This window comes from Humulus lupulus, chromosome 1, assembly GCF_963169125.1.
Source record: "Humulus lupulus chromosome 1, drHumLupu1.1, whole genome shotgun sequence".
In the NCBI taxonomy this organism is placed as follows: domain Eukaryota; kingdom Viridiplantae; phylum Streptophyta; class Magnoliopsida; order Rosales; family Cannabaceae; genus Humulus; species Humulus lupulus.
The window spans coordinates 306759802-306831890 of record NC_084793.1 but is presented as its reverse complement, the minus strand read 5'-3'; the positions used below and the strand labels follow the sequence as shown (position 1 = coordinate 306831890).

Here is a 72089-nt window from a genome sequence, read left to right as displayed (position 1 = left end):
TGGATTATTAAATAACCATTTCTTAATTTTATTATTGCGAGCTCGTATTCTCATAATTGTAAAAGCAACCAGGAAATTTTATACATTCTTGTTGCTTGGGGGGCACATAACCGAGGTCGGTGAGTTTTTCGAAAAAATTAAGCATACTCGGATAAGATTAAAAACTTAAAAGCTTGGAAAAATTGATTATTCAACGACTTTTTTAAGGCTCGAGTTTTCAATAAACCTAGAGCGAACTAAGTTTAAATCGTCTAAAACCCTCGATATAACCAGGTCCGAAGCTTAGAAGCTCGAAGAAATTGATTACTCAACGACTCTATAAATCTCGAGTTTTAGATATACCTAGGACAAACTAAATGTAATTTTTTTAAAAAAGAAAAAAACCCTGGATATAACCAGGTCTGAGGCCTGATTCTCAACAGGTATAATGCTATTAAGCTTATTAAAAACCCTGGATATAATTGGTCTAAGGCCCGATTCTTAACAGGTATGATGCCAATAGGCGAGCAAAATCTTGGATACAACAAAGATTGATATAATCTATCTTGATCTAAAGTTGATCCTTAAGATTTTGAATGTACAAGAGCCTAAGATTCATAAATGTAACGCCCTACTTCCTTAGAGCCGTTACTAAGTGAGTTTTTAAGACAAAACAGTGTGCAATGGACTCGCTAACCGAGGTTTTGAAACAAAAGTGTGACTAATTAAAAGTTAAGGCTGTAATCTTTGAAAATGCGTCATTTCATTAAAACTCCTATTATTAAACATTTGGGATCCCAAGATAAGGTTTGAAAACTATTTACATCTTGAAATAAGTTCACAGTTGATAAATCATAAAATCGTAGATTATTACAGCCATTTTCAAATAAACCCCCAACCAAAGCAGTCGGGCAGGCCAAACATGTACGCGCCGCTTCACGCTCTCCGTACTCATGGTTGGTTGATTCAGTCATTGCCCTTACCTGCAACACAGAGCACCCGTGAGCCGAAGCCCAGCAAGAAAACTCATGCAGAACATAACATATGCAATGTATACAGTTTATCATAACAGATAATCCACAAATAAACAAGTCAATCATTAGACTAAGCAAACACGGCCATGCCGCCCCAGGACCCTTACCAAAGCCCTGGGGTATCGGTTCTCACCGCGAGGATAACTCATGTATCCCTTGGGTCCCACCCTGAATATATATCATAACACATGTATCCACCGGGCCCCGCCCTGATTATAGCATCCCATGTGCTAGGTGTTACTTTCGGCCCACGGCCGCCCCGGCTTACGCCGTACTCGGCCCACGGCCGCCCCGGCTTACGCCGTACTCGGCCCTTGCCGCTCATTTCATCATAATCACACGTATAGTACATTTGAAATAATCATTCACACACATCATGATTCATTTAAGGTTAAACATTTGCACATAATACAATCTGGGGCCATGCCCTAACCTCGGGTGTTATAGTTTTCTTACCTGCAGTCCGAGCCTCCTGATGCACTAGAGCCACGAGCACGGTCCTCAAGCACGAGCCTCACCAACAACCTAGTCACAACACACAAGAAACATCCCTCAATACTAATCAACCCAAAACCACTTCCCGGGACCAATCCCGCACTCTCGGGACCTCTAAAACCTTAAAACAACATCCCGGAGACATCCCCCGAAGCCCCGGAGCAAAGGCCTAAAATTGCCTAAAAATGCCATCCTGAAATTTGCCTTGTGCCGCGGCACAACTTTCTTGTGCCGCGGCACCCAGAAACCAGAGGCTCCCCGCCGCGGCAAGCAAAACCCGTGCCGCGGCACGCCCTCGCAGACCCAGAATTCTGGGTTTTTCCTTCGCGTTTTCCCGAGCTTCAACCTCTCCAAATCCTCCTAAACCAATACCTAAACCCCAAAACTCAAATCCAAACTTCATATGAACATTCTATCAACCTACAAACACTAGAATCAAGATCCAAAACACACTCATACCCAAAATTCAACCCTTGATTTCTAACTTCAGAAAAACTCAAACCAAGGCATGAAACTAACTCAAGCTTTAGATCCACAACTCAAAACAGAAATCAAACTTAAATATGCACAAGATCCTTACCTCAAATGGAGAATCCACTCAAAAGCTCCCTAGATCCTCCTCCCAAGTTCCCACTTCAGCCCTTCACCCTTCTTCTTCTTTTCTCTTCACTTGCCCTAGCTCTTCTTTCTCCCCCTCTTTCTTCTCTTCAATTTCTATCAATGCCACAAGTGACCCCAAATGCCCAAACCGTACCCCCTTAGATCACAGCTGAAATTTTCATAATCCCCTTGCCAAAAGACCAAATTACCCCTTCCTATTAATCTTTCCAATCTAAACCTTCAAGGGCACTTAAGTCATTACTCTTCTATTTCATTTCTACCATTTTCTTTCTAAAACTTGTTACTCACAGCAGTAACTAATGGTTACCCAGGTTACTAAATCTCCAATAACCATTACCCGCTAAACCTCAACTTAACCATAAAATCCCCGAGGTACCCCTAGGCTCCTCCCGAGCCGGGTACAAAATCCCGTTGTGACATCTAAGTTAACTAGCTCTCTAGGACCGTCTCGGCACGTGCATCACAATAAAACAACCACACCCACGTGGTACAATTCACATAATACAATTATCACATATCAATACAGTTATGCCCAACATGGCCAAAATTACAATTATGCCCTTCTAACACGATCCGGGCCTACATGCATACTAGTAAACGTAGCCATGCATCTCAATTAAACAAATAGCCAAATAACATGCTTTAAATCATAATCATGCATTTAATTCATAAAATCACACATAAATCCCAGCCTGCCCTCCTGGCACACTAATCAAGGCCCTTAAGCCTTATTAGCGAATTTGGGTCGTTACAACTATCCCCTCCTCATAAAAAATTTCGTCCTCGAAATTTATCCAAACTCACCAGTCAATAAACCCGCAGTTTTGACCATAACTTCCAAGGTCCACCGCCTTTACTTTTCTTTTCAACAACACTCTTACAAGAGTAACAATCTTGCCCATCAATATTTTGTCTAATAGCCATGCTCCCGATAGCTTCTTGCTTACCCCGCAACCCTTCTGAAACTTCAGGGTCTGCCTAGATTACAATTACTAATTCATTGTCTTCTCGATAGCCAATTCATTGACCAATTCATCACCTCTACTAGGTGGGATCAGCTTATAGGCCCCGCTGGCCTAACCCTTAGTACAACTTCTGAATTTCATGTTGAAATAAGAGTCAGAACTCTCCCTTCTTTCTCTGAACACCTTACAGATCCTCGTCTGCTATTACGTAGAGCTACAAATCTTTCCTTCCGGAACTTTATTTCCTCAACATTTAACAATTTACCTGCTCTTTATTCTTTCGAATATGCAGACACTCCTGCCTTAAGGATTCCAACAACCTCTCTGGCATTCTCTCTAAACCAAAGCCAACCCATAGTATTCATTATGCGTTACATTAACAAGACACCAACAACTGCCACCGCGACTAACTCGTCAGGGATTACACTTCCCTTAATACCTCAAGTATTCGCCTACTCAGCGCTTAATTCTTTAAGATCTTTAATAACTTTCAGACTGCCAATTCACTTGCAATCAACTGACAATTCCAGGCTCCCACTCTGTTCTTTTCGTTCTCTAAGTCCATTCCAAAATTTAAACTACTAAAGGGTCTCAATTCGATATCATCGACGCTCCGTCCTGAAGCCAGTTCACTCGACCCAACCAACATTAACTCATACAACCGAGTCAAACTTTTCATGTCCAAATACCTTACTTAAGGTCTAATGTGGTCTATTCCCATGATACACTACCACATCACCTAACCCCTCAGGGTCCAAAGGAAAACGCTATATTCCGGCACCCGCTCGACCCTCCCGGTACGACGTACCCTAGGAGGTGGAATGATGTCCATTCAGAATTCTCATTCACAACCCGAATCTAATTGGATCCTTCGTCCATTTCTGGTATTCCAACTTGTACCACCTTAGCAGGGTCCTTCTCTGCTTCAACCAAAGCCGACACTTCGGGTTCCATAGCTCAGTGACACTCACCAGCTAATCATACCTGCTAACGTTACGCCAATCTCAGTCGTTGCCTTATATCCTCCATCGCAATCTATGGCATTATTCCCTGACTGATACTCGCCTCACAGTTAGGGGCTCCGCCTCCAATTAAATTTCTCCTCGTCCAATCGAGAATTCAAACACTGATCATCAGTCTGTTACTTTTCACCACAACTGGGTCTCAACATTAACCTTCTTACTAATACCCACAACTCAAGTACCTCATCATAGACCAAGTCCTTTATGCCACCACTCTTAACTTAGCCATAACACACACACATTCCAGCATTCCCAGATATTAATCAATTCTTACCTTGTCTTCTGAATTTCTTTCTGATTCGACACATTCAGTCCGTCTAACCTCAAGTTTTACTGTTCTCCTCATCTCTGATGTAGTTGTCTCTGGAGGTGCTTGTGCAATAGATGACGCGCTTACCAGTCTTGCTATGCCTTCAATTCTTCGGACGTTCTTCATTAGCTTCTTTGCGGCTTCAGACCAAATCTCCTCATGCCTGACCTTTCACCTTGTAGCTCTAATCTGAGTATTCCTGACGACGCTCAAACTAACAATCCGTAGAACCTTACCTGAGACTCTGCCTTCTGGGTACAAACGTCTTTCGCATAGTCACTTGCTCACCATTTCCGTCTGGGAGTAATCCACATGTACTGCTCGTGAACTTGAAGGGAACTTGCCTGAACCATTCTTGTATCCTCTACTTAAAGAACTTACCTGTGCTGCCGTAGCTTGAACCAAATCTAGAATCTTTGATACCAACTCCTCGCACTTTACTCAGTTCAAAACAAAATTCCTGAAATGTCTCTTTCCTCGGTTTCCAACTGAAATTAACAGGTCATAGATCAACTCTTGGAGACATCGTCCTACCTTGTATCCAACATCGTACTTTTCGTCCTACCCCGATGATGCTAACAATCCCCGTAGTATAACACAGTGGCTACACCAGGCTCAAATTCCTTCGATTGTTTCAATAGGCTTTCTGTCGTCCAAAACCGTCTTTTACAACATTCCCTATACCAATCCTATCCGTAGTCTGACCTTGAAGTATTCCCTAAATCGTCCTTTGCATACCCACATAATTTTCCCACTGATCAGCTCCGTCTCCTTTACGTACTCCAGATGACATCCTCAACAATCCATCTGCCAGAGTTTCTAATTCCTTCTCAATAAGTATCACTATCCTCAGCCTCTCGAATGGCACCATAGAGGCACCCTCTCCATGTCCATCACCCTCTCGGAGCATTCGCAACACCGAATCCTTCCAGTTCGCTACATGACCAAAGCATAAGCTCGTCAGATACATACTCACCCTTGAGGACTCAGCCTCGAACTTTGAATGTATCGCTGCACTCTGGTTCTCCGTTCCCTCACCATGGGAAATCCATCCCAACATCTCCAGTCCTTCTACGTAGAAGTCATGCCCTCACCTGACCTCCTCTCAGGTGGCATCCTCTTCCTCATATGCATACCAATTAACCTCCTGGTTCCTGTCGCCATCTCGATATCTACCTTTTCAATCAGGCTTCTTTCAAATCTCAAATTATGTGCCCAAGCACTGTCTGGGGTCCTTCTACCTCAACAATCGTGAATCCAACCTTGCTGCATTCTATCAAATAACAGTACCATCCTTTCACCCAGACCTCTCCCCTTTCTTGGCAATTCCAGAAGCCACAACCCTATCCGGGGTTCTTTCAACTTGATTATCACGAATCTATCTTTGCTAATTCCATCAAAGGAAGCACCGCCCTTGCGGCTCTAGCACTCATGCTCTAAACATCAACCATCAGTTCCTCAAACAATATGGCCCTCTCCGCCATCCACATGCAGACCAAAAACTCTTTCCTCAAAGCAGCCCAAATGCCTTAGGTTATTCCAGATCTCATGCCCTTAAATGGGTCGTCATCCAATTCCGGATACATCCATCAGTATAACTTCCTGAAATGGACTACCCGCTTTACCAAACCCATTGATCTACGCTGTTGTTACCCCTAACAGTCCAAACCAGACTCACACATTTGCCCGCCTCCACGATTCTAATCATGCCTTTAGAATCTCTTCTAACCATTCATCAACTAGGTTCTTTCCAACCCATTAAGCTAGTACCTCCGCCCGAGTACCAAATCCAGGCATCTCCCTTCCTCAATATTTAACACAACCCTCTAATCAGGATCTCTCATCCTCTTAACCAAGGGTGGAATTAACTCTGCTCATCTATTGATAAATTCCTTGCCAACTCGAACTCTCCTCAAAAACCGAGGTTAACACCCTTTAAGCCTTTCATGTAATACCCTTATCTGTCCATACCTCATAGTAGACCAACACTGGCCACCTTACTGTTAAAACATCGAAATCAGCTATTTCCCCAGAGAAATCCGCTGCTCTTCTATCCCGTCTCAACTAACAACTCCACAGCTACCCACACACTAGTGACCCTCTGCTGCTACACTCAGGGGTAACTGGAGATTTCAACTCCAACTTATATCTAAAAACCCCCTTTTCAACACAATATCAGGTCCCCAAACCCTTCTAGGAACCAACAACACAATTCCACCTGTCAAAACTGACCCAACACTTGAACTCTGGGGTTCCTACTCTGAACCAAACCACCACTAGGTCCAAATATCCACAGGTATAATGCACACCCAAGCATATACTAGCTCAAATCCACAATGATATACATTTAGCTACCAGATTCAATCATCACCAAGTATATCCAGGTCTCAACATGCTTCATACAAGCAAATAAACGGATAAACTTATGAATTTAATTCAGAAAATTAACCACATACACTCAATATTCAAACCATTATGCCAATATTCATCCACATGCATAATAGTATTATTCAGCATGCATCAATCTCAACATGCAATACTAAAGGGCTCAGCCCAACAGCATCTTCTGCATATGTCAACTCATTTCTCATGCTCCATATAGATAAGCAGGCAAACAGGGCATTCAAACATATATTCAGACATGTCAATTAATCATACCAACCAACCCTGAGTCGAGCTTGTCACTGACAGCGAGCGTACATGTTCGGTCGATCTCCAGAACCAATAAACCTTGGCTCGCTCTGATACCAAGTTGTAACGCCCTACTTCCTTAGAGCCGTTACTAAGTGAGTTTTTAAGACAAAACAGTGTGCAATGGACTCGCTAACCGAGGTTTTGAAACAAAAGTGTGACTAATTAAAAGTTAAGGCTGTAATCTTTGAAAATGCGTCATTTCATTAAAACTCCTATTATTAAACATTTGGGATCCCAAGATAAGGTTTGAAAACTATTTACATCTTGAAATAAGTTCACAGTTGATAAATCATAAAATCGTAGATTATTACAGCCATTTTCAAATAAACCCCCAACCAAAGCAGTCGGGCAGGCCAAACATGTACGCGCCGCTTCACGCTCTCCGTACTCATGGTTGGTTGATTCAGTCATTGCCCTTACCTGCAACACAGAGCACCCGTGAGCCGAAGCCCAGCAAGAAAACTCATGCAGAACATAACATATGCAATGTATACAGTTTATCATAACAGATAATCCACAAATAAACAAGTCAATCATTAGACTAAGCAAACACGGCCATGCCGCCCCAGGACCCTTACCAAAGCCCTGGGGTATCGGTTCTCACCGCGAGGATAACTCATGTATCCCTTGGGTCCCACCCTGAATATATATCATAACACATGTATCCACCGGGCCCCGCCCTGATTATAGCATCCCATGTGCTAGGTGTTACTTTCGGCCCACGGCCGCCCCGGCTTACGCCGTACTCGGCCCACGGCCGCCCCGGCTTACGCCGTACTCGGCCCTTGCCGCTCATTTCATCATAATCACACGTATAGTACATTTGAAATAATCATTCACACACATCATGATTCATTTAAGGTTAAACATTTGCACATAATACAATCTGGGGCCATGCCCTAACCTCGGGTGTTATAGTTTTCTTACCTGCAGTCCGAGCCTCCTGATGCACTAGAGCCACGAGCACGGTCCTCAAGCACGAGCCTCACCAACAACCTAGTCACAACACACAAGAAACATCCCTCAATACTAATCAACCCAAAACCACTTCCCGGGACCAATCCCGCACTCTCGGGACCTCTAAAACCTTAAAACAACATCCCGGAGACATCCCCCGAAGCCCCGGAGCAAAGGCCTAAAATTGCCTAAAAATGCCATCCTGAAATTTGCCTTGTGCCGCGGCACAACTTTCTTGTGCCGCGGCACCCAGAAACCAGAGGCTCCCCGCCGCGGCAAGCAAAACCCGTGCCGCGGCACGCCCTCGCAGACCCAGAATTCTGGGTTTTTCCTTCGCGTTTTCCCGAGCTTCAACCTCTCCAAATCCTCCTAAACCAATACCTAAACCCCAAAACTCAAATCCAAACTTCATATGAACATTCTATCAACCTACAAACACTAGAATCAAGATCCAAAACACACTCATACCCAAAATTCAACCCTTGATTTCTAACTTCAGAAAAACTCAAACCAAGGCATGAAACTAACTCAAGCTTTAGATCCACAACTCAAAACAGAAATCAAACTTAAATATGCACAAGATCCTTACCTCAAATGGAGAATCCACTCAAAAGCTCCCTAGATCCTCCTCCCAAGTTCCCACTTCAGCCCTTCACCCTTCTTCTTCTTTTCTCTTCACTTGCCCTAGCTCTTCTTTCTCCCCCTCTTTCTTCTCTTCAATTTCTATCAATGCCACAAGTGACCCCAAATGCCCAAACCGTACCCCCTTAGATCACAGCTGAAATTTTCATAATCCCCTTGCCAAAAGACCAAATTACCCCTTCCTATTAATCTTTCCAATCTAAACCTTCAAGGGCACTTAAGTCATTACTCTTCTATTTCATTTCTACCATTTTCTTTCTAAAACTTGTTACTCACAGCAGTAACTAATGGTTACCCAGGTTACTAAATCTCCAATAACCATTACCCGCTAAACCTCAACTTAACCATAAAATCCCCGAGGTACCCCTAGGCTCCTCCCGAGCCGGGTACAAAATCCCGTTGTGACATCTAAGTTAACTAGCTCTCTAGGACCGTCTCGGCACGTGCATCACAATAAAACAACCACACCCACGTGGTACAATTCACAGAATACAATTATCACATATCAATACAGTTATGCCCAACATGGCCAAAATTACAATTATGCCCTTCTAACACGATCCGGGCCTACATGCATACTAGTAAACGTAGCCATGCATCTCAATTAAACAAATAGCCAAATAACATGCTTTAAATCATAATCATGCATTTAATTCATAAAATCACACATAAATCCCAGCCTGCCCTCCTGGCACACTAATCAAGGCCCTTAAGCCTTATTAGCGAATTTGGGTCGTTACAATAAACATGAGAATAATAAAGGAAATACAAATAGATCATAAGTTAGATGTATATTCAAATAAAAAAAATATCGTCACATCGAAGAGAAAAACCTCGAGCTAAGCCCGAAGGCAATTGTTTTAATCCCAAGGGATTGTTACAATGTATGATAGTGATTACAAAGAAATTTTTTTAAGTGAGGGGGCTCCGTTAGCTCGCCCCGCTAAAGTAACCTCCTCACCATCTCCCTTAGCTGCTCTGGAAGCATCGCCAGTTTCCAAGGATTCTTGCGAAAACTGAATCTTGTCCCAGCAATGGTAAAGCATCTCCTCCATTGTTGACGATGACAATGCCGCTTCCTCCTTGGCTTTAACTTCAGCCTCGATTAGCTTCGCTTTGAGTTCGTCATTTTTGGCCTAAAGCTGTTCAGCATGACGGCTCACCTCTGTGACCTGAGCCTTAGAGGGAGACAATGCAATCTTTGCAGATTGCTCGCCCGCTTGAGAAGAGATCAGAGCAGCCTTAGCAACATGCTCACTTTCCTGAGCAATGTTCAGGGGGGCTTTGACGACATGCTCACACTCCTGAGCAGCATTCAGGGCGACTTTGGCAGCGGCCAGCTCGGCTTGGAGCTCTTCGTTTTTGGCCTTAGCATGAGCTATGCTTTGGTATTTGGCCAAGAAGGACTGCACAATAGCGAAGCAAGTCAATAAAAAAAAATGGAAGAACACATAGTAAAGAAGAAAGAATCAGAAGTGGGAAAAGAAATCATGGTGAGGTTCATCTCCATAGCAGACTCAAGGACATCCTCTAAGCTATGCTCTTCTATGGACCTCAGATCCCTAGCACTAGCTTTATATGCATGGCCCTCCATGCGACTTGCTGTCTCATACACGATAACTCGAAATGCCTCAGGGATCTTGTCCAGATCGTGTGGCTCAACTGGTATCCGGACGACAAAGGCCTCAGTTGGAATTACTTGGGGTTGTGAGGGAGGCATATGTCGAGGAGGGGGAGGAGGAACTTGTCAAACGGTGATAGTTGTCACCGGAGCTGGCTCTCGAGCAGAGCTCGCGTCTTTACCCTTAGAGGGGGATTTTGTAGTATCCTCAGTTTTAGGGGTGGCCTTCTTTGCCACCCTTGGCCTTTTCACGATGGGACCAGTTTTGAATCTTTTAGCCTGAAAGGCACTCCTTAAATTAGGTGCTCCCATCAATTCCATCTCTTCACCTAAAAAGAACAAAGAGGAGTTAATTCATAGGAGTAATGATTCAAAGGTAAAAAAATAAATAGAACAATGGTCCTACCCTCTGGGCTAGGGGAGGAATCTATTACGATCAGCTTGGGTGTATGGACCGGGCTAGGTGTGACCTCCAACTCTTCGATTAATGGAGGGGAAAGGGAATCTAAGGCTACAATCCCTTGGATCCTAGGGGGTTCAGGTCCCTCCTCGGGGTTGGATTCATCTACGTACTGCCTGAACCTATGAGCAAATGCACCCTGGAGAAAAGAAGGCCAAGTCCTATGGTTAGTCCCATATTCTTCAAAGATAGAGGATCTAAATTTTACCGTGTTATCAACTACAACGGTGCCTCTGGGATAGCTGTGGTCATAGCGTACCACCAAACCATCCACACATTGGATGAGGGTTACATTTAGGTCCCGATCGATGGGATGACAACTAACGAGCTAGTTGGGAATGAAACGTACTAACCTAAGCTGGCGGCAACCCCATCTAACTCTCTAAAGGGGTATGAGTTACCTTGGCCGGAGGGGCCGGCTCCTGCCCCAGATGCAGCTCGGTCAAGAATGGGCCCTGGTTAACTTTGGGAGCCCATCTTTTTCACATGAAGGGCACCATGGTCTCTTCCTCGTCAGTGTCCTCAGCGGTTGGTAAGGCCTCTCGAGAGGAGGGGAGCTCAAGGATAACCGAGAGCAGAGCTCGGGTCCTCAGAGCTAGTGTCTGACCCTCTCTGATCAAGTCACACGCCAACATCGTGGCATCATTCATGACCTGGCGATAATCTTTTTCCCCGAGAGGAAGATTGGAAAAATTCTCATATTGACCCCTGAGGGTCACAGATTTTCCCATCCTTGTGAATATAGCTGCCTGAGGAACAAGCTTAGTCAGAACATATGTAAAAAAAAGCGGGGGATTTACAATGAACACAATTCATGTGCTAAGTTTACAAAGATAGAGGAGTTACGAGTATGGTTGAGGTACCAATATTCGCAGTTCTTGAATCCATTCGACATAAATAATAAGTCTTTATAGTCATTTGGATGGCTGGGGAGCTCGATGGCAGAGGTAGAATTCAGAAACTGCGAAGGTAGTAGAACCCATCCCCTCGCCCTTTCTGGTCGGGGCTTGCTTTGAGGCAGAAAAAAATATAAAATATCTACTAGAGTGGGGACATCCCACTCATGCCTCATAAATAGATATTTTAGCCTTGCCAAAAGTCTGTAGGAATTTAAGGGGAGCTGGAAGGGAGCCAACTTGACGTATTTTAAAAAATCTACGAAGTATTGGTCCAATGGAGGGAAAACACCAGCCTTCAGGTGCTTGTCACTCCAAGCCCCATAATCGTCTTGGAAAGGGGCACAACTCTGCTCTCCTTCAAAGGCAGGTCAGGCGAGGAGACCGCCAGCTCCTAGCTTGATATTATGACTCAACAGAATTTTGTTTACTCTCCCCTGAGTTGTTATCTTTGAGACTATATGTTCAGCCTCGAAGAAAGCGTTGGGATCGATGACGACCTCCCTCTCCACCATAGGACCAAAATGTTGGATAGGATATTCAGAGGTGAACTGTTTGCTTTTGTCCTTGGGGTAGGTAGATAAGCTCTCGACAGTCTTCGTTGGAGGTGCCATAATTCAGATCATCTGATGACAAAGTGGCCTAGTTAGTAGGTGACCTAAGATAGTTTATAACTATGATCGTGGAAGTACAGAGGATGAAAAGGACTACTTTAAACATTTGAAAGTTTATACGAGCTAAATTTTGTCCTAGCCTCATCGAGTGATGCCACGCGATATCCTAGACTACGCGCCTTGGTTTCTTAAAATCCCTAGATACTTCAGGATCTGCGTGTCAGAAATGTCAGGCCCACTACTTTCCTTTGGAAAGCGGTTTAGTGCAAAATCGCCTAAGGAATCGTAACCCCTAAGCTACCTGGCACTAAACCTAAAATCCCTTCGGTTCCTATACCCCAAACAGGTATTCTTTACACCAATTTGTCATTAGAGCTACCCTAAATTAACCCAGAAATTTGCCCAGTTTTGTGGATGTCTTATTTCTAAAATACGTTTATGTTCGCTCATAGAGCCTAAACCGAAACCTATTTCCTATTAGCACTAGCCTAACGATACCGAATAATGAACATTGTCAAGAAAAGAAATCTCGTTGGATAATGAAGAACAAGAAAAAAACTTTTCAATCTAGGGGATAAAATACTTACAAGAAATATGTTCGATTTGAAGAGGGTGTAGATACAGCCATGGGAAGCTCCTGGAAAGCTTCTGAAGGTCTGGGATACGCTGCAAAGTTTTGGAAATTGTGGAGAAGGAGAAAGGAAGCTTGAGAGTTTGAAAAGGGAGATTTTTTTAATACAAATGTGGTGAGGTCTGAGGACTGATCACCCTATTTAAACGTAAACTACGAAAATTAATTTGGGCCATTCAATTGGGTTAACTCGAGATCCAAGGACCAAGATTAAATAGACCAAATGGTGGCAAAAAGTTGACAGGACAGTTATTTCATTCCTCAAAACTCGAACGGACACCAGTCGCAGAAAGCCACGTGTCTAGTACTTGAGTAATAGGTAGGCACGATTTTATGTGACGGAAGTCTAAAAGCCCCTACTGTGTATGTCAAAAAGTGACAACATCAAACACGATCAGGAGCTTGGTGGGAAAATGTTTTACCCTAATTTTAGCACGAGTTCACTCACTCAGCTCAAGTACAACTGTCAGGTAAATACTTGGAAAAATAACCAAGTAGAATATCTGGTTATTAACCATGTGAGCAGCTCGAGACTCGTAGTTGTCAAATCTAGTATTAGGCATTCTGGGCTTATTACGAGCTGGGAGTCAGATAACTATCAAGCATGAGCTCGGAGTCAAATAGCTATCAAGCTTGAGCTCGTATGAGATATTCAGCTCATGTGAACCTAGATATAACGTATACTGAAGGATCCCAAGAGACTCGGGAATTCATTATACGCTTATTAATGACCAGGTTGCATCATATTTATGCCATTTATTACATGAGATAGCAGGAATGTTTTTATTATGTTATCAAATCATATCCCAATGTAATTGGGAATAATCAACATTAATTATATACCATATGTATAATTACGAAGTGTGTGGACGCGGTTACCCAAACCTGTCCATGGAATTCCCCTATAAATATTGGGAACATTGGACAGGGAAGGGGAAAATTATTCTGTGTTACTGAAACTCTGCCAAAATAAAGAGAGAAATACTAATAATATTGACTCATGGAGTAGGTGGATTTTAACTACCGAACCATGTAAAAGTTTTGTGTTTTTGAGTGAGTTCTTATTATTTCATTATGGTTTACTATTAAGCACTAATCTACCCTTTTAATTTCTTAATATACCAATGGCGAAAAACCGTGTCAAAATAATTAATTTGTCTCAATTGCAATATGACTCTGAAGAAAAAATTTCTTCGAAATAAGTCATTTCTCTGATTTTCCCAATTTCAACTCTTAAGTTGATCAATGTTGATAGAGTCATCTCGGGGACTTATGGACCTATAATTTCAAGCTCCAATAAATTTAGATTATTAATTAAAACACTTTAATATAATAATCTTAATTTATTAATCTCAATATTATTCCACTAAAAGTATGATACTACTCTCTTGTAAGTATAGATGTTATCCCAAAAATTGACATATCAGATGTGGCACTAAGCTTGGACAGGAGGAGTAGGTTGGGTAGAAGTTCTGACATGTTGGTCGGTGTATGCCTGCAAGGTATATGGCAAGTTTCTGCTCGGCAAGGAAAGCAATTTACAGATGGTAAACACTTTGTCCAAGTCCTATGCCAAGGCATAACATTGACTCTCCTATAAGAGGTTCTCGGTGAGGAACATTGTCAAGCAAGCAGCTGTGAGAGATGTTCAGGAAGCCTATGGCCATGAAGGCTACATCTTTCCCAGACTGTAATGCCAAGATTCATTATTGCATCTACTTTGAAATTCACTCGCTTGAGGGGAAGTCTTTGTAACACTACTCGGCGAAATACCACTACAAGGTCAGCTGCTCGGTATGATGGATAGCCAAACCTGGTCGGAGAGAAGCGGTTACACTCACTATTAGCAGTCCGCAGGAATCACCCAACAACCCGCAAAGAGCACTTAACATCCTTTAAACTCGGTTAAATCTCCTAACAAATAAGGCTGTAACTACCAACGAGAATAATGGGATATTTCCACCATCAATGACCCCCATGTGCAGCCCCTGGGCAACAGAGCATTATAAATGCAAACCCTTCACCATAGTAAAAGGGGTTCACAAAACAGCCTACAGATCAATGTTTAGAAACATACCGGACAACCTATTTTTATACCTAGGAGCGATTCTGCCTTATTATATTGTCTTTTATACATAGAAATCCACTTGTAATCCCTTGTGATCTTGTGTAAACCTTCAAGATTAATACAAATCTAAGAGGAAGTAGGTCATTAATAATTCTTGGGGCCGAACCTCTATAAATCCCGGTGTTATTTATTATTTATTGTTCATTATTATTAGCTTTTTGGCTCATTTATTGTTCATTGATTGTTCTTTTGAAAGCTCTCGAATTAATTATTTTGACTCAGTGTCAGTTGACTAAAAAATCAGTAAACAGTTTGGTACTTTTATTGAGGAATAGAACAATCGCATTTGGATTCACTTGCTATGAAGATAGTGGTTTCAACAAGAAGATCAAGCCAAGAACCTCTGAAGCGCGAAGCTAAACCATCGCACCGAGTTCCCTCAATTAGCAATATGAATGTGGGGCGAGCTGATTTGCCACCCAGGAACCCGCCTGGTGCTGTATGAACCATGCCTTGTTAAAAGCTGTAGCAACTTGAGAAAAACATATACATTTACCAAAAATGGATTAAAATACATCAAAATATGAAAATATTAAGTCTATCTAACATTGAGCAATGGCTAAGTAAGCATTCAATATTTTTTGGGAATACTGGGTTTTGATTGAATTTGTTTGTAAATAATGTCCTAATATGATTTTTAATAGCTATGGAGGCTTAACTAGTCTCAACATAAAAGTTAATTTTAATAAGTTTAAACCTACTAACACACTACACTGCCTTACATAGAGCACAAATATGTCTTAATAGCTATGGAGGCTTGACTAGACTAAATTAGTGATATTATTTTCTATTGATGGTTTAGGTTCTGTTTCAACTAGAGAGGAGAGGAGAAGTCAATCTATGGGTGTAGAACATTCAGGCAACCTGCAAAATAATACTTTTGAACCTGGCCAAGACGAAGAGCAATGGGATAAGCCACCCAAGAGACACCATTTAAAATCAAAACCTACTGATCAATTGCCTCAACCATCTCAAAATGAGCATCTACATATTAAACCAAGAAACAATTTACCTGATATAAACCACACTGAAGAGGTACAATTAAATGGATACCATTCTGAACAAAATCAACAGGAAGATGAGACAGTAATAGGTTTACAAATACTGGATAAGGATATTAATGTAGAATCTCAATTACCAATTTCAGATTTCAACAACTTATTTGCATTGAACCACCATAAATAATGACATTCAAGGCTCACACAACAAATGCAAAAGTGAATTAACAACACCCAATATCTCACATCACAAATAATAATATATAGATTAGAGAGAAAAGTTTAAGAATGGGCATGAGACAACTCACCAGAAAGAGGGTCTAGTTGACGAGTAGTTCTGGGGGCCTCTGATAGCAGAAATGGAAATCGGAGAGAAACTTCAGAGCCTAGTTGGTGAGAAATTGTGGGGGCCTTCGAGTTACATAGAAGATGAGAGAAGAAGATGACAAAGCCACCATTAGAAGCCTTTGAACTTCCTGGATAACACCCAAACTGGTTGGTGATGAGAAATAGTCCTTGAGATTTCAGTGTCGTGGGCGAAGAAAGAGGGTGAAGGAGATTGTCGATGGAAAGAAGCCCTAAGATTTCATAGTCGTCAGAGAGAAAGAGGGTAAAGGATGACTGTTTTGGCAAGGAAAACGAAGGAGAACGGAGGAGAATAGGACAAAAGTAAAAAATTAAAATGTAAAATGAGTATAAATAGTTAAAAACAAGTTATAAAAATGAAAACTATTTTTACAAACCGTATTATTGTAAAAATAATTAAAAAGGGCGTATAACAGGTAATTTCCCTAAAAAAAATTCAGGAGCTTCGTATACAAATATAATATTCATTAAAAAGTCTTTTCATTATTTAGAATTTTAATTAAAAAAATCAATATATTCTTAATAATAGTTTTTCTCTATAATAAAAAATTAAATAATAAAATATACATAAATGTTCATTTTAAATAAACTATCACTTAATTTTTTTTAACAAAAACAATATAAATTATATAAAAAAATCTATCACATATTTATATTTATAGAACATATTTTTTATTTTTACCATTCCAATAAAATTATTTTTGCAGTGACCAATAAAAAACACAATTTATTTACATGATCATTGAAAAAATATTAGTGTCTTTCATATTTTTTTGAAGAAAACAATCAAAGACTAAAACAAAAGAAAATAACATATAATACTTTTAAATATCTTTTCATAGTTCATAAATATCTCACAATAGTGCACACTTAAGAAATTTCATTTTATTTATTAATAATATTAGAAAGATTTTAGATTTTATAATAATTAAACCTATTATAATCTCTATATATATTGTGAGTATTTTTTATTTTACAATATCAATTTATTTTATATTTTAGAATTTGATATTAATTTGATATTTTATTTCTTTTATCACTTTATTTAAAATATATATTTTGCATCTTAAGTTTATGGAGGATGTTGAGGGAATTGTTTTCATCATATCATTGTGGAAAAACTCTGTTTCTATTACTAATTATAACAAGTATTTTGACTACTCAATATTCACAACTTCTAAGAGTGTTTACAGTCATACACATATATAATATAATTAATAAGGAGAAACCAAATACATCCTCCACCACCACCACCATCACGTACAGTACCTACATTTTACATTTCATGCATAATGGTTTTCATAAGTGTGGCCCCTTTAAATATTAAAGTAAGATAAATAAAATTTTGTTCCCTTTTCGATTTCACCATCAAAGACTTAAGATTACATTTTTTTTTATAAAAATAAATAACAATGATAGTACAAAGCATGACACCTGGACCACCCAACACATGTCAATTTCTTTATAAAGATTAATATTTCTATATAAAAATTAATTATGGCAAAAAAATAATAATAACTAAATTCAACATTAACATAAAAAAAAAATTACTTGTTGGTGACTTGCTATACCAAGTCATTATATTGACACATCATCATAATTGTTAATACCCATTTATGGGTAGTAACCATTGAGAAATCTTCCATATATGTATATAGGTGTAAAATAGGTTAATGATGGACAATTATAAGGACTTTATATAAGCAGTTAAAGATTTGAGAGTAATGACCATAATAGAGCCTATAGAGCATGTGTGTTGGGTGACAAGTCAAATTCGAGAAAAACGTCATCTATACTAGGGCTGGCAATTTTCGATACGACACGATGACACGACTAAAAAACGACACGAAATAAATGGGTTTGAGTGACACATTTAATTTTCGTGTCATAATCGTGTCGACACGTTTAACACGTTTATTAAACGTGTCATTTTCGGGTCAACCCGCTTAACCCGAAAATGACACGCTTAAGACACGTTTAAGATTATATAAACATTTTAATTTATTTATATTATGTTAATCGTGTCAATTTTGTGTCGTGTCAATTTTGTGTCGTGTCAATTTCATGTCGTGTCATTACACGTTTAATTGTGTATTAATCGTGTTAGTTTTATATTTGTGTCAAATGACAAATTTATTAAACGTGTTATCGTGTCGTGTCATATGACCCGCTAAGATAATCGTGTCGTGTACGGGGGTTTGGATTTCTGACACGAATAATAATCGTGTCGTGTACGGGTTTACTCTAATCGTGTCGTGTCATAATCGTGTCGACACGATTATGACACGATAACACGAATTGCCACCCCTATTCTATACAAAATTGATTTATATTGTAACTTTGTAATAGTTCTTATTTTGTTAGTTAGATGTAATAGATGTTATTTTGTATTTAGATATCATGAGAATAATTCTCCCATTGAATGGATTTTGTGGACGCACTTTTAGTGGAGGCTCTTTTATTAATTTTTCTTTAGAACAAGACTTCTTTAATTTTAGTTTTTTTTTAAAATACTTTTTTATTTCTTTTGTATCTTTCTTTTTTTAAGTGAACTATTATGTTTTTTTAATATATATTTATAATAATATTTGGTATTTTAGAATAAAAATTGTATAATTTATTTTAAAATATATTTTTAGCTGTGATATTCTAATTCATTTATTTTGAGCTGTTATTGTTTAGTTCATTTCTTTTGTACTTAAACTATTTGTTTTACATACATATATTTTTTAATTATCATATCTATTATTGATATAAAATAAACTAAAATAAAGATTACAATGGAGTGGGAGAAACAAATATTAAAAAGGCATTCTTTGGCATTTCTTCGTGTAGCGCCTCAGAATTTTAATTAGTTAGATAGTATTAGCTTACGTTGTAGTATTTTTAATTTTCGTGGATATTGGTTCAAAGCCGGGAATTTGTTGGAAACTCATAAAAATAGTTATGAATTTTATATACTTTAGCCTATAGTTTAGAAATATTAATTTTATCACAAGGTTTGATTAATGTAGATGATTCTAGAAATATTATTTATTATAACCTAAGGTTTAGATAATGTTTAACGCCCAAAACGTGACAACCACTAAGCGGTGGTTGTAGTATAATTGGGCGGTCGATCCACAAGGAGGTAACCTAAACTCAAAAGATTAGTAGAAAATAATACAAAAATTAGTAAAATAAATAAATAAAAAAAGATGGAAATGAAAAGAGATTTGAGATTTTGATGTTGTCTTTTTGATGAAATGATAAAATGAGATAGGTGAAATAAAGGTAAGATGTAATCAAGAGTTTGAGAAATGGAAAGGTTTCAAGAATCATCCATATGCTTGCTTAGATACTTGGTTACTTGATTTACAAAAATACCTAAGTAAATAGTTCACATCCCAATATTTACTTGGAAAATCTAACATTAAAGTCCATATTATTTTCTAACAAAAGTTCATTTGAGTTATAAAGTTCTTTACTGTAACGCCCTGGTTACCCCTGAACATTTACAGTGAACCGGAAATTTAACTCGCTACCCAAGTTCTTTGGTTAAAAAAACGTGCTTCTAGGTGTTATTAACAGATTAAGGTGGAAAACCAATCAAAAGGAAATGATATATTTTATTTAAAACATAAAACTTTTTATTGACCCATCAAAACATTTACAAGTTATTTACAACTCAAAATGGTCGTTACTGTTTAAATTTTTGCCGCCGACCTAAGTGGCAAAAATAGGGTAAACCCCCTAGTTCCTCTGAGAACTCCTTGGTCGTGGTGGTCAAGCAGCCACATATGTACACATCACCACCTAAGCTCTCCACTCAAGGCTGGGTGAGCTTTTCTTTCCCTTTACCTGCACCACATAGCACCCATGAGCCAAAGCCCAACAAGAAAACACAATAATACAACCATATAATATCAAATGATGATCATGATAATCATATAGAACTTATAGCTCTGAACAGATGAGTGAATATCTCTTTATGTGTTACAATAACCATGAAAGAGCTTATAGCTCTAATCAGATGAGTGATTTAACACTTGAGGTTCTGGTAAACCATAATGAGTGACTGACGAGCATGTCACTAGCTTAAACAAATGAGAGACTGATGGGTAAGTCTCTAACTTAACAGGTGGGTGACTGATGAGTAAGTCACTAGCTTAACAGATGAGAGACTGATGGGTAAGTCTCTAACTTAACAAGTGGGTGACTGATGATTAAGTCACTAGCTTAACAGATGAGAGGTTGATGGGTAAGTCTCACGGGCTCAACACCCACAGCCATGTGACTAAATAGTCACTGTGGCTCTAAGTGACTAGCCTTTGGCTAGACAAGCGCTTATAGTATTCATCGAACTTGAGGTCGGTCCAGCATTAATACTCTTTTGAGTCATTTAATGCAGATGTCGATTAGATCTAATCTTTATTGGCTTGCGTTGAACACGCTAAAGCCATTCATAACTTATGAGTCAGCACTGTGTGACCAGTACCCAGTACCACTGCCAAACTTGACTAATGAGTCACAGCTTCACAGTTGATACTGACACCTTTGCCAATTCTGACTAATTAGTCAGTGCCATGCACAAGTGAGCAAGATTTGCTAAGCATTCGATAATCAATCCATGTCCACATTTACACATTCAACACGCCTTATGAATAACCATGCATGTCACATATGGGGTGCAGTTTTCTTACCTTTGGTTTGAACGAGAAATAGAACAAGAACGACTCCTGAGAACGATCGACCCTTTTGATTCCTTAGCGGTTACCTAATCATAACAAATTATAACCTCCATTAATGAAAATCAACAATGAAAAGGTCTTGACCTAAACCCCACTCTCGGGACCACGAAACGTACCCACACGATGAGTATATTCGATCCTGGGCCTTAAGGATTGAAACCCCAAGCCAAAAACCCTTAAAAACACTCAAAACAGGATTCTGAAGGAACAGATTAATGCTACAGCGCTACTCACTAGCGCCCTAGCGCTATTCTCAGAACCCCAAACCACCCAACACAACCCTGGGTAGTGTTATAGCACTCCCTTGTGGGCGGGGTAGCACTACACCCAGCCAGATCCACCCCTGAAACCTCTTCCTTCGACTGCTTCAATTCCAACTTGATTCCAATGCTTCCAAACCTCATTTTTGGTGCCAAATGAACCCAAAAGCCATCCCCACAAGCCCTAAGCATCACAACCAACCACAAGAACCCTAGCCAAAAACTCCCAACAAAACCAATTATCCACCCTAGAAATCTCAACTGAAAACCAAAGCTAAAACAGAGCAAATCAGGAATTTTAATAGCTTGAAACTTACCTCAAGCTCAGATTATGATGCTCTTCAATGGTTTAACACACTCCCAAGCTCTCAAGACTTACTTCCCAAGCTTGAATCCTCAAGTTAGGCTTAAAAATCCAAAGAGAAAATGAAAGAAAATAGGTACGGGAGAAGGCTTTTCAATGCTTTGTTTTTCCCTTCCTTCTATAGCCTTCAATGGCTAAATACTATCCTAGGGGTAAAAAGACCAAAATACCCCTAGGTTAAATAAAGATTTCTAAAGGCTCCCAAGGGCAAAATTGACATTTCCACCTATTTCATTAATCATAATTAACACTCTCCAATTCCCGCTATTCTCAAAATACTCAAGCACCAATAATTCATATCTTGTTACCCTTTAATTCCCGGCAACGCTATAATCATTAAAATGACCCCGAGACTTACCCCGAGCGCGAACTTAAACCTGTTATGACTAAACCGGTAATTTATATTCCAAGATCGTCTCGTGCCGATTAGCTCGAACAAATCCACATTATAATGTGGCCTCAACAATATGTCACCAACATGCATACAAATATACCATTATGCCCTCAACGAGCCAAATTACCAAAACACCCTTGTAAAGAAATATGGACCCATATGCATGCATTTAACATCATATTATAATATTATTCACATAAACATGCATGTAACTTAATGGCATAATTAAACAATTATGGCACTCCCGGCGTACTAATCAAGCCATTAAACCGCATTAGGGATTTCGGGGCATTACATTTACTTTAAAAGCACAATGTTAATTTTATGAAAAATCTAAAAATGACAAAATACCCAAGGGCAATAATGCAATAGAAGATTAGACATAAAATTATGTATCAATTTTACTTTTACTAACTAGAAACACATAGAAAGAGCATGACTAATCCTATATACTATTAGCATAAGTAAATAAAGATAACAAAATAGAGATGGAGATGAAAGAACATAAATAACTCAAATATTTTACATTAAGAACATAGTAAATCAAAGTAGCAAAATAACATCACTAGCATATGGAATCATCCCTAACCTTCCTAGGAAGATTAGGCCATTATGCTCATGATTCTCACAAAATTCTAAGAAGAAAATATGAGAAGAAAGTGAGTAGAAATTTTGCTATAGTTTCTTTACTCTAAAAATTACATACCAAGTGTGAAGAAGGTGTCCCTATTTAACAACAAAATAGGGTTTACAAAATAAATCTAAAATATTAATAATAAAATATGATTTTGAAAATTCAAATCTTATTATTAATATTAACCTAGCTATTTTGGTATATGGTCATTTTTTTTCATTTTCTAAAATACCACAAAAACATGAGCTTTAAAGCTCAAAATAGCAATTTTGCAAAGCGCAATACCCACAAAACATGGGTTGAAAGTGGATGGTGACACAAGAGGGTTTTGACCCATTCCTAGCCAATGAGGAGGTGCCACAGAGGCACTGGCTGGGAGATGAGAAGGGCAGGAGGGGTGCCTTGGATTGGGCCGGTTGGGTTGCTTTGCTGCTGGGCTTTTCAAAAATGCTGAGGAAGGTAGGGCCTACTAGGGTGTTGGCATGCATTGGGCCTGGACTTGGAGTGCTGGAGCTGAAGGAGGCTGCTGGAAGAGGCGGCTTGCTGCGTTGGGTGAGGCGTTGGCTGTTGTGAAGGGTTACGTTGGGCCTGGGCTTGTTGAAAGGAGAAGCTGGGTTGCATAGGCGTGAAGCTGCTGGAAGGGTTGAAGGAGGTTGGGCCGAATGGTGATGGGCTGGGCGCTGGAGACTGGGCCTTCGTTGGGCCTGGAGGGAGCTACTACAACACAACAACATATTACTTCTTCAAAATGCCATTTTTAATTTAGATTTTTTTTCTCTTTTCCCTTTTTTTCTTTTCGTTTTCTTTTATTAATGTCAAAATGCAACATACTTTATATAAATTAAATTAAAATTAATATTTTCTATTAAATAAATATATCAAAATAATTTTAAGAAAATATTAATTAAAACTTAATTTAATTTAACTTTAAGCTTAGTAAAGTGTCATTTTTAAGTACTAATCAGATAGAATAAATAAGAATGTGACATTTGTCATATGTATGTTTATTAAATAATTTAAGGATTTTAGATGAATAAAAAAATCAAGGATAAACCTATAAAGTCTAGAACCTTCCCTCAAATGCTAGAATCTCGTATTTCTCAGTCAAAGTGGTTTAAACAACTTTAAGTGTGCATAAAATGTGCAAAAGTGTGGTTTATTACATCAACGTAAGCCGATATATCGCAGCTATAGGGGCTGATATATCACCTATGCTTTTACAGAAAAACACGTCGACTTTGCATGAACAAAACCACAGACCCTCGGGAATATAGTACAGGTGATATATCGCCTAAAGAGGCGATATATCGGCTCCTGTGGTCATTTTTGAAACTCCGTGGAATTCGAAGCTAGAAATAGCCCTCAACAACTTAGACTTGTTCTTGAACGATTTTGGCCGAGTTATGGGCATTTGTTGAGCGGAAAATCCCATTTTATTCAATTTAATGGGAGTTAGTTTCACTCCTTGAACTCTATAAATGGGACCTTTCACTCAACCATTTTCATCATCTTTCAAACACTTTTTAGAGCCTCCAAGCTGCTATTTTCGTTCTAAAGAGAAACACTAGGGTTTTTGGGTTAAAGCTTTCAAATCTAAGCTTTTCTAAACACTTGGGAAGTAAGTTATTGTGTGATTTTGATGTTTGAGGTGTAGATCAAAGCTCTAAGCTATTGTAGGTATTCTTAATCTTCAGGTTTTGTCCATTTCCATTTTTCTTATTCTTTTCTTTTAGTTCAATCCTAAATCGTTGTAATGACTTTTGGTTAGGTTCTTGATTTCTTTGAAGCTTAAGGTTTTTGGTAAGTCTTTATTCCAATGGTTTAAATCTTATCTTCATCTTCTTTTCTTCAGAGAACTTATGGTTTTTAATGTTCGGTTTTAGGAGTTCCCGATCCCGCACTTGTTTCCAATATCCCGAATTCGGTAAGGAAAATTAGGTAGTTCAATTTACGACCTAGGTTATGTTAGGAAAACTTAAACATGATCTTTATTTATTTTCATGTACATCTAATATTAAACAAGTTAATATGAGACAACCTAGAACATGTTTCTAAAATTTAATTCAAAAATAAATAATCATAAGAATACTTACATTATACGTAGCGAAATAATAGAGTCCTTCATTCAGTTTCTCTAACCCTTGTATCATTTCTGTCATAGAGTATTACCAAGAAACTGAACCGATCTTCAATTTTCTTCACATCATTCCAAAGTATCCTTAGAATCACCTAGACTAGAGTGGGCAATTCTCAACATATGAGATAGATATAGAGAGAAGAAGAGAAAAGAACAATAAGACTTAGAAAATAACTTATGTTTAGAGAGAATCTAAACCTATCATAAACTTATGTTTCAGAAATCTGTTTTGACTTGTGTTTTCAAATCTCTCTTAACATTCCTTTTATAGAATCAATTAGGTCATTTATTTAATTGAAAAATTAATAAATTAATAGCCAATTAACAGCCCTAGGTCAAAATTATCTTGGGCTTTAGGCCCGTGAAATTTTTCATTTGGTTATAAGTCCATTGGACTTAAAATCAAGACTTGTATTATATTCTATTGATTTAATTAATTAAATAATTATTTAAATCCTTTATCGAATTAATTATTTATAATTTTAACCTTAATTTAAATTTATTTATTAATTTAGATACCAATTTATCTTAATTAATAAATCTGCCATAATTTCTCTTTTCTTCTATAAATTGTACAACTCTGTGAAACTATCCAAAATTGACCTGATCAATTTTGATAATTCTAATTGATAATTAAATAAATTAATTGAGACTATCTAGATGATTTTATCCAAGGTACAGTGGGGACCATTGGCCTATGAATTCAAGCTCCAATAAGTTACATAAATCTAACAAATAAATTTACTAACTTATTAATTCCCTGTGACTCCACTAAAGACTCGGAATTGTTACAACCATAATTTTCACTCAATCCTCTATAAACGGTCTACAATGAGATGAGACTAAAATACCATTTTACCCTTCATTGTATTTTATCCTTAAAACACTTAGTTCCTTGTAATTGATATTTCAGTAAACTAATATTAATTACTGAAATGAGATCTCTATCATTTAGCACCTTGAACCATACTAAAAGGAAACCATCATTTCACTTCTTCATCAGAAGCTATAGATGTTCATATCTATGATTAACACTCCCACTCAATTATACTACCGAGTTCCCAAGATGTAAGTATTGGCTAATCCGTAGGGTAAGCTGGTAACGAACAAGTCAATGAACTCGAATAATACAATCAGTTAGAATACTAACCACTCAGAATTGAGATTGAATTGACCTATGCTCAACTATATGATATGACTAGAATAGATAATAACAGTATGTTTACTTATCCTTTCTACTGTCAATATCGGTCATGTCCGATGTAACAAATACATCTGATCTTATCTACTTTGCTAATGTTCTGGAAAGAACATAACACTATGATGTGTAAGTGGAACATATCGTAGATTGGCAAGTTAGTTTAAATCCTGTGCACTGACTAATCTTAAGATTAACTTATATTTGAACATATAATCATATTTGTATTCCATTGTGAGTACTACACTATAAATACGATTAACTATATGCTCGGGATTTAATAGAAGTTTATATTAACCAAATAATCATGAAGATAAAACATGTGAGAAAAGTGATTCACCAAGTCAAAAAATGATTTATATTCTTTTATTGATAATAAATGAGATTACAAAGAAATTGGGTTTTAATTAGGGCATAAAACCCCAGCAGTTTATGTTTTGTATGACCTAATATTTCAGGTACAATAAAGGGGTAAGTATGGCTGGACCTAAGGTGTCCAATGATGTATAAATGACTGGTGTTCGGTTGGCTCGGTTGCCAAAATTTTATGACGGACCTAAGTTGATGTCCGGTGTATGGCAAACTTATGTATGAGGCTTAATTGTCACCCTTGTATAAGCACTTATCTTTTTATTATATATGTTTTGTTATTATGACCTATGACCTATTATTAGGACCTATGACTTATGATTATGAACTGTGATTTAGATTATGACTTATGATTATGACTTAGGGTTTTATGATGTTGTATGATTTATATAAATAAGTTCTGTTATGAATCTTGTGAAATTTATGATATGTTTGATTATATGATTATATGACAGACTCTTGTTTATATTTTCCTTACTGGGCTTAGAAGCTCACCCCTTATGATATTGTTGATTGAGGCAATTAAAGATTAAAAGGTCGGTGGCGAGTGGGACCTAGGAGCTTCGTGATGTACTTGTGAGGACCATACAGTCGAGGAAGAACAAGCGGGCCTATTTTTATTAAAGTACGTTTCTTTTGCAGTTTTATTTAATGTTGCTCATTTTAGTATGTTAAAGATAATTATTTTATTTTTGTAAAACCATGGATCCATTTACTTATTTTAATTTTCATTCAATAAAAGAGCAATGTTTATGTTTATGATCTAACATTGTGTTCTCGATAATTTATAAGAAATTAGGGCGTTACACTTCATTATGTTGAGGGTTTCTGTAACGTCCAAAAAATGCTATTAAGATATTGTGCCCTGATTAGCGTGCTGGGAGTGAATAATTGGGTATATGTGTGAAATTAATTGATTAAAGGTGTGACTACGAGACATACATGATTTATATGATAATATGAATATATATATGCATGTTTATGAGTATTAATTACGCATGTGGGCCCGTTCTTGTTAAAAAGGGCATATTTGTGATTTTTGCCCGATAAGGGCATAAATGTGATTATATGTGTGAAATGATTAAGACCACATTATTATGTGGATATATCTACAGTATTCGGCTCGAGGCGATCCAAGTGAGCGGATTGGCGGAATAGTCACAACGAGGTCTAATACCCAGCTCGGAGTGAGCCTAGGGGTATTTTGGGAAATTTAACATATATTTGGGATTTATCGAGTAACACTTAATTATTTGGTGACTAATTGGGCGTGTCGGGAATATTTGGGAATCTATGGGGCTACTAGAGGTTTAGCGGGGAAATGGTAGCAAAGATGCTTTTGCCATTGGTGGTGTTAAAAAGGCTAAGGATAAGGTTAATGGCATTTTTGTCTTTTGTGATAAGGGATAAACATTAGGAAAACACTGGAAGCCACTTAGTTCTCCCCTGAAGTCTCTCTGTTCTCTCTCTCCCTCGTTTTCTCTCCTCTTCTTGGTGCCTTGGTGGGTTTGATCTTATGAGAAGGGAAGAGCTTGGGAATTTGTGGATTCAAGCTGAGAATTGGAGCTAGGACTACTTGGGGATTAGTTCAAGGTCGAAATCACTCTTGAGGTAAGCTTCATAACATGATTTCATTGTGAATTCTGCTGTTAGGATAAGTTTTGGTTGGGTTTTTAAGGTTAGCTTTAATTACTGAATTGGGGTGAGATTTGTGGTTGGTTTTGGGGTAGTTATAATGCCTAGGTTGTGTTGTTAAGAGTCCTAGACTCATATTTGGCTTTAGTTCAAGGTTACAAAGAATTTTGCTGAATTTGGTTTGGAGAAGCGTAGTGATTTTATATGCAGGTTTTTCTGGGTTTTGGGCTCGAGCCATGACCTTATTCTTCAAGCGCAGTGGTCCGTGTGTGAAAAGAGGCTGGGAGCCTTCGAATTTTTGCCCAGGTGTCATGACCCGCATTATAACGACCCAAAATCACTAATATGGCTTAAGGGCCTTGATTAGTGTGTCGGGAGGGCATAATTGGTTTATGTGTGAATTTATTAATTTAATGTGTGATTATATAATAAGCATGCTTGTATTGTTATCTGAATGTAAATGTGATTATATGCTATAATTGTGAGAACCACATTATTATGTGGATAAGTTTGCAGCAAGCGACTTGAGGCGATCCTAGGGAGCTAGTTAGCGGGAAAGTCACAACGGGGCTTAATACTTGACTTGGGGCAAGTCAAGGGGTATTCCAGGTATTGAATGGTTATTTGGGTTATCGGGTTATAGAAATAAGTAAATGGATATATATTTGAGGTTAGGAAGCTTAGGTGGGAATACTAGGGAATTTTATCATTTTGCCCTAGGGGATGTTTCCAGCACCCCGAGCCTCGGGATTAACTTAATTACCTAAGGATAGACTAAGTAAAAACTCAGAAATCGGTGGAAACAAAGGAACCGACCTTCCCTCTTTCTCCATTTCTCTCTCAAACAACACTACAGAAAACTTAAGGAAAACTCAACTAGAATTCAATGGATTGAGCTGTAGTTTTGAAGGATTAATCTAGTGTTCAGCTAAGGGATTCAACCAGGATTAAGGTAAGTCATAAGCTTTGTGCATGGTGATTAATTCTGTGTTTATGGATGGGTTTTGAGGTGTTTATGGATTTTGATATTGAAGAATTGAATTGAAGCTAAAACTTGGGAGTTAGCTCGAAAATCTTTAAGAGAGTTGGTTCATCAAAGAAGGTAAGCTCCAATTCATGATTTAGTGTTTGAACTCTGAGTTTTTATGACTGGTTTTGATGTTTTTAAGCTTTTGAGTTTCAGATATTGAAGTGGGATTTTGGTGAGTTTCTAGGCTAAGTTTCAGCTGGGTTGTGTTGCTGGAATCATGTTAGAAGCCTTGTGATAATTGAGTTGTGGAATTGGGATAGTTTTTTAGGGTTTTGAGAGTAAAAAATGGAGGTTTTTCTGGGTTCGAAGGGGTTGGGCCGAGGCATAGTTCTTGGTGAGCCGCGACCCTCTAAAGCTGATGGATGTGGAAGATGGAGGGCGAGCCGCAGCATGGTCTATGTAGGGTCGTGACCCGTGTCTGGTTCTGAGCCTAGATGGGCTATGTTTGGGGGCCATGCCGCGGCATGGGAGGCTTGAGTCGCAACCCTTAAGGGAATTAGGGGTTTTTGGATTTTAAGAATGGGAATTTAACCTAGGGTGCTCGGGATCGAATCTACTACCGTGTTTGGTGGAATTCAATGTTCCGATGACTAGAACCTTATTTAGAAGTCCTTTTACAATTATTAATGGTATCCCTTATCTTGGTTGTGACTAGGTATAAGCTAAAGGCTCAGGAAACGGATCGTGCTCAAGAGGCATCTCGCGTAACCAGTACATTTGGAAACTAAAGGTAAGGAAACTGCACCCGGTTTTGAATTTAAAATGGGACTAAGGGTTCCCTATTTTGTATGCTTTGTGAAGGATGGTATTATGCCATGTAAATAGTAAACAAACGGCATAAGAATGCCGAGGTTTACACTAGCGCACAGGGCGCGACTCAGCCACTGGTAGCTGAGGACAGCTTATTATGCATTAAGCTCGGTTTAAGCGGGCCAGAGTCAGTGGGGTAAACAGAGGGTGTGACCTAAGGTGCCAACCCTAATTATCATGTGATTTGATTATTGTTATTGATTGGTTGATTTGTTATGCTGAATAGCTGAGTGTTGGTTGACTGAATCTTTAGTTGTATCTACGTGCTATGTGATTAATGTGGAATGTTAAGTGTATGATCATGCTTAAAGGAGGTTATTCAATTGTTATCATTGTCTGTTGCATGATATTATGTTTTCTTGCTGGGCCTTGGCTCACGGGTGCTTCGTGGTGCAGGTAAAGGCAAAGGCAAGCTTGATCAGCCCTGATTCGGAGAGCTCTAAGAGCATAATGTACATGATCAGCTGCTCAGCCGCCACGGTTGAGAGGGAGACAGGAACAAGAGAACCATAATCATCTGTTTTTCCCTTAGAGTGGCTAATGGTTGTTTTGAACTCTGGAAATTTTGTAAACTGACTTTTAAACGTTGTTCCTTTTTGGGATCCCATGTGTAAAAATGTTATAAGAAATGTATCTTTTCAGACCAAAATCTTTTAACCTTAGCACATTAATGGTTTCAGTGACACGCTTTTAACTAAATGACTTGATTAGCAAGTCCTGCACCATTATAAGTACACAGTGTAGCGGTCTTGGCTATCCAGGGCGTTACACGCGTTCCTTAGGAGAGGGCATCGGGGCTCTCTGACTTGTAGCGCACCACGACCCTAAGGGGCTGGGTCGCGACTCAAATAGGGGATATTGGCCAATTAAGGGTTTTTAGGCTTGGGAACTCAAGCCTAAGTCCTCGGGAATGATTCTACTAACTGGTTTAGTAGAATTTGAGGTCTCAGAGGCTAGTATGTTATTCTAAAGATTTTAATTGGTTTATATTTGAATGGTTGTCCATTATCGCTTTGTGACTAGGGTTACCGTTAAGGCTCGGGATTGAGGCTCGTGCTCGAGACCACTCTACGCCTGCAACTCGGGATTCGAGGTAAGAAAAATGTACCTGGGTTGTGAATGGAGCTGAGACCCCCCTATAAATGAATATATGTGAGATTGTGAATATTTCTGTGTCTGAGGATAGCTGGATAGACATGTTTGTTCGTGCTGCTTTCGATTGAGTGTTTCGCAATCTATTTATCTGTTATATTTGGTCTGAAAGTCTGGCCTAAGGGAGTCGAGGTCAGCCAAATAACTAAAGGGCTCGGCCTAAGGGCGCCGACACTTAACTGGCTGTATTGAATGCTAAGATTGAATTACATGTTGGATTAAATTGTTTATTATTGCCTAGCTTGTTGCTTATGTTCTGCTATTATTGACTTGATCGGTCTGACTTTACTGTATGTATAATGTTGTTCATTTGTGAATATGAATTAAGTTTTCTTATTGAGTCTTAGCTTATGGGTGCTATGTGGTGCAGGTAAGGGAAATAGAAAGTTAGAACAGCCGTGAGTTGGAGAGCTTTGGGGGCGGTGTGTCCATCAGCAGCTACTCGACCGCCACGGCCGAGGGATTGACAGAGACTAGAGCCAAAATTGTATTTTTCCATTTAAGTTGGCTTCTGTTGTATTTGTTTTTAAGGGTTGTAATTGCCTTGTAAACATCATTTTCGGGATCCCGTGTACGAACTCTAATTTTTAATGAAAAACGACTATTTTGTGATCAAAGTCTTTAACACTAATTCGTTAGTTGACTTTAGTAACACGTTTGTGTCCGAATGACTTGATTAGCAAGTCTTGCACTATTTTAAATCACAAGGTAATGATCTTGGCTATCCAGGGCGTTACAATTCTAAAGGGAATACATACATTTTAAATTTATACAAAAAAAATTAGACTTGTTATAGTTTTAATCATTAAATAAAATTTAGAAAAATATAAAAAAAAAATCATGTCTATAAAACATAAATAAATTTTAAATTTATACATAAAGTTCTACAAGTATTGTCCAACATGATATTAGAGAGTGACGGAGCCAGAAATTTTACTCAGAGAGGACAAGGGTTAGGTGAAGTTGGCCATAACTTTTAAGATATAAAATTTGATCAATTTTAAGCAATTATTTTTTGTTTTTTATTTGAAATAAATAAATATTTTAACTAATAACTAAGACATGAGAATGTTAGCTCACATCAGAGAGTCTGAAACACAAGTTGGAACCTATTCTTTCTATTATTTTTTTGATAATTTTACTTTAATAAAAAATGAACAAATAGCTACACTAATTCAATAAACTATATATAACACGAATAAGTTGGAATTTTTTTTGTATGCTTCATTGCTCTGAAGTCTACTACTACTTCTAATGATGATTTAATATTAATAATAATACTTTTGTAGGAAAGAAAAATTACAGAATTAGTGCTCTTCATTGGCTTTTCAAAAGCTTTAGTATTTGGGTCTAGTTCACATAATACTCTTCTATCCATGTATTCATTGTAGTAGAGAAATCAGAATTGTTATATGTTCAACACACTTCATATGTCTCATTTTAATAGAAAATCTATTATATATACTTTGTTGTTTTAAAAAACAAAATTTCAATGTATGCTTAAGCCTACTCTAAGCCAAGAGTAGCATCGTCACTAGAGCCAGGTAGATGTTGATATAAAATAAACTAATATAAAGATTACAATGGAGTGGGAGAAACAAATATTAAAAAACCACTCTTCGACATTTCTTCGTTATGTTGTGGGAATATCAATGAGAATTCATACATTTTAAATTTATATACAAAAAAATTAGTCTATAAAACATAAATAAATTTTAAATTTATACAAAAAGTTCTACAAGTAAAGTATTATCTAACATGGTATCAGAGCCAGGTAGTAGATATTCAACTCCAAAGATTTGAACCATCAACCACCTAGTTCTAATACCAAGTCAAAGATCCACTTTACCCATATAACTTGGTTAGAATTGAGACAATGCTAATATTTATAACAAATGCGTGAGAAAGTACATTTTTCCTTATAAGAGTTGGGCCATATTAGATCCATTAATTAGGCCCAACACAAACCAATGTTAAGAAGCCCAACATAATTTTCTAATCCTATTAATGGCACGTGGGGAGTCAACAAGACATAGTTTATGGAGGCGCGTCTGTTCCACGGATAAGAACATCACGTGGGGAGTAACGTTCGTGTGTCAGAAAAAGATTAAAATAACAAAAACAAATCTAAGATAAAGTAAGTTCGATCATTATTCACTTCTGTCAAGTAACGCCAGACAAGAACAATCTCATTATTACTTCGTATTTAACAAAAAGATTTTTTTTGTTCAACTAATAAGAACAAAATTCAATATTAACAATAAGAAGAAGAAACAAAAAGAAAAAGACATTTTTATACAAAAAACAATATTTTTAATCCTAACAATCAATAGAAATCGGATTTCTTTTTTTGATTAATGACATCAAGAATATAATAATGCTATTTTTTTTTTTTGAATTTCAAGGCTTCATGGAATTGTTGGGCTGAAAGCTTTGCATTCCATCAACGATTTTTGATCATCACCTTGGCAAAAGAAGAACAAGTCGGGGCACCGCAACAAGCAGTTTCCGGTGAGCTCGACGTTTGCAGAGCCCGGTTTGAGCTGCATTAATGGGCCGGGTATAGGCCCAAACAAGTAATTCCCGCCCAGTAAGAGTCTCTCGAATGGTGAGACTCCAGTTTCAGGTAGAGCCGTTTTAATGGCGTACTGGGTTGGAATCATTCCGCTGAATTTGTTGTTCTCCAATGAGAGAGCTGAGAGCTTCGGCATTAATGCCATGAACGACGGTAAAAAGCCCTGAAGCTGGTTGTCGTTTAGGTCCAGAGCTATGAGCTCGCTTAATATGGTGGCGCCGTGAGTGTTAGGGGACTGTACGGACGAGAATTGGTTGAACGAAAGAGTTAACTGCTGCAGTGATGGGTGGTTGAAGAGAATGGAGGGAACCGAGCCACTGAGTCGGTTGTGACTCAGATCCATTACCTGTAAAAAACCCAACTTTTTGATATCTTGAGGAATCGTTCCCTCTAAGCTGTTGTTCCTCAAAGAGATTTCTACCAGAGACGATGGTAGATTGGCCGGAACTCGACCGGGGATGGCATTGTTGCTTGCGTCTAAAAAGTAGAGATTTTTAAGAGACCCCAAATCGGGAAACTCGCCGGAGAGATTGTTGGACTGAATTTCGAGTCGTTTTAAGCTCACCAGGCCGTTAAAACTCGCCGGGATTTTTCCCTGAAGCTGGTTGTTGTCGAGTGACAGTTCCTCAAGATTGGGCAGCGACCCACCAATGGAGGTTGGTATCTCGCCGGAGAACGAGTTCGTGGAGAGACCGAGTTGTTGGAGGCGAGTCAAGTTGGACAGCGAGTTTGGTATTGACCCGGAAAAGAAGTTGTTGGAGAGGTCAAGGATTTGGAGGTAAGGGAGGTTCCATGAGATGGAAGTGAGCGAGCCCGAGTAACCCGCTTGATCGAGGCTGAGTTCGGTGACTCGACTCGTCCCGGAATCGTCCGTGAAATCGCACCTGAAACCACACGTGAATCGCTCGCTGAAAAGGTTGTCGCAGGGGTCGACGGTGAAGTCCCACGAGCTAACACATGACCCGGGACTCACTGAGTTAGGATCTAACCCGTTCTTCAGCTCCTTGAGTACTGTTATATCTCCCCAATCTGTCTTTGATTCTCCTCCGAGTAACAGTCCTGTGACTGTAATCACCAGAATCAGATTACCAAAAAAATTGCACGCCCCCATTTTGTTATTCCACTCTTCTTTTGGTACGAATACAATACTATCTTGGATTGGATGAACTTAAAAAGAAGGCAAAGGACACCCAGTTGATCAGAGCCGTTGGATTTGGTTAAATCACTAGTATTGTAAGAAGTGGCAAAGAGAAGAAATATATGGCTTATTCAGTAGCTCTTTCTTTATGATGCTTTTCATGTCAGAGATTTTCTTTATATATATATTTATTTTATGAGTGGCTTCACGGGAAGCTGTCAGAAGTAGCTTTTTTTTAACCAAAGGCTGTACCTATCCATGATCCATATTTGGTTGTATGGTAATGAAACTTGAGAATTTGGAGTAAAAGATGAAAGGTTGCTATTCTATGTACTATTTGCTTGTCCGAGAAATCACAGTTAGGGATGCATATTTTTTTTGATGGGGTGGGCCCTGTGGGGACCCGGTTATAATGAGGTGGAAAATTCTCGTCAAAATGAGGAATGCGGAGATAGTGTTCAATTCTCGAATATTAAATAGAACGGGGGATGGGGATAGTACTTCTTGTCCCAATGAGATCAGTTTAAATTTTTATATATTTTTGTAATATTTTATATGTAGTTTATATTTTTTTTTACGAGTTATTATAATATATTAGTAATTTTTTTTAATATTTTAAATTTTATTTAAGATAATGTTTAATATTTTAAATAATAAATATTGTGAAATATTTTAATTTATTTATAATTTATGACTTTTATTTTAAAATTTTAATTTAAAATTTATTTTTTAAATAAATGGGTTCCGGTGGGGATTCCCCGCCTCAATAGGGGATTTCCCACCCTGCCCCCGACGAGAAATAAACAAGGATGGGGCGGGAACGAAGATTAAAAATATAATTGAGGACGGGGGAACACTCTCCGCTAATTCTCCGCCTGTGTGCATCACTAATCACAACTTGGTTTTGTTTATTTATGATATAGTAACGCTTCTTGGGTAACTTTGTTGAGTCGTATTTGATTCTTTATTTTTAGTTGTCAGCCATGTTATATCATTAAATGAAAACTAATTGATTAGTTTAATTTAAATGTTTTGATTGTGAGAACCGAGTCCTTTGGGATTGGAGACAGTGATTCCTCCAAGGTGAGTTAAAAAAAAGAGAGAGTAATGTAATTGTGAAGCACGGTTTGGTTGGGAAGAGAGCAGTATTGCCTTTGTCCTTTTGTTTTTTATTTGCTCTGGAAACTCAGATTCTTTTCTTTTTTTATTGTGAAAGAAGACACTTGAAAGTAAATGCCTGTTATGAGCAACTTCTTCAGCAAACACTACTTTATTGAAATAAGAGTATGAGTTGAAAACTTAACATAAAATTATCTGATGAACTGAAAATCATAATGAGTAGTGATGATGAAGAAAACAATTAAATCACATGGCACCTGATATATTATGCAGTAGTTGAAAAAAAAAATCAAGTTTGGTGGGGATTTTGTTTTTTTCTTTCTTTAGAAGTGGTCACCATTGGGAAAAGTTTCAATTGCACGAAGCAATACTCTGGTTGATTATACTTGATAACGAACTTTGAATTATAACAAACCTTTTCCAAAAGCCACACCCCATTTTCAACAGCACAGATTCTCGTAAGGTACTTCTCATGTTCTAACCACCCCTCAAGTGCATCACAAAATATTATTTTCCTTATAAGTTTACAATTAATTAAATTAAGCTCATTATTCTAATACATTTTCTCTCCCTTGCTGGTATTTTAGAGTATCACCAACCCCATAATTGCTTTTATATTAATATATTACTAAACAGGGCACTCAGTTAAGGACAAGAGTACAAACTTTTTAATTAATAAATTTTCACTGTAAATTTTTTAATTTACATTTGAGCTATTTTTGTATTTTAACTATATCTGCCACTGAAACATAAGCTCCAAGTTGAGCTCAGCCATATTTTCCAAAACAAGTAAAGTGAGTAAAGTGAATGTATGGCCTTGCTTATACCATTTCTTTTCGTACATTTTTTGTGTCCTTTTCCTTTTGGAGTTTGGTTCCAACTTAGAGACATGTACCATAGAGCTAAACCCACATGCAACCTAATAATTAATGGAGAATGGCCCACAACTTATATTAACTATTTCACTACCATTTCACCTTGTAAGCTATGCTAGCAGTAATGAAAGATTATTTGAAAAAGCCTGAATCACTCCTCATATTCATAATTCATGCCATTAATGTGGATCGAAGTTTGGTCCCTTTTTCTGCCGTTAGCAGAAATTAATGCAAAAAGCCAGGTCTTGGCTTAGGATACTCTGCTTCGTCCTTCAATTAAAACAGAGATCTAGCATTGGAGTCATGTTAATTTTCTAAACGAGTTAGCACTAACAAATAAAAAATTATTCCCAAAAGATTCAATCATTAAGGCAATATCATCGAACATGCTCACTATACTTTTCTTCATTGTGAGGATCAATCATAGAAGGATACTATGATGCTTAGACAAATAATAAAAAAAAAAAAACAATACCTACCTGTACATAATATGAATTAATTACGTTAGAAAGACCTGTATATACAGTCAATAATCAGGACCATGTAGCTGAGGAGATGCTAATATATAGGTTAACAAAAAAAGTAGTACAAAATTCATAAAGGAAACCCGAAATGGAATAGCTTTTGACCTCATTTATGTGTTGGGTGTTGGTGATTTCCCTTGGCTCATGACCATTCAAACTTTGTATACTTCTGTTTGTTATTTATGCCGATATTCTCCAGATACCGCTTCACAGATTTGTGATTCATCTCAAACACAAACGACATTTCTCTAATCTGTAATCCATCATTTTACATAGCAATTGTATCACTAGGTTTAGCACTATAAATTTGATTCATTGAGAGACAGTACTTAGAAGCAAGACAGTAATGAAGAAAACTTGGAGCAAAACAATTTTTTTATATATACTAAAGATGGGAAACCATTTACCTCGATCAAACTACTTGAACTAAGACACATGCGATGTCCGGTTGCTATTTCTTTCCCGTTCACAAAGATTGAACTCTTCGCGATATTGGTCAAAAAGAAAGAACCATCTCCTTCCATCTTTATAAGAGCCTACCGTAGTGAAGAATAGTCAGAGATATGAGTTCAGAGTCCAAATCCATGGAAGTGCATGGTTGATCAGAACTAAGAAACAGTTATAGGTTCCATTATATTGTAACCTATACAGCTTCATCAAAAGTTATAGAAGAATGATCAAGTTTTCATACTTATTTATTTGGCATATTAAAGTTGAAATCGAATAAGAAAAAAATGTCCTGAGCATCTACAAGTATAGAAGAGCTAATGCGAGAAGACCCTTTGGTCCTCTACAAGCAGTCACTGTCCTTAACTCATTTTACTTTTATTTTTTCTCTCATTCTATAATGGATTAATTTAATAGTGGAGTTGCAAAGAAATTATTCTCTTTTTGTGTCAATGTATCAAAGGAAAATGTGGTGGTTCCATACAATATAGAAACAGAAAACTTGTCCACACCATTAATAAATGCAAGTTACACAACTAGGTCAAGACTGTATCAGAATATCAAGATGAAATCTACCTGCCGCCTAGATATTTTGTTTGCAGGCCCTTCTTTTCCCAAGTCAATGTCAACTTCATTATCTTCCGTTGCTCGTCCAAGTATGACCTATGAAGTAGAAAGAGGTTGCACTCAGAATGGATGGAGATTCCATCATATAGTCATAGAGATGTATGATATGAATAATACAATGTTATAAAATCTAACCCAACCATACAAAGAGAATGGCATTCAGCTTATTGTATCAATGGTATGGGTACAATATCAGACAATCTTGCAGGTTTTGTATATTTCATCAAATTCAGCAAATAACAAATCATTCACTTAAAAAGGGTTGCAACAAAATGTCAGGTATTTTACACTTGAAATCAAATTGGATCTTAGAAGTAAACAAGAAGCAATCAGCACTAGACGCATCGTTTTGCATATTTTCTTATTCATAACAATATGAAAGAAAATGTGAATTTATTCAAAAGTCGAAAACATTACCTCAGGTTTTTTAATATATTGCTTTGAATGGCGGCCATACAATATAGCAAATGCCCCTTTGGATGCTATGGCTCTTTGCATGGAAGCTCGAGCACACTGTTCCAACCTCATGATTTTCCTTTTAGCATCCTCATGCTGATACCTTAAAACTGTATAACAAGGGAAATCATAAGGAAGTGCTATTGAACATAAATCTCACTCTTTAGATAAAATAATGAACTTTTTGCTAAAGTTGATCGGTAATTAGTTTTCTTGACGAATGGTCGTGTATTTATGTGTTTACTGATACTTGAACCAAAATTAGTTGCCAGAATAACATAATCTAATGCTAAATTAAAGGCAATTGTAACATATCACGAGACTTTAAACCTCCATGTATGAAAATAATTGGATAAAGAATGATATGGAACAAGAAGCAAATAATTCATCACTCAATTGCATAAATTAAGATACCTTCTTTACTGATATATTGATCCTCATCATCTGGACTTAAATCCATCTCTAGTATCTGGAAAAGACAAAGACATCAATGAGTTGTACAAATCAACAGGATAAAAAAAACCCTTAAAATAGAGAATCGTGATAAATTATTAAAAAATTATGTTTACCATGTTTTCAATATCAGAAAAAGAAGGAACATGATTATTGCCACCATCTGGTTCTTCCTCAGATTCATCCTGATCTAGTGTAGAAGGGTTTGCTTCCGGTTCCAACAAAACTGGACCAGCGGAACCTAGCTCTGTAGATAAGAGTGCATGTTTCCCCCTAATTGTAACTGGAGCAGGTATTCCCTGTTTACAGGAAGCAGTTTAAGCATTTACAAGAGCACATCACCAACTTGACATAATAATGAATACGCCACTTATATGAAGTAACTCCAATCTAATATTGACAACCTCTTGTTTTGGCACTTGATTTGCTAAATACTTAGGAATTGCATGTACACATCTGCTTTGACTTGGATCGACATGGATTTCTTTTGCTTGTTTGGAGACTGAAGCTAGATGGTTCCCATCAGAAGATTCTTCCTTAACACCACATCCGACAAGTGAGAAGCTAGGACTGGATTTTGGAACCATTCTCTGTCCTGAAAATTTGGAAGCCACAATTGGATCTGCAACCTTTTCTTCTTTCTTCAAGATTGTATTTTCTTGCCTGCCATTCTTTTTATTCAAAAAGGAAGTAGCAGGATCACGATATTCTGTAAATCTGGGTTGTATCATGTCGTCATTACACGGGACCTCAGGGTCCTCGGTATTTAATGTGCACTCCATATTTTCATAGTAAAGTTCAGTAGAACGAGGGTTTGGCACTGATGGGATATTGATTTCAGAACAAGAAACACTATGCTGATTACCACCACCAGATTGACTCACATTAGCATTATCATTCTTCCCTGCACTAGACACACCTCCAGATACATCATTAATTGTTTTTCCATCCAAGGTCTCTGGTTGACATACATTTGACATATGATCTCCGTTTACATCTTTGGGAGAATTCAACAAAAGTGACTTATGATAAGAATACTTGTCCTTCATGTTTTCCCCATCTGCAACCACGACAACAGGCTCATTTTCATTTGTTAAGTTCAACAGGGAATCTGATAGATCAGCAAAATCATCTCCTGACCTATTCATCTCAGTATCCACTAATGAGTCCCCCAATGTTAAATGCGAGTATCCAGGTGAACTTATATTATTGCCGTCATCCTCTTCAACAACCCGGCATTTGACAACCACATCCATGGGCATTTCTGGTGCTGGGACGTCTTCAATTGTCTTCCAAAGAGGCATATCCGGCATTGTATGAGATGTCCCAGCCTCTTCAACATTAGAGCAATTCCCAAAATCAATTAAACCATCTCCTGATCTTAGTAACTGTTGGTCACCATTATTTAGCTCAACATTTTGCTGTCTACCATTTTCAACAAATCCTCCACCGGACAACAAAGTTCCTTTCTGATGAATATCTAACAGAGAATCAACATCACTAACGCCAACTGCATCGGCGGAAACATGATCCACAACATTAAGATCTTTATCCTCAAATCCAAAATAGTTCTCAACATGATTTCCAACCACATAATTCCCATCCAAAAGCTCATTATTAGCAATAGGTTCATCAATAAAACTCAAATTATAAGTGTTAAACGAGCACAATCTCTTACGCCTCTCGTAATACTGCCTACGAATGCTTTCAGCTTTTCGTTTGGCAGGAGAACCTCCTACACTCGCTCCTCCTTTAAAAACACCAAACCTACTACTGGTACTGGTACTAGGCTTATTAGAATGCTCAAACTCGACCATGCGAGCAGAAGCTTCAGCTGAAACATCATCATCATAAAGCAGAGACTGCCATCGGTCTCTCAATTCTCCAACCGTGAATTTGCGGGAGAATCGAACCGCACCTTTGGCAAGTGCTTCCAAAGAAGCACCCGCCTGTGAGAATTTATAAAATCAAAATAAAAAAAAAAATAGTTTACGAAGAACCAGAAGAAGCATGCACAACAACCTGAATTGAACCAAGGAGAAAAAACAAAAAAGAAATCGCCAAGGAAAATTGCAGAGAGCATACCTCGACGGCACTCTTGAGAAGAAGATCGTCTTCGGGGATCCATGGAAGCGTGGGAGTGAATGACGCCATTAGTCCCGAAATTCTTCAGAGAATTTATAATTTTTAGTAATTTTAAAATAAAAAATAAAAATCAGAGGTGAGAGACTCCATGAGTAAGAGGTGTGATTGAGATTTGGATCACAGTGAGTGAGAAACTGGGCTTTCAGAACTCGCGGGTAGAGACTTCTTTTCGTCCAGTCCAGCCAGATTGTTGTTCCTTTTGGGCGTTTCGAAGCGTTTCGTTTGTTATTATTCGGTTATATAAATACGTTTCTTTACCTTTCTTTTAAAAAAATTCCATGTTGATGAGTTTGGTATGACTAATTAACTATTAGCGAGTGGTTATTCGCCACATTTGGGATTTTTTTTTGAGAAACCACATTTGGGATATTAATTTATTGAAAAAAATAACAATTTTATTTGTCCTATTATGTAACTAAAATCGTTAATTATACCATTTTTTTATTCAGCATATTCGTTTATCCGTTTCTTTTTCGTTATCCGATTCCTTCTTTTCTTTGATATTTTTTGGGCCTAAGCCCAAGACCAAGCCCAATTTAAAGAATAGGTGTATTATTAAAAGTAAGAATATTTTTGTTGTACTTTTGTATTTAATTTCTTTTTACGGTAAAAATACTGAATATTATTAAATAGTTTTTGAGCTTATTAATTCTAATCATATTAACATGTGGCACATTCTTATTGGCGTAATATATAAAATAATTAAAAATAAATAAATAAACCTAAACTTAAAATAACTAACAGAAAAATATATTTTTAACTTATTTAATTTATTAAACTTTTTAAAAATTAAATTTTACTTCTACAAAAATATCTTAGTTCATCTTCTTCAATTTCAGAATCCCATATCCCATACTTCAAATATTTTTTCTTTTCCTCAATAAATTCCAATAAAATGCCACCAGGTAAACCTTATATCACAATTTTCAATAACAATAAATATTATCATTAAGCAAATATTCTGAAGATAAATCAAATCAGCTTCATTTATATAAATATATATATATATATATATATATATATCATTCCAACTACTCCATCTCATAATACTTGTATATTATATAAATTAAATAAAAATTACTCTGATCATACTCGGAAACAATTTGATAATAAAAAAACAAGTTTATATTATTTTTATCTTTTGTAAAATAAAAGTGGTATTTTAAAAATAGATATATTTGAGCAAAGTATAAATCGTAAGACCAAATTGAGAGACTCAATCTATAATTTAATTAAAGGCTAAATATTTTTCTTCACTCTATACGTCATTAATAAAATTATTTACAAATTTGAACTCAATTTAATAAACAACATATATTGTGTATATTGTGTGTATATATATTTGTTTATAGGCACTACACTTATAAAATCAAATTCATTTACCCTACTACAAAAAATATCATTTGTGATAGTTCCTAATTACCGCAATTGATTTTTTTGGGTCAGTTTTGAAACTGACGCAGAATCCCATGATGCAAATCAGTCTCACATTTGCGTCAATGTCCAACTATCACAAACGTGGCATTTGTGACAGTGCCAAACTGAAGCAAATGTTATATTAAGAAAAAAAAATGTTATGAACCCCGAACCCGTGTATTACGCCCCCGGCCACCCTATGCGACCCCATGCGACCCCAGCCCCCCTGTACCCAGTCCCCAGCCAGCCACCTCTCAACCCTCGTGACCCCAGCCACCTACATGACCGCTGCGATCAAGAGGAGGGTTTTTGGGTTTTGGTTTTTTAAACAATAATCTTCAAAATCAAAAGGTTATACAAAAAATTTAAAAAAAAAAACTATGTATAAAGTTCATAAACATATTATATTCATCAATTTAACCTTAAAATGAAAAAAAACTCACCAAAAGGTCAAGAAAGTCGGAGGCGCCGCTGGTTGTTGGGAGAAAACTTAAGTTTTCGAATTTGGGAGAATGAGGGGCTCGAGGACAATGGTTGAGATTTAATACAGGGCGCACCGTTTGCCTCAATAGGCAACTGACACAAACTTCGCCAATTAACAGCATTAGTGTTATCACTGATACAAATGATCCTGCATTTGTGACAGTGTGCTCAACTGTCACAAATGCTAATTCTCGGTCAACGACATCAGTCGACTGCATTGACTAACACGTTTGACTGGGATAATTAAGATATTTTGGTGCAGTGTTAATACATGATCAGTAATAAGTTTTTCATCAACATGGCATATCAAAACAAAATCAGACAAGGAATATATAATTAAATAAATTCAAAGTAGCAATCATTACATAATTAATATATAAATGGCTAGTTTAATCACCAGACCAAGCTTGGTACCAAACTTCAGCAAATTAACATCAAAACAGTACTAAACATATATAATATTAATAATTAGCATTGGTTGATATAATCAAAGAAGAGATGGAGTTAAATGCATGCACTCCAAGCCCTAACCATATTTGGTTCAACCAGAACTTAATCAATAAGATTAGCATTATATATAGTGCAAACACTAATTAGAGAATACATATATAATAGTAATACTGATCAGATCAGGCAGAGCTTAATCTGATCAAGCGAGGCGAAGGTTGCGGAGATCGAACGAATCATAGCCACCGCCACCGCCACCGCCACCTCCAGCACCGCTGTGAAGAGCGGAGTGACTAGTAGTGATTAAGCTTCCTCCTCCTGCGCCGCCGCTGTGCAGAGCTGAGTGACTATTCTGGTGGTGGCGGAAAGCGTACAGATTGGAAGCCCCGGTAGCCAATGCAATTGCTGATTCATAGCCTGCTCCCTCATTGTCTTCCACTAAACCATATGGTGGATCTTCACACCTTGCATGCTGATTAATCATTCAGATAATCACAGTTTAATAAAATTAATTAATCACATTAATCATTAAAAAAAATTATCATTTAGTGACTACTTATTCTTATTAGTCAACACATATATTTTGTTATTAGATACCACTTTAGTCATAAATTGTTATTATTATAGTTATGGGGAAGAATGTTACTAAAGTGCACAATAGATGTGTCATTTTATAATTAGTTAGCCATAATCTATAATAATTATTAAACTAAAATATGTTAGACCAAATTTTAAATTTCACCCGTACACTTCCTTGTAATAGCCTTAGCTATTCTCTGTAGCCAAAAACCTATTTAAGTTGAGATTAAAAATATATTTAGTTACAATAAATTTTAGTTTTAATCACAATATTTTTAGCAAAAACATATATATAATAATTTTTTATTCACATATTTTATAGTAAACCTTTTGTGATTTAATGTCCTAGCTATCTATAATAATTAGACTATATGAATCTATTGTGTAGTAAAAGTATTTTATTAATAATGTACTTATTATAAGCTTAGATATAAGTATTGCTTACAATTTCATGCACGAGGACTGAGTTTCTTTCCTCCCAGCTCTTGTTCTGTAAAATAACAATTAGTGATATACAATTATTTATAAATGACAAGAACATTCTGGTTATTAATATATATATATATATGCTAACCCTTTTCTTGGTGGTTTCAGCCTGAGTTTTGATCTTGTGATTCTGAAAAACATCATCGATCGACAAGAGAATTATTATCACGTTAAAATTTAGTTAGAATGCTTAGCAATATATACATATATTTATAGGTTCAAAACAGGAGCAGGATTAAAGATCATATTGCTATAGACATCAAAGAAGTGATATTACATATTAAGTTTTGAAGATCAACTTAATCAATAATGAAATTTAGTACTAAAAAAGAAATTAATATATATTAATATATATTATAGGCCAATTGATCCATTTCATGAAACTGTTTTTCTAGACATTATATATAATAAATATGACAAATCTTAAGTAAATATAATAACTATAGGTATCAAAAAATTAAACTAAACTCTTAAAAAACAAAAATAAACTATATATACTTTTATACATAACTTTTTCTTTCTTCTACAGCAAAAGAAAACAAAAAAGGAAATCATTCTGACCAAGAAATTTTCAATAGATCCATCCACTTTATTACATATTTGAATTTGAAAATGCTTAGAGTATTGTAAAATATATATATATATATTTATATGGAAATACATAAACCTTTGTAAGAAATTTTTTTACCTTTCTGTGGCGTATAGCTTCCACAGAAGCAAGCATACTATTCTCAAGATCACTCAGCTCATGGAAGCTCAGATCATTCAGATCGTAACCCAATCTCTGCCTGTAAAAACAAAATATATAATTATAAATTAATTCCATCAAAATAAAAATCATTTATGCCACTTTTTTGTTCTTTTTTTCCATATTTATATATATATGGTAAAAAAAATGACCTGATCTGTGTCCTCAGTTCAAAGTTTTTAGCTTTAAGTTGGCGTAAGGTTTGTTGCATTGCCTACAACCAAAAAATAATAATAAATACATTAAAAAAACACTCAAATCCATTTTTTTAGAAATAATTTTTTTTATATATATAGTTATATATATGAGCAATAACCTCGTACTGAGACTTCCACAGATCAACCCCTTTGGTTCTTTGATACAGATCAAGCATATCCTTAGTGCTGGTCCATGAAAAAAGATTAGATATAACACATCAGAAAAAGTAAAAAAAAAAACAAAAACCTTATATACAAGATCTGAAGTTTTTTCCATCTTACTTGGCTCCTGGGGTAATGTATTCATGGAGTTTATTGTTGTTGGGGACGATGATGAGAGAGACCTTAGCATCACAAAGAACAGAGAGCTCACCAGCCTTCTTGAAAATCCCATTCCGGCGTTTGGAGAAGGTGACTTGGCGGTTGGTTTGGTTCTCGATGAACTTGATCTGAGTCTTTCCGCGCCCTATTTTTTGCTGCTTGTTACTTTGATCATGATCTTCTTCTTCTTCTTCTTCTTCTGCCCGATGATGAAGATGACGATGAGGATGATGATATTGAGTTTCTTCAGCATTAGTATTACTATTATTATGAATTGGCTCACATTTATAGTCACTGCTCATCATGGTGTGCACCGGCCGAGCTGATCACAGACCGATCTAGGGTTTCAAAGTTGGGGGGGAGATGAGATGAAGAAGATTGGTTTTAAGGCAAAAGGGTTTCCATATGGAGAAAAGGGTGGTAGAAAGTTGAGTTGTAGTGTAACCAAGAATGTTTTGTGACTTGTGAGCTGTAAGTATATAAGTATGTACTAGCTAGAACTAAAGAGTCGTGTACATGTAGCTATATACTATAGGCTTAAGAAATGTACGTACGTAAGTACGTACTATATTTTCTTTTTTTGTGTAGTTGTTAATTAATGGCTATGATTAACTCGGGTAATCAGATGGGCTTGCTACTTCGGTCCGCCGAGGCATAGAAGTCTTGACTTGCCGTCGGCAGGGTCTCCTTAGCTTGATGGTCTTGTCTTTCCATTCATATATATATATGTCATTTATGTACAATGTTTAGTTATAGTTTTTTTGTTGTTGTTGATAATTTGTAATTAGTTAGTTAATCAAGCTAAGTTTATATATATTATTGTGCACCCCTATTTTTGGGTGTACCGGTCTATCTTCATGCTCTTTATTTGGATGATTTTTGACACAATAATTTTTTAATGACCATCTACGACTACATTATATTTATTTAGAATATCTTGCAAATTTTCAAAAAATTCCAAATGATTTACTGGACCGAAAATAGGGTTTAAATATGTCACTTTCCACACGAATAAAAAAAATATATACAAGTACAACAAACTATTTGAACTATGTTTTGAGCACTGTAAATTAATTATCAGAATTTCTTGAAAATTTGTAAAATATTTTAAATAACTATAATATGCACGACTATAAAAAAATAAAATTGCGTTGAAAATCATCTAAGTGCCGAAAAAAAAATATTGGTACACTAAAAAATATAGTGCATTATAAAATTTCCTTATACTATATAGGGGTATTTGGCATAAATACCTAATATTTTCGACTTTATACACTTATATACTCAAAAAAAAAATTGATGGCAAAAATATCGAACATTACGTTTTCCCCACTACAATAACTTCCAGCTCCGTTATATATAGCTAGGATTGAATGAGATGCCACATGTCACTCTACTATTCATACACACCATACTTTTTTTTTTTTTTTAATCTTATTAATTGATTTAAAAAAAATCAAACGAGGCTCAATACCCTACTCTCCCTTCTTTCCATTTCCCTTCCTCTTTCTTTCCTAGCCGCCGTGTGCACCCATCAACAGCACCTCTCCACCACCATCCTCTCCGACCACTTAACCACCACAACGCCAGCTGCCGTCACCATCTCCACCTCCACGACTAACTTGTCGAACGTAGCCCACAAATCCAAGCTCCCCATCGTCGGCGTTCACCTCCACGAAGCCTCCCATCACTACATGAAAACAGGCCTACAGTGATGAGAAAATTCATCTCTGTAGGCTTTTAAAGGCGACATGTCGTCGCAATAGGTTCGTGTGTGTAGGGTTCTACTGCGACGACCAAGTCGTCATAGTAGGACACTCGCAAAATCAATTTTTTTTTTAAAATTGGGTCCTGTTGCGACGACATGTCGTCTCTGTAGGTCGTTTTAAAAAAATATTGAATTTTGGGCCCTATAGCGACAACATGTCGTCTCTGTAGGTATTTTCATAATTTTTTTTTAATTTTGGACCATACAGATCCTTCACAAGACAAAAGTCAGCATAAAACTCAACAAACACAGGATTATCACGGGTTAGTTGAGAGATTGACAGTAAATTTTTGGTTATTTGAGGAACACACAATATATTGTTGAGATGCAAGGGACTAGAACAAAAGGGTATAGATGAGTTGCTACTGCCAGTGTGAGAAATGAGAAGAGTTTGGCCATTACCAACCACCAAACTTGTTATACCTTTCAAATCAGATTTCTGCTACAATTTGGAGGGGTCTGTTGTGATGCGGTTTGTAGCGCCACTATCAATGTACCAGGCATTTTCATTGATGTTATCAGTTGAGGAAAGGAAAGCTTGTTGACCATTACCTGAAGTATTGGAATTGGTAAAAGGTGTGTTGCTGGACTGGTTTTCTGAGAAAGAGCCTTGAGGAGCTTGGAAAGAGATATCAAAACGATGGTAACATTTGGCAGCCACATGACCAAGTCGGGAGCAGAGTTGACAGCTTGGTCGATTGCCAATTCCACGTCCCCCGCGTCCTCGGCCACGACCACGATTGTGGAAGCTACGGTCAGAAAATGAGTGAGAGGGCGAGCCAGTAAAAGCCATGGATTTCTTCATTTGAGTGGCAACGTTAGCGCTGGGAGCATGCTGGTCTGAGGGTGCATTAAGCTGTTCCAGACGCATTTCATGACTTTGGAGCATATATTGAACTTCCTAGAAGGTGAGAGCATCATGGCGAGAGGTGAGGTTGACCACAACAGGGTCATAGTCATGACCGAGACCTCCCAAAATGTAAAGAATCAAGTCATCGTCAGAAATGAGTTGGCCAGCAGCAGAAAGATTATCAGCAATACTACGCATTTTGAGCATATAGTCATGAATGGAAAGACTTCCCTTTCTCTGAGCTTGAAGTTGAGACCTGAGTTGGAGTAGGCGTGCTTTAGAACTGGTGGTGAAGAGAAGTTTAAGCGTGGTCCAGACTTCCATAGAAGTTTGACAGCGAACGATATGGCCAAACATGGATTCCGTGATGGAGTTCATTAGCCAGCTGAGAATAGCTTGGTCGGTTTGGATCCAGACTGTATAACCCACATTAACTTGCCGGGACTCACCGGGGACAGTACCGCCAACGGTGTTATCAACAAACTGGGAGGGGCATGGCTTGGTGCCAAGAATATATCCATCAAGGTCATGGGCACGAAGTGCAGGAAGGATTTGGGATCGCCAAAAGGAGTAGTTAGTGCGGTCAAGTTTTAAGGTGAGAGGAGCAAGATGAGAAGAGGGAAAAAATCCTGGTGCTTGAGTAATGGTAGGTTGAGCTATGGTGTGAGTGACTACTGGTGTGGGTACAGGCAGTGGAAGAGTGGAGGAAACGGTTTGAGGAACAGAGGAAACAGGGATTGCGATGGAAGGTGGGGTACCCGAGTGAGTGGCGGATGATTCATCCGAGACTTGTGGAGAGGCCATGGACGTTAGTCGAGGTCAAGCTCTGATACCAAGATAAAAAAGGAAAACTGTATTTAATTCTCTCTTCAATATTTTACAAAACTTGCTCTATTCTTTACAGAGGTAATTACAAGAGTATAAATAGGGTAAACGGTTACAAGAGAAATGCTCTGATTGGTTGAGTTTTACAGCAAAATATACTCTAGTACTATTTCCCTGATTTGGTGCAAAAGGTATATACAAGGACAGCATGACAGCACACACACAAACGGTTATATTGCTGAGTCATTTTGGTTCTTGTCATCAGGTGTAGATGATGTGTCTAATTCCTCTATTTCAACATGGAGGATCAACTTCCTATAGTCTTTCTTGTCTTCTTGATAACTCTTGTGAATTGAATCTTCTTGCCTAACCTGGCTCTGATACCACTGTAGGATTTTACCACTTTATCCTACACTAGCCCACTAAACAAAGTTATCCGACCAAGGTAAAAAATGGCCTTTATTATAAATAGATATATGAACCACAAAAAGCCACGTGTCTACACACTACAGTAGACAAAACCTAAACAAAACCTAACGAGTCTTTCTCCTTTACAGAAAAGGCGAGCTGCCTTCGAGAGAAAAAACCTTCTCTGCATCAAAACTCAGTTAGGGCATAAACTAGAAAGAGGAATTTGAGAGATGAACTTCAACAAGGAAAAACAACAGGAAATAAGAGAGTGATAAGGAACAACACAGAAAGTTTTCGAGGTTCGCCCAAAAATGGCTACTTCCTCGTCGAGCTCGTCTCAGAGATGCAGTTCAGCCCTTTCATTCAACTTGCATGATATTGAGTACAACAATGGAGGTTCCGAGTCACACAACTTGACTAGTAAACCTCAATCTATATTGCTCTCTGTTTATTTTTCTCTTCTCTTCACTTTCTTACTAACTCTCTCTCTCTCTTTTCTTTCTATACAAAACCTCGTGAACAAAGCAAAGTCTCTCAGATTTTGGGGATTCTTGGAGCTGGGTTTCAGATCTTGAAGAAGGCTTTCACTTGTGTTTCACTTATGTATAATTATTTTAGACATAACAGTTTTATAAGGGAATTTAAACAACAAGTGTCTTATTTAATTACTATGCAAATGGATGCAATGATAGTATAATTAGTGTCACTGATCAAATCATTATCATATCCTCAGCTCTTGTCTTCCAATTAAACAAAATTTAATTATTATGCAACAAAAACCACTGGATAAAAAATGGTTTTATCAGTAGTAGTGCTCTACTGTTGGGACTGTTGACGAAATCTGCTAAGTTACAGATTAGCACGTGCGTATCGATCGACACAGTGATTTTCATTAATACAACATAGTTTTGGAAGAGATTAACGTTGTAATTAACAATTGGGTCACACTCACTCACACACACACACATATATACAATAAGCATAGAGATTAACGTTGTACCTAATTCAAATCCTATCGAGAGAGATCACCATTTTTGACGTCTCATCATAAAAGTTTCTGGGTTATATATAGCTCTCTCCAATCATGTCAAAGGTACCATCTTAAACCATATGCCTATCTCCAAAAAACACAGTGGTTTAATCAACAAGAATTAATGTTTGGTTTTTTTACTCTAAATAATATAAGTCCAAGCTGCAGTGGAGGCTGCTTCAACAAAAATGGTTATGGTTGGTTCGTAAGCCTATTACTTAAATTGGCCCTATATATATAATCCACTGTCTCTCAGCTCAGGCCTCCTAACTTGCCATTGATCCTCATGAAATCAAAGTTGTGTGTGGTAGAGACATAAATATGTTTAAAATGTAAGTATGTATTAATATTATAAAAAATGAAACGCCAAACGCTGCCTTATTTTCTTTCTTGGGCCGCTGTGAGCCCGCTATTCTAGTATGTCTTTGAGTTTGGGTAAGGCCGAATTAATAGGGAGATTTTTAAGAATATGAGGAAAAATAAGGTATAATTTGAAATTTAAGACTTTTTATGGGATTTCTTTTTCCTATAGAAAAAATGACTATATGAAAAGAAACAACTGATTTAGTTCAAGAGAGAAAGAAAGACAAAATCATAAACCACTCCAAAAAAAAAAAAAAATTACTTTTGCCAGCACAATTTTGCGTCGTAAATTAGCGTCGTCACAAATCGGTCGGTAATGCAATATTTGTCGGCGCAAAATGAAATGTGTCAGAAAAAGAAGTCATTTCTAGCGTAATTTTGCGCCAGGAAAAATTAGACATGTTGGGGAAAAAGACAAACAACGAAATTGTCGGAATGACTTTTGTCGGCGTAGTTTTGCACCGGTAAAAGTGTACATGTTTACGCGAGATTGTGCCAGCAAAAGACATAAAGATTATTTAAATTTAAGTTTCAATTTTTAATTATAATATATTTTTTAAAAAAATTAGTTTTTCCAATAATATTAAAATAAATTGGGAAATGTTATATTTTTTATGATAATGAAATAAAATTAAAATGACAAAAATTAATATACTATATAATAATATATGTGATTAAAGTTAAATTGCTTTAATTATGTTTGAAACATTAAAATACGAAATAAATAAAAGTTAAATTTGTCTTAAAATATATAAACTAATTAAACTAAAGTAAACTACTCTAATCTGCCATCATGAGAAGCCTCATCGTCGTCCTCATTCTAATTGCTGGCTTGTGATTGGCTAGGGGCAGCATCATTGAACTCAAGTGGTGGCACATCTATCGTAAATCTCAGCACGATAGTGCTCATCTGTTGCACTAAAACCCGCAGTATGTCTTGTTGGGTGCGTTGATTCCTCTTAAGTTTTTCATTTTCAGTGCGGATGGTCTCATTTTCTCTTATAACACACTACACCAAAATACCACTTTTGTGTCAGCGTTGACTGACGCCGTTGATCGAGAATCAGCATTTGTGGCAGTTGAGCACTGCCACAAATGCAGGGACATTTGCGTCAGTGATAACAATAATGTTGTTAATTGGCGAAGTTTGCGTTAGTGGGCAACTGACGCTAACGGAGTATTTGCGTCAGTGGGGCACTGTCGCAAACGGTTAAGCAAAACGCGCGTTTTGCTTAACCGTTTGCGTCAGTGCCCCACTGACGCAAACACGCCTTTAGCGTCAGTTGCCCAATGACGCAAACGGTGCGCCCAGTATTAAATCTCAGCCATCGACCCCGAGCCCCTCATTCTCCCAAATTCAAAACTTAGGTTTTCTCCCAAGAACCAGCAGCGCCCCGACTTCCTAGACCCATTTTGGTGAGTTTTTTTTTCATTTTTTTTAATATTAAAGCTAAATTGATGAATATAATATGTTTATGAACCTTATACATAGTTTTTTTCTTAATATTTTGTATAGATTTCTTATTTTGAAGATTATATTGTTTGAAAAACCAAAACTCAAAAACTTTCCTCTTGATTTTTTCTCTGACTGGGTTCGCAGGGGTCATGTATGTCGCTGGGGTCGCGGGGGTCGTGGGGGGTGGCTGGATACATTGGTCGAGGCTCATAACATTTTTTTTAATATAACATTTGCGTCAGTGCCCAACTGTCACAAACGTGGCATTTGTGACAGTACACAACTAACGCAAAGCGCAAATGTCAGGCTGGTTTGCGTCATGGGATTCCGCATCAGTTTCAAAACTGACACAAAAAATCAATTGTGGCAGTTAGGAATTGTCACAAACGACCTATTTTGTAGTAGTGACAGATTGTTGATCAGTGGACATATAAGAAGACGAAGTTGCTGAACGCTTTCCTCCGATCGCCTTCAGAGTAGGCAACACCCCATATATTTTCTTATAACGTGATCGGGGACCCAAAACACCAGTGACTATGTCCAAATCGTCGGGGGGGGGGGGGGGGGGGTAATCGACATTATCGCCAACACAAGAAGTCGCAAACAATGTCGAGGGCATACTCTGTGATGCTCGCCTTTGGGTCATCTCTTCTTGAAAAAATAAAAATTAGGTGTGAAATAAAAAATATAAACTGTGAAAACGACATGGTTAAAAAAAATACATAGTTTTGAAAAAATAATTTTATGAAAATTGTGTAACGTTACAATCTCATTATCTTCATTCAACACCCCCAAGTTTTTCCTCATTAACAAGTATTGTATTGAATTTTTCTTGAACTAGGGGTCTGTAACGTCCTCCTAATCAAAGATTGTTACACTGTGTACTTTAAATAATGTCAAACTTGCTAAGGTTAACGTCAAGGGTTAGGGTTAAAAATTTTGGTCAAAGGAACTGTTGACTTTTCATTTAAAAGTTTTATACATACATGGGATCCCAAAATATTACAAACAACCATCTAAAAAGGTGTATATACATCAAAAGTTACAACCGGCCGACCTAAGCGGCAAAATAAGGGATACAGCCCTAGTTCCTCTGAGATACCCTCGGTCGTGGTGGACGAGCAGCCACATATGTGCATGCCGCCACCGAAGCTCTCCAACTCATGGTTGATCCAGTTTTTCCTTGCCCTTACTTGCACCACACAACACCCGTGAACCAAGGCTCAGCAAGAAAACTTAAACATATGCATGAACAGTAAATACAGATTCCAGATGCATATCTAGCATGCCCAGCAGTAATAACTTACTCATGCATGCATACAATTACTAATAAATGACTACTATGTCATAACAGGAGCTTGATGCCTTGAATAAGTGGTTAATAAGTCATACTGGGGCCCAGCGCCCTAGGATCTGGGACTAATGAGTCACCCCGAGGGCCCATGCCCTATCCTTTTATCACCAACCTTAGAGCTGGCCCAGCGTACCTGGCACTGTAATTTTCCACGACCATTGGGTCGGACAAGCGTATAATGTGCTCCCGGTTAGACCTAACCATATTGACTAGCACTCAGCTCGCTATTTCCACCCTTGCTTATGAGCCAAGGCTTTTCGATCAGATAATGCCAACAAGTATACCTCTTTAATAGCTATCCCAAAATAGAGTATTCACACATGCTTAATCAATCAATTACAGACATATTCATAACCATGTTCATTCTTAGGGGACCCGAGCCCTATTCATACTCGTACTTAACAACCAGATAATCAAATACCGTTAAGCATACTTCATATAATACAAGTATGCATACATATTAGTCACATATTTCAACCATATTAAACATAAACACATTAATGGCCATGTTCCTTAACGGGGTTGAGCCCTAATCACACAGAAAATCACATATAATCATGCTCATCTACAGGGGCCCAAGCATATCTAACAATCAGGCCAAGACCTAATCACGTATTGCGTGTAGTTTTCTTACACCAGGTTCGAGTGCAAAGCAGAATAAGAACGACCCTCGAGCACGATCTCAGTTCCGAGTCCCTAGCGATAACCTAGTCACAACCATAAAATAGGATTTCGTCAAAACGAGCAAATAAATGCTTTCAGACCGAGTCCTAGCCTCTAGGACCTCGAATTCTACTAAACCAGGAAGTAGAATCGATCCCGAGCCTTTAGGGTTGAGTTCTCGCACTCAAAAACCCTCCCGGGGCTCCAAACCCCTTAAGCGTTGCGACCCCATGCATATAAGCCATGACCCGCCCAAGTTAGAGGCCCCAGCCTCCCTTCTCACTGAACAAGCGCCGCGGCGTGACCTCCCATCAAAACCCTCCCCTGGCCTCTGGGTTCAAGAGGGCCGCGATCCAACCCTACGATCCCAGAATTCTCTGGTTTTTCTACAGCCACACTCAAACACAAACCGTCCCAAATCATCCTAAAACCATTATTTAATCCCCATAACACATTCAACATAATACCAGCAATAAAACCCAACTTAAACTTGATTAAAACCCATCAAAACTCAAAATCCAACTCTTGAGCCACAATCCCAAGAACACCTAAAAAACAGCCAAACTTAAACAAAGTTTAATGGAAATCAATGTCTAAAGCTTACCTCAACTGGAAGTTAAATTCCCCTAGCTGCAACAACTCCAATCCCTTAAGTTCAAGCCTTCAATTCCCAAGCTTTCAGCCAACAATTCTCCTTAATTCTCAAGAAATTTCACTCAAAAGTTGAGAGATAATGAGTGAGAGAGAGGGAGTCAGTTGGGGGAGCTGCTAACTGTGTCTTTTGTGTTTTGTGTTCTGTTTTCTTAAGGCTTAAGTAACTTAAGCTAATTCCGAGGCCTAGGGTACCAAAAATGTCCCCGATGGCAAAATGGTCAAAATCTCTGATATTCCTTCATAATCTCACTAACTCCAATTATATCCTCAATTATCTATTCCCATTACCCGATAAAGTACCTGATACCCAAAATACCCATTGACTCACTCCTAGCCAGGTATTGGGTCCCGTTGTGACTTTCCCGCTAACTTGCTCCCTAGCATCATCTCATACCAAGTAACCCAAATAAACCCACATAATAATGTGGTCTCTCACGTATATCACATATATACAATTATGCCCATAACGGACAAAATTACGAAAATTACCTTTCTAATAAGAAACGGGCTCACATGCATATTTAATACCGCTAAACATGCATATATAGTTATATTATCATATAACTTACATAATTACCACAAATATATCTCATATAAGCATATAATTTCATAAATTTGGGACGTTATTAGGTAATTTGGGACCCCTAATCAAGGCCCTGAACCTTATTAGGTAATTTGGGGCATTACATGACCCATGTATATGATTGTACTATGGATATCCACTATAAATACACTTCATTCAAATAGCAGTACTCCTTTTGAAGAGCATTTGTAGAGGATAATTTAAGTTGGTCATACACATGGGCTCCGGTTCGAGTAAGATTTAATACAATACTTGTTAATGAGGAAAAACTTAGAGATGTTAAATCCAGAAGAACAAGCCTCTTGTAATATCGGTATAGCACTGTCAATCTCCATATCAGCGACATCTACATCGGAGAAATCCAAGACATTCCTTCGAATGTAAGTATTAACGAGCCTCCAATATTTTTCATTTTTAACATCCTGAATATAATATATTAATTTTGCTTGGGATGCAAGAATGAAATGATCATCATTGTAACATTCTCCCTTGACAAAGACACTTGTAAAATTGGAGTTCTCTTAAATGTGTTGAACCACCAGCGAATCCTAGCATTCATCCAACTTTTTTCACTTGACATCTTCAACCAAAATTATTAAGTAAATATTAAACATCGTCTAAGACAATTCAAATTGAGGGAAATTATAGTCGTAATTTCATGACTGTCTGTCTCTCTAATTATCACTAAGTAATAATAATAGCTTATCTTTGGTAAAAATAAATATTTATAATTACCAAAGCAAATGTAGTTAATTATGATCTTTTATTTTTAAAATACCAAATTATGATGTGTTATGAAAGAATAAATTATTATGTCTTATGCAATTATTTTATTAATTACTTTTAGTTAATTATTAATTATTTGTTTTTTTAATTATTTAGTTCATTAGTAATTAATTACAATATATTTTTATGATTATTTATTAGTTATTTTATTTAATTACTTGTTTTATTTTTAAATTACAATCAAAATCTTACTTATTTATTTAGTTATTTAATAATTTTTATTTACTATTTTCAAATCTAATTCAACTTTATTTTTGTAATTAAATAATAATTATTAGTTTCAATTAAAATTAATTATAATTTTATCTTTAATTTAAAGCCATACTTTTATATTATTTACTAACTTCTTAATCATTTGCCAAATTATGTGTGCATTAATTAAAAGATTAATGTTAAAGTTAATATTAAATTATTATTTAATAAGAATTTCACTAACATTACATTTTAATTTCACTAACATAATTTTAAAATTAAAATTTCTTACTAATTAAAATTTAATTTATTTTTTTATAAAAATTTCGATAGCATTATGGCTTAAATTTGAAAATCTCAAAAATTAAACTCTGCAAACAACAAACGCAGAATAACCAGAAAATCAGTAATACTTCACAAATCAACATAAACCATGATATGAATAATAACATACAATAAATCATAAACCATTAACATTAATAATCTGATTTTTTTTCTTCAAAAGTTTCATACTATACGAAAAAAAATTAAAACAACATACAAAAATAATAATTAAACTTAACCACTCATTTTATTAATTATTGAATATTTAAATATTATAATTATAATTGCAAATATTAAAATTATTAATAAACATACAAAAAATTAACTAATAAATAATACAAAAAATTACAGTGGGAGGGCAAAGACAGCGCGACAGCTGTCCTTGGAATGGTGGCAGTGGGGCGGCACCGATCCTTGGGGCATTGTCAACTAAAAAAAAAAATAGAAAAAAAAACAGAGAAATAATAGGGGCTTATCAGAGGGGGCTTGGAGGTGGGGCGACAATGGTCCTTTAGGCACTCTCAACACAAATATATATATATAGAAAGACAAAAAAAAAACATATTTAAAGATAGAGAGATGAATATAGAGAGGGGCTTACCGACGGCGAGGACGTGAGGGTGGTGGTGGTGACCGTGAGGGTGGGCGGTGGTGGTCATGAGGGTGGGAATACATAGAAAGTGAAAGGAATAGAGAGAGAGAGTGGTCGTGAGGGTGGTGGTGGTGGTGGCGGTGAGGGTGGGGACTGAGAGAGGACTAGAGAGAGAGAGAGTTAGAATGGGGAAGAAAGTTCTGGCGACTGTGTATATCACTAAGACTTTTGCCGGTGCATTTTGTTGCGCCGGCAAAAGTTGTCCCTTTTGCCCTAATTGAAAATGACATCATTTCATTTATGGGAACTTTTGTCAGCGCAACGAAACGCGCATGCAAAAGTTAACTCAACTAGTCCATTTATCACGTGGACTTTTGACGACGCATTCCACCTAACACGCCGGCAAAAGTCCCAACGTTAATTAAAATGTGGGACTTTTGCCAGCATGTTTGGTGAAACGCGCCGGCAAAAGTATTTTTATTTTTTTTATAAATTTTTTTAAAAAAATTACAATAATCCGGGCACAATAATTGAAACAGTTATTGTTTATAAACAAAAAAATAATAGTTAAATGTTTAACATACTAATATTTTCGGGTGTTATATCCACCAACAACAATACAAACACTATCAACGAACTAGGTTAATTTTCAACATCACTTAACATTTCGAATATTTAAACACTTAGGGTTTAATCGAATTATTTATAATGTCCATAATTACTTATATATACTAAATATTTATAATAATTTGTGAATTGGATGACATACAACAATAATTATAAATCACAATAGTTTATCAACTCACACAATCAATATGATCACTATTAATTCTTGTTAATTATAATAAAACACCAGTGGTATGATCGACTATTCCTTTATAAGTCAAAAAATGAATAATTATTTAACCTCTCAACAAACTGTTGATACAGTTTTATGTATCAACATTGAAACGTACATATATATCATAATAATAATAATAATACTAATGAGTAACATTAATAATGTTCACTGAGAGCGAGATTGTAGATATTCATAAACTTTGTGTGTGATAATTCTACAAAATAGAGTTATTTTACCACTTTTTATGTGCTAATTGTTGCTTAATTCTTGAGTTTTTAAATAATTTATTAAGTTTTTAAGTAATTTTGAATTTATTAGGCTTATTTTAATTTTATAGTTTTTTGTGTGTTTTTATAGTTATTTTGTTGTAAGAATATGATAGTTAATTATTTAAGCTATTGTGTTTAGGGAAGTAAAAAATGTGTGTTTTATTGAAATTAAATGTTAAACTAAATTAAGTTGTAATTAATATTTTCAAAGAATTAATATGGTTTATTTTATAATGAAAATATTTTATTATGACTTAATTTATATTTATTTTGTGTAGGTAATATGTTGTATTTTTGTGCTTGAAGTGGAATAAATGATAGAAAGTTCAAAAAGAAGGAAAGTGGCATTTCTGAAAAGCCCACTCGCCAGGCCCACCCGAAGACACTGCTCAGGCCCGCCAGCTGCCTTCCCACCTTTCGGCCCAGTTGCCTCTTCCTTCAGCAAAGCTCCTTCAGCGCCCAAGCCTCTCCACGTGGCAGCATCACCCAGCCTCACCACTTCTCTCCAGATGCCGCCACCTGTCCAGCAGCTTCTCCAGCATACGCTAGCTGCCTCCCAAAATCACACCACATGGCCCAACATTCCTCCTCAGCAGCAAGGCTCACGCCTGCTTCTCCTTCCAGGCCCACCATAGCCCAAACGACCCAAGTTAACCAAGCTGCCAACATAGCCACCAAAAATACCAAAAAATCATATTTTTCTTTCCAATGTTTTCTTCTTTTCACTCAAATATCAATTCACTCTTCCCTATTTTTTTTACCTAAGTAAACATTCCTAATTCATTTTTTACCCTAGTTTTTCACTAATCTTCCATCCAACCAAACATTTCATCTTTCCAATACCCTTACACTTACTCTATTTATCCCACCACTTCCCAACACAATTAAATTAATCAGTTTATTTATTTTAATTTGATTAATTTAATCTCCATATTTTTCCTATAAATAGAGTCTTGTAAGACCATTTGGGGGGCTCTTCTTCATCTTTTCAACCTCTTTTACACTTCATATTTTTCTATCTTCTTTTCACTATTTTCTCTCTACCATTTTCATCTTTTGAAGAGCATGTCAAGTATGTTATTTTGTAATTTTTATTTCAATCTAGTTATGAGCTTCTAATATTTTTTTAAGATTATTAAGATGATGATGAAGCAAAATGTAACTAGATAGTATATTTTTTGTTGTATGTTGATTTCTCATTTGTGCAACATTGTTTATGGATTTTTCTATCAAAGATATGTATTTTTCATCTATTATTGATTGTTAAAGCATATTACACTTAGTTCTTCATTATGTAAAAATATGATATTCTTTGATTAAATGTTTTTCATTAAATTGTTCACATCTAATTCTTAGAGCATAAGTATCATATTTTGCCTAAACATAATCTCTTTGATTTTTTGTAGTTTCATTAGGTTATAACACAACTAATGCTTAGAAATTATATCTTATATAAGTGAAGAAAAATCCTACATTTTTTAAAGTAACTTGTGCTTGAATAGAAAATGTATTTTGAAAAAAATTATAGTGTGATTTATTTCAACTATATCTAAACTTGGGAATCAATATACTTATAAATACTATTGAACTTGCATTTTGTGGATTCTAATATCTTAATAATCTTATTTTACATATCTCATTTGTAAACCATTTTTCTATTTAATCTTAAATCTTTTTATTACTTGTCTTTTATTTTTCTAAAACAAAATCTCATCAAATATTTGGAACTAGGTTAGAATATTCTTGCTTTGTTTGAAATAGTTTCTTTTGATGTTAGTCAACTCCCACGGGTTTGACCTCGTACTTACATGAACATTATATTCCGAAACGATTCGTGCACTTGCGAGTTTAAATATTAAAACACCATCTTTTGGGATCAACAGTGTGTAATTGAATCGTTTATTAGACCTGTGATAACAAATAATTTTTTTTTAAAAATCATAATCATATGGTTAGATAGGCATAATCATTTGGTTTGGTAATTGTAGAGTTTGTCACCATGTCCTATTGTGGACCTTGGCTTTTGCCCTTTTGTTTTATAATTCTCCCAACCAGATTGTAGTGTGGTGTTGCCTAGATAGTTGAGATCGTCGTCGCTTATTTGTAAGATCTCTCAAAGACGAGCTTCTATTCTGTGTAATTTGGTGCTGGGTCTTGATCTTTATTTGATTTTTTGTCATTCTTCGTTTGGAGAGGACCTTTTTCATGGATTATTTTGCTTTTTCATTTTAATGAGTGTAGTTTTTCATTTGTTTTGTCATCTCATTATGATATTTGTATGACTTTGTTTTTATCTGACTTATAGAAATTTGTCCCATTTAACCATTGAATGAATGTCCTTCCTTTAAAAAAAAATCAAATTTGTTTAGTTTTAATTATTATAATAGTTTTAATTAAATGTGTCCAAATATCTGGGCCTAGGGGTTGGCATATTTAAACGGCGGCCTAATACTACTATATCATATAGTAAGGGAAATTTGAGTTTTAATGCAATAAGTGACACTCCGTTTGAAAAATACCCTATCCCTATAAGTTTCTCGTTTTGGTGCTACTAATGTCGTTACTACCCAAAATACCCCTGGCATAATTTTCTCAAACTCTCCGTATTCTCTCCCAAAATACCCGAACCAAGCAAACTTTGAAATCGATAGGCCTCGATTGAATCTGTAGAACCCAACCTTCATTGTCTTGCACGACCACGAACAAGGGCTCCCAAAGGCTGGCGATCGGAGAAGGGGAAGGAGAAAACATCGAGCAAGCCGACCAAATTTTTAGGAAACAACCTCAAAGAAAGCGAAGGTGAGGGATTTCGTTTTTAATCTGCAATATGTGTATGTGCCTGGTTTTTTTTGTTGATTTTTGTTCATAGGATAGATCGGGGCTGGCAATGAAGAAATCTGGGTTTTTTTCGATATTTTCATGAAACTCGATAGAAATCGATAGGAATCGATAAGACTCGATAGTATAGGATGAGGAATGGATTAGGCTGTGCCTCGATAGGACTCGATGATACAAGGCTTTGGGAATTTTTAGAACCTACCTCGATAGGAATCGATAGGATTCGATGATACACGGCTTTGGGAATTTTTTAGATTCTACCTCGATAGGAATTGATAGGACTCGATGATACACGACTTTGGGATTTTTAGGATCCACCTCGATAGGAATCGATAGGCCTAGATAAGACTCGATGATACACGGCTTTGGGATTTTTTTAGGACCCACCTCGATAGGAATCGATAGGCCTCGATAGGACTCGATATGACTAGACTTTGGTTTTTTTGCCTTACCTCGATAGGACTCGATAGTAACCCGATGATATTATTCTTTGTGATTTTGGAACCCACCTCGATAGGCATCGATAAGACTCGATAGAACGCGATTGTTTCTGCCTCGATAGTAACTGCCTTACCAGATTGTTTTACATTTTTAACATTTTTTTTAACATTTTTTTTGTTTTTTTTCCAGATGCCTGAACTTATTGTGTCGTTGGAGAAACACTTTCCTGGCCGTGTCTCTTATAGGGGTAGTGCCTACTTGGATACCCTTATAGAGCAGTTTAAGAGGCATGGTCTTATTGAAAGGGCACAGGCATGCCCGTTGGGACAGTTCTTTAAGGCAAAACCATTTAGTTTTTCTGGGGTTCTGTTGCATCAGCTAATGTTGCGTAAGGTAGAAAGTAAGAAGCCTGAAGAGTGTCAGTTCTACCTGGGCAACACTCTGTGTAGATTTGGTATTCCAGAGTTTGCCCTAGTTACCGGGCTAAATTTTGGGAAACCACCGTCCCCAGATGAATTGAAAGAGCATCTTTCAAGTGATCGGATCATCCAAGAATATTTTAATGGTGATTCGAAGGTTAGTTTTGGTCAGTTGGAAGATGCATTGAAGGCCTCCACAAACCCAGAATATGCATTTAAGCTGGGTTTGTGCTATTTGATAGAGGGGGTACTGAATGCCTCAGAGAAGACAACAACGATATGGGGAGATTCCCTGAGGATGGTTAAGGATATTGATTACTGTTAACCGAGATTTTCGGCAACTATCTTAAAGTGGGGTATTAACTGATAATAATAATGAAAATGGAAGATTGACACAAGATTTTTACGTGGTTGGGGCGTTAACTAGCCTTAGTCCACGAGTCTATGTATATATATCTGTATTAGAGCTAGGAACCGCTTTTACAATGGAATGGTCTGATTATATCTCAACAGAGTTTCTGCCTCTCTCTTTTCTCCCTCTTACGTTGCATTACAACTTGTATTTATAGATTGAAGGGGACATCGGGTTTGGGCCGGATCCACCCCGGGCCCGTCTGGGGGATGTGCACAAGGGGGCTTCCTAGAGGAGGCCCAAGCAGAAAAGATAAACAACACACTGACCTCCAATCAGCTCAGGCCCAACGAGTTGCCCTGAGACGCAAGCCTTCTCCCGACAGAACGGCGCCTTGGTTCTTACCAATTCGAGTTACGAGGCCGATTCAGGGGACAAGACCGGTCAGAGTATTTGGCTGCGCAGTCCTGACACACCAGCAGATAATCCCGAGGTGACCCTTTCCGCAGACGAAAAGTGGGGGGACAAAGCTCACGCAAAATGAGGCGGTTTCAGTGTCCTGGCCGCCTGGGGGAGAAACGATCCAGGTTCGTTTACCTTTGGCCTGCTACGTTTACTTCGAGCCCGGACCATTCCAGGTCCGGGACAGGGACGCGATGGCCGCGACGGTCCGGGCACTTCGGACACGGCCGGGACCGTCCAATCTGAAGATGAACCCGGAGGAACGTCCCAGACCACTCTACATAGGCCCAGTCCGTAGTCCTTGGGTAAGGCCCATATACCAAATTTGGTCCCCAGAACGCGGGCCGGGGCAAAGGCCCAGAACCTGGACAGGAAATGGGGATAACAATTACTTTTTCAAGTATCCTTGGGGGAAGTTTTCATTTAAGAAGGTTAGCAAAGGCCTTCAAAAGGACATGAAGAAGCAATTGAAACACTATGAGGAGAAGAAGAAAGAGGGGTTAAGCAAAAAACAGAAGGAGGCGAAGTATAGTTTCAATTGCTATGCACCCACGCTTCTTTTCTGGGCTTTTGAGGCCATGCCTTCTCTCGGGGGTAAGTTCGGTGAGAACAGTGGGAATCAGATTTCGAGGATGCTCAGCTGGGCTACGAAGACTGATATCACTATTTCGACAGCTCTGTTGGTTCCTATATTCGCCAATCGTTGAGTAAGTTCCATTTTATCTTGTTAAATGTCACAAATTAATTGATTAACGATTTATTTTATTAAAGTTTTTCTGACACATGTTATTCAACCATGCAGTTAGTGGTATTTTCCATGCTGAAGCCACGTCCCGGTGAGGTAGTCTACTACAATAGCCTCCCAGAAGTTTATTCCAGGTTATTCCCTGAGTTGAAGGTTGGGACTGCAGTGGATGAAGTAGTGGTACCTAAGAAGGAGGCAGAGAAGCTAGTAGAAGTTGCAAAGGAAGCCTCCATTTTTTATGAGGATGTCTCGAGGGTTGAGGGCACTTCACAGGCCTGTGCAGCTTCATCTAGTCAGGTTGCCCAGCCTGATTATGAGCAATTGATGCAGAGGCTCAAGAGGGTTGAGGAGGGCCAGACAACCTTACTACAGAATCAGACCACGATCATGGCTCAGTTGGCGCAGCTGCTTTCACTGGTCTCAGGTCGATCCACCGACGTAAAATCAGATACAGAGTCTGATATCTTGCCTGCAAACTACGAGAGCGGTGATCAACCCTCCACTCCACAGGCCTAGACATCTGTAGCTGCCAGTGATGCTGACAGTCCCAGTGTACGAATACTACAGCCCGATGAGGCAGCTGGCCTTGAAGTTGTCAGGAAGAAACGCAGGCCCAAGCGTTTTGATGACTTCACCGACCCAACAAAGAAGATCAGACTAGATAAACAGGGGCTAGTTGTTGAACCACTGAGGAAGTGTGACCCACAGCAGGAGAAGAGCTTCCATAAGTGGATCATCGGGAAGATCGACAATAAGAGAGACCGCAACGTGTATACTGGGACGCACGGTGTGGCATGGTTCTTACAGTTGCACACAGTCCAGACTTGGCTTTGGGATTCAGTATATAAATTACATTCATGTTTTCAATTCAATCTTAAAATATATTGATGGTACTGACGAATTTTTATGTTTTTTTAGCATATTGATGCCGCTTTGCACATGCTACGCCGCCGACGCCACTTTTACCATGCTGCATTTCGGCAGGATGCTGCGATCATGAACACCACCTTCCCCCAGGTGTGCCTAGGTCGTTGGAATCATTTCAGAGAGACCGACATTAAGTATACATGGGACGACAATGTGCTGAGAATGTTGAAGGACGATGATAATCAATTCCTTGTATCATGGAAAAATGTGAGTGAAGTATATTTTGCCTTGCACGTCGAGAAAGCCGCACATTAGATCGCCATTGAAGTCTTCATTCCAACGTGGTGGATCAACGTTTATGATTCCAACCATAGCGTGCTCAGTCCCACTCTGATGGAGGAAGCGATCAAGCCTTGGTGCTTATTGTTGCCTTCGTTGTTATGGTGTTCTGGCATGTTTGACGACCATGAGAACCTCCAGGTATATCCTGAGCAGAATGCAAAGCCTTTCTCATATTGTCGTATTCCTCCAGAGGAGTGTCCTCAGACTAAGACAAGGTATTCCCATATTTAATTAATGGATTTTGAAATCTGAAAATTAAAGTTATTTTTATCTTTTATTGACACAAAATCGATTATATGCAGTGGGGATTGTGGTATGTTTTCCATCAAACATATCGAGCATCTGGTTGCCAGGCTACCACTCAATACTGTTATCGATGAGAACACCCAGCATTTCAGGACCAAGTGGTGTGTGGACCTGTTCTATCAGAATTTGGCCCCGTGATGCTCTTTACATTTTTGTCTTACACATCTTGTATAGTATAGCATATAGTTAGTTTTGTATATTATTTTTTATCAAACAATAATTTTTGAAAAAGTTATTAAATAAAAAAATATTAAATTCACATAATGTGTCTGCCTCGACATCCAAACACACAAAGTATTAGAAGAAGTATTCCATATGATAAATGCAGCAAAATCAATTAAATAATTACATAACACAATATTTTAAATCCTAGCCTTACATGACTTCCTATTGTGCCAATTACCATCGACCACAAGAAATTCGTGATAACCAAGGACTTGGACATCTAAAAAAATTGCTTTATCACCTATTTGCTTCAAATCCTTTTCCATCTTAGGTGATAACACAGTTGTTGCTTTTGCAGCTCTTTTCCATCGAGATATGGGTGATGAAGACATATGGTGTGTGGGATTCTTGGACTAAATATCTTTACGTGGACTTGGCTAACCAAACTATGCCATCATCCTTAAGAAAACACTTCCAGCCATTAGGTGTTTCACATAATGGTAACCTCTTACTTGAATCAAGAAGTCTTCATGAGAAGAGCTGGTATGCTCTATCCTTTTATGATCCCAAGAGTAGGACAGTCCACTATATTGGTGAACGGGAGTGTCGTTCCTACTTTTCTACTTATGCTGAGAGTATCTTTCTAGGTTAAAAAGAGGCAAAGTTTTTACCTTTTGTTCTTTAAAGTATTGTTCTTTGATGATTAATATGTTTCCTCTTAATTCTAATTGTGTTGTTTGGGTGTCTAGTACTTTGTATTTTTGGAATATTTTTTAGCTTATTCTGGTTTCTATTTAGATTTTTTGTTATTTGTTCGTTAAAATCTTTTCATGCTTACTTTTTATATTTTTGTTTTGTGGGCATGCATACTTTTTATCTACATACAAGTTGAATCTACGATATGATTGAATTGAACAACCAAATATGAAACAACAAAGTGAACTGAGTAAACAGAGAGGTTGAGTTTATAAACAAATTCTAATTCTGCTAGTTTTGTTTATCCTATTTTATCATACTCCATATTCACCAAAGCACAAAGCAAAACATGTTTATATCAAAACAACGAGTTCAATAACATGTTTGGAGTAAAAACAGTTATCATAGCCTATAAATAAAATTTCATTGGAATAGAGGAGAAGCAAAATCAATTAAATAATTACATAACACAATATTTTAAATCCTAGCCTTACATGACTTCCTATTATGCCCACTACCACCACATCTGCTACACTTACGTGGCTTGACAATCTTTTCCCCGCGTGAAGCATAGCGATTTGTCTTTCGCCTACCCACTTTCTGTTTCCTGGGCCTTCCTACAGGGGTTTTCTCAGCGGGGACACCGACGACCGTATCTCTGATGTGATCAGGGATTACCCATTCATCCTTGTTCCCAACAGGGTAAATAGTATCTTTATAAATGTCCTTCAATGCCTCGATTCTATAGTAAGGGGAACACAATGAGTAAATGTTTATGCTTCTTTTTCTAGCTGCAGAAAAAGCATGTACACAGGGTATCCCAATGGTTTGGAACATGCCACAAGAGCATGATTTTGTGGCCAAGTTCACCTCACCATCACCATTACCATCTACCACAAGAAATTCGTGATAACCAAGGACTTGGACATCTAAAAAAATTGCTTTATCACCTATTTGCTTCAAATCATTTTCCATCTCAGGTGATTACACAGTTGTTGTTTTTGCAACTCTTTCACGTCTATCTGCAAACCAAGACTGAAGAGTGAATCTTATGAATTCAAGAAAAGTGGCGACTGGAAAGCTCCTTGCCTCCTTGGTCTTATTGTTAAAGCTTTCTGCGTAGTTACTCGTCATGATATTGTATCGGTTACCAGGAAAATAAGCACTACTCCACCTTTCAAAGCCAATTCCCTCTAGATATTGAGCAATGGGCGGATCAGTTACCTTAATCTTGTCAAAGAACTTGTGAAATTCCGTTCTTCGAAATGCGTACGCTGCACACCCCATGATGTCTTGCACGTGGTCAATTTTGAATTTTTCCACAACATTCATACATATATGATGGTAACATGCACCGTGATACACATATGGGAACACAAGCTCCAAAGCATGATTAATGCTTTTATGCATGTCTAATACAAAAGCAAGGTTCTCAACGTCCCCTATGGCTTCCTTCAATTTTCTCATGAAATAAGTCCAAGAGTTATGGTTCTCACTGTCCACCAATGCAAACGCAATTGGAAACAATTGGTTGTTTGCATCCAACGCAACAACACAGAGCATGTGGCCTTCATACTTATTCTTCAAGAATGTGCCATCCACACAAATTACAGGACGACAGTACTGGAAACCACACCTAGAAACACCGAGGGAAAAGAAGCAATACAAGAAACGACCATCTTCTGCTACAAAATCAGTAATTGTACCTGGGTTCTTATACTCCAACTGACACAGGTATCCAGGTAACTTGGAGTATGATTCCTCAGGTGTCCCTCTGACATACATAAGAGCATTTTCTCTGCATCTTCACGCCTTCTCATAGCTCATTTCAACCCTAAATGGTGCTTCATGTCCTCCCTTATGTTGTTTGCCATGTATCGAGTACCATCGGTAGCAAATTTCCTCTTGATTAGGTGCCCAACAACCCACGGTGATGCTTGACGGTGGTCCTTATCTCGAATTTCTTGTGAGCAAGTGTGTACTTCGTTGTATACAGTAATCTCGAACATTTCAGATCGCATTTTTTTCTTACCCCTCAATCTCCAACCACAATCAGGATCCTTGCAGGTAATGTACCACACATCAGTCCCAGATTTCTTCACCATAAACTCAAAATTATTCTTCATCGCAAATATGGATGCTTTGGTTTTCAATTCAAGCTTGTTCTGAAAGAACTTCCCAAGGTGCAATTCTCCTGAAGCTTTGCTGGTTGAGGAATGATGTTGATGTGAGGCCTCTATATCCTCTTTGGTGAACATGGGAGCACTCCATGTTCTACAATCTTCACCTAAGTCCAATGGAGAACTCCAACTAAAACTATCATCGATTCTACTTGGACCTGGACGACTACTGCTGGTCCCAGGTGTTTGCCGGTCTTCTATTCTGCACTCCTCATCTACCATAACATCTGAACTCTGTGTTGGAAAACCTGCCCAAACATCTGGCCCACCAAGATCTGTTGCATCAGCAACAAGATCGTCGTTGACATAAGGTTCGTAGCCATAGGGATCGTACTCCGCCGCGTCATGCACAAATGAAGGATCTCTAACCGGGATATCATCATGGACTATGACATCTGGATTTGTCTCGGGAACACATGTTCCAACGTCACCTTGAGTTCCTTTGAAACCATGACATGAAGGAGAAATGTTCTCTTCAAATCGAACTTCTTTATTAACGCTGGCAGAAGCCGATGCATTTCTTACACCTCCCTTCTTAATCAATGTGACACATAGAGGAGTGAGCTTCTCTACAGATTTCGATGCTAACCCAATGAATGCACGCACATGCCTATCATTTTTTATAACGGTAGGTTTGACGGATTGTGATAGGCATGTGTATGGGACCTCAATTTTCAAGTCATGCACACATCTATCCACTTCAAGCTCATCGTACAGAATGTCAAGCAGTTGCTCATATGTCACACCCTTCTCCACGGGCAAAACTTGATTTTCAGCATCTCTGAAAATCCAATCCCTATTTTCGAGTTCCCAAACACCATTGAATGCAACAATTACGGAAACAGTCGAATCTGCAAAAAAAAAAACAAAAAAAAAAGGTCAAAAAGTTAAAATACAACATAAAACAGAAAATATCGATTTCTATCGATATATGTCGAGTCCTATTGAGGTCACACATATCGAGTTTTATCGAGTATAGTCGAGGACTATCGAGGCAAACAATCCAATAAAATTCTTATACACCTATCGAGTTTTATTGAGTATAATCGAGGACTATCGAGGCAAACAATCCAATTAAACTCTTATACACCTATCGAGTTTTATCGAGAACAATCGAGGCAAACAATCCAATTAAACCTTATACACCTATCAAGTTTTATCGAGTACAATCGAGTTATTAAATCCAATTAAACTCTTATACACCTATCGAGTTTTATCGAGTACCATCGAGGTACTAACATCCTAACACTATCGAGGCACGTCAAGGTCCATCGAGAACCATCGAGCCAGCATGCATGCAACACATCGAGACCTATTGAGTTTCATCGAAACTCATCGAGGCAGGAAAAAAATCTAGAAAAAACGCACGAAGTATCCAAAATTCATTCAGTGAAAAATTGCAATAAAACATGAAGGCATACACAGATCTGTTCGAAATAAGACAAGTAATGTAACCAGACAAGTTTCTTCACTACATATAACAAATATATACTTACTCATAAGATTTTTTTCCCTGGATCCGAAATCCAAAATGAAGTTTCTTGACTTGAAAGGACTCACAACTTGCCCCTAGATCCGAAATTCAAATTAATGGTGGCTGGCTTTTTTTTTTGTGTACGAGAGTTTGAGAGACAGAGAGGGAAAAATAAGAGATAGAGAGTGAAGACTACAAGAAAAAGAGAGGGAAAATTATGACAAGGGTATTTTGGGTAGTAACGGTATTAGTAGCACCAAAACGAGAGTTATATAGTGATAATGTATTTTTCAAACGGAGTATCACTTATTGCATTAAAACTCAAATTTCCGTACATGAGCTAATTATAATTAACAATAATGACATATATTAAATGTGATTAGACCAGTAACTTTAATATAATTAGTAGAAATAATAATTTCATCTAAATAATAATAAATATAATTATTTGTAAAATATCTTGCAAATAATTCCTTTTTAACATACTATTTTATTCCTTAAGCTTATCAGTAAACGTTGATAGATTCAACACAAAATATTTATGAACCTTAAAAAAGAGTTTTTTTTTTTTTTTTAAATGTACCTTACTAGAAGACGACATAAATTCAACCTTCTTTTAATTAAAATAAATGAATCAATTATTTAATTCACTAAACTACTACCCTAACGTTACTTATTGATTCATTTATTTCTTAGCACCTACTAACCTGTGAAACAGTATTGTTTATTTATCATTTCACATGTTATATTAAATTAACTCTGCACATATATTAATTGAAAATATAGAAAAACAAAATATATTCCAATTAGATTTTATATTTAACAGTATATATTATTTTTAAAATATTAAAAAAATTATTTTAAAAATATTTAAAATATACGCTTCTTGTCATGTTTTAAAACAAAATTATACCAAATATAATTTTGGGACATATGTGTTATGCTTAATGTTTTATTTCATAGTTAAATATTTATTATCACCTTAACATTGTATACCTTTAAAATATTTTTGAGATATAGCATATTGTTAATGTTAGAATTATTATATAGACTAATATAATCACAAACATTATTTCATAATCACAACCATTAATTAAAGTGCATATCCATTGTTAATAATCATAATAGGATGATTCACACTTACTAATTGCACATGGTGACACCCTAATGACTATGTGTTGGTTCATTAAACTATAGTCTACCTTCTCGTATTATAATGAACGCAATGAGCCCACATATACTCCTTAGGAGTGTTTGTTTTGAGTAGTTGAGTTACCTAGGAAAGTATAGATGGACTTAGGATGGGGGTAATATGAAACTCTTGTGTACAAAATGGTTCATTTTACCCTTAAAATACATATAGGGTCCACACAAATTATTAACTCTACCCCCTTAAAATTTGAACCAAACATAGGAAGGGATTTAGATATTCATTCCCACATTTACTTTACCCCATACCAAACACCCCCTTAGGGTAATAGGACATCATACATATAGTGTATGAAGAGGTAATTGGGGGTTAACAGTAGTTTTGTGAGGGGTTTGCTCTCCATAGATTTCTTTATTGTGTTTGTTCTTTTTTTGTGGGTTGTTCTTGTGTATTCTACAGATTTAGAGTGGTCATGATGGCTCGAGGAGATAGAATGCACAACATTGAAG

General features: G+C 37.2%; 3 protein-coding genes across 4 annotated transcripts; all 3 read right to left on the bottom strand.

The window, feature by feature from the left end:
* Positions 1-33277: 33277 nt before the first annotated feature.
* Positions 33278-35109, bottom strand: LOC133812724 (probable inactive leucine-rich repeat receptor kinase XIAO). The gene has a single exon (XM_062246528.1). The coding sequence runs from the start codon at positions 34830-34832 to the stop codon at positions 33555-33557; it is 1278 nt and encodes a 425-aa protein (XP_062102512.1). The 5' UTR covers positions 34833-35109; the 3' UTR covers positions 33278-33554.
* A 2121-nt stretch (positions 35110-37230) lies between these two features.
* On the bottom strand, positions 37231-41729 carry LOC133812722 (uncharacterized). Of its 2 annotated transcripts, XM_062246527.1 has the most exons (9): positions 41446-41729; positions 39765-41309; positions 39477-39659; positions 39322-39376; positions 38869-39017; positions 38401-38487; positions 37785-37913; positions 37483-37630; positions 37231-37367 (listed from the first exon to the last, which is right to left on the bottom strand). In XM_062246527.1, the coding sequence occupies exons 1-8, from the start codon at positions 41512-41514 to the stop codon at positions 37520-37522; spliced, it is 2328 nt and encodes a 775-aa protein (XP_062102511.1). In that variant the 5' UTR covers positions 41515-41729; the 3' UTR covers positions 37231-37367; positions 37483-37519. The 2 variants fall into 2 exon arrangements, with proteins under 2 accessions (XP_062102511.1, XP_062102510.1); XM_062246526.1 differs by having other exon boundaries at positions 37231-37630.
* A 2133-nt stretch (positions 41730-43862) lies between these two features.
* LOC133782121 (agamous-like MADS-box protein TM6) lies at positions 43863-46674 on the bottom strand. Its single transcript, XM_062221324.1, has 7 exons — positions 46144-46674; positions 45981-46047; positions 45817-45878; positions 45605-45704; positions 45005-45046; positions 44876-44920; positions 43863-44323 (listed from the first exon to the last, which is right to left on the bottom strand). The coding sequence occupies exons 1-7, from the start codon at positions 46485-46487 to the stop codon at positions 44054-44056; spliced, it is 930 nt and encodes a 309-aa protein (XP_062077308.1). The 5' UTR covers positions 46488-46674; the 3' UTR covers positions 43863-44053.
* Positions 46675-72089: the final 25415 nt, after the last annotated feature.

Coding starts and splice junctions, on each gene's coding strand:
- LOC133782121 (XM_062221324.1), bottom strand. CDS start 46,487: ATGATGAGCAGTGACTATAAATGTGAGCCAATTCATAATAATAGTAAT. Junction 44,921..45,004: donor CTGAAACCACCAAGAAAAGG/GTTAGCATATAT, acceptor GTTATTTTACAG/AACAAGAGCTGGGAGGAAAG. Junction 44,324..44,875: donor CAGTCCTCGTGCATGAAATT/GTAAGCAATACT, acceptor ATGATTAATCAG/CATGCAAGGTGTGAAGATCC.
- LOC133812722 (XM_062246526.1), bottom strand. CDS start 41,514: ATGGCGTCATTCACTCCCACGCTTCCATGGATCCCCGAAGACGATCTT. Junction 39,377..39,476: donor TTTCTGATATTGAAAACATG/GTAAACATAATT, acceptor TGTCTTTTCCAG/ATACTAGAGATGGATTTAAG. Junction 37,914..38,400: donor ACAAAATATCTAGGCGGCAG/GTAGATTTCATC, acceptor TCACTACGGTAG/GCTCTTATAAAGATGGAAGG.
- LOC133812724 (XM_062246528.1), bottom strand. CDS start 34,832: ATGGGGGCGTGCAATTTTTTTGGTAATCTGATTCTGGTGATTACAGTC.